Raw genomic sequence first — 71,336 nt, forward strand, 5'->3', positions numbered from 1 at the left:
ACTACATATAGCATAGCCAACTGTAGCATGCGCACGCTCGCTCCACTTTGGCGCTTGCTCTAGTTTGATAGGAGACCGCTAGAGGGCCACAACTGCGCGCTTCCTCTCGACAGTCAGTCGGTGCACTTCGATACTAATAACATGAACGAAGAAAAAGCGGTGGAGCGGAGGGCTCGCAAGGCAGCAGCAGCGCGGGCTCGCCGCTAAGACCCTAGCTTTGCGAGGCTGCAGAGAGACGTCAGCGTAGTGCGGACCCCGAGATACAAGTCCGCGAAACTGAAGCAGCGTGGAAGCGGCGGCAACAGAACCTCGAAGAGGTACGGGCGCGGGATGCAGCGGCCAAGCGCCGAAAGCAGTCACTACCTGAAGTTGGTGGCGCCGACGCGCGATTTCCTCGAACCCACGTTCGGCCACAGCTGCAAGGTGTGCTTTATATGACAGTAAAGAATTGAAATTTCTTCGATTGAAGTCGAGAATGTCGTCTGCCATTCTGTGTAGAAAAAGTGACCATTCAGCTGGCTTTTGCAATTCATGTGCTTCTTTGTACCATACACCGGCTTTTCACCATGTGACCCTTATATGGTTCATATTACGAGGCATATAAGGGTTTCGTCTGATCACTGTAGTCTGAGTAATAAAATACTACTCTCAATGTTTCCAGGATGCCCTGAAATGTTTCCAAATTATCTGAAAAGTAATCAAGGGGGCCCTGCAACACTTGTCCAAGTAATTATCGAATGGCCTCACTGTCGGAGTTTATTGCCACAAATAGTTTTCCAATCCTTCAGGTACCGTTCGAGTTAAGGGATTTGTTGCACGCTTTACGCGCTTCCTCTCTCCTTTCATCCCAACGAGCACACTGAAAGCTACACTGGTGGTGATGACAAAGGGGCAAGAAGCTACGTCAGCACGTTTCAAAACCTTAAGCATTTCGTTTTCTTTGAATGCGTGTGCTCACTTTCGGCCTGGTCACGAGCGCACTTGTAGTGTGTACACCTCGTTCACTCTTCGCTCTGCATTTGCAAAGTGAGCGATTTCTACCTGTCCTTAAAATGCAATTGCAAATTCCTTGCCACGTGCAGTGTTGTAATATCTGACTCATTAGTATTTGCAGAAGCCTCGACTACTGATTGGCAGCGTTTTGCGACCATGTTCAAAGAGGTGCCGGGCTCCTCAAAGATGTCTGCTCTGTGGCATCCATCAAGAGCTGCATGGGCTCCCAGGGATGTAAAACGCATTTGGGTTCTCTACCCGCCATCTAGGTGCATGTTCCCTTATGGGCTGCAGAAGATAGCTCCACCTTTTCTTAATAACCAGCATAGAGGATGCCCACGTGCCCCTGTAAAGGGTAGTAAAGAACTTGGAGGGCACTTTCACCTAATACATTACGGTTTTACGTCCCAAAGCCACGCTGTGATTATGGCAGATGCCCTTGTGGAGGGCTCTGGAAATTTTGGTCACTTGGGGTACTTTAACGTGTACCCAAATATGAGGATATGTGCCTCTAGCATTTCACCTTTATCAAAATGTGGCCAGGATACGATCCTAAGGTCGCCAAATCCCGTGATCAGCAGTCGAGCACCATAACCACTAGACCACCGCGGCGGGTGACACTTTCATCCGTAAGAGTGGAGCATCTGTGCTAACACAAGAGACCAGGCTGAGAGCACAAGATACCCAACCAGGTGGGTGGCAGCACCCCATGTAACACAAAAGAAGCTATTTCCCGTCTAAAAGATGTCTTGAACGGCTATAAAAAAGGGCTAATAGACGTCTTGGTCAAGACATTCCCGTAGCCGTAGACGTCTATCCGACGTCTGATAGCTGTGCTAATGTTCCGCTAGTTGACGTCTTTAGAAGACGTTTTGAAAAGACCAAGATAAGACGTTTTATAGGCGTTCTTGTTTTTTCGCCGTTTTCGAAGTTTTGGACTTTCGAAATATAAAATAAACTAATATAACTGTCTTTGCAGATGTTTGGTCGGCAGCCTGACGGCTACCATAAGAAGATAGAGATTGAAGGGACCGAAAGAGCTCCCGCGAGAGCACTTTCCTGTTTTTCTCACACTTCCTATGTCAGTCGTCGAGCAAGTGACCAAACAATCAAGCAAGATCACTAACATACGTACATACCTGTTCACCCACGCATGTCCCCACTGTTGCATATATAAGTTTTCGACGCTGAGTTTACTCGCGTTTATTGCGGACCGAATCAAGTTGTTGCGGTCGCTCATATATGCCGCGTGAATTATTGGCTACTTCAGCACACCATACATATCCAATTTTCATGTAAAAGACATCGGTTTATAATGAATTTGAACACGTACGCAGGGGATCAACACGTATACTGTATACATAAATGACGTTTAGCGAATGGCGCGCAAATAAATAATCGCGCTTCTCAGCAACAATAAATTATCCCATGATGTTGTCAAATCGGCTTTATTAATGAATAAAGCCCAACCAAATGTGGCACAAAACACGTCGGAAGGTGACCGCACAAGGTGAAGCTGAGTGGCACGGCAGCAACATAAATAAAATTCTGCATGAATGCACTCCAAGTCTCGTCAAAGAAGCTGCACTGGCTTCCGCATTAGCTGGCGTGGTCTCAGGCCCCATATCTTGCACAAACAGCAGTGAAGAAAAGCTGCATACAGAGAAAGTAAGTAAGCTACGCAGGATTTACAACAAATAACAGATCATCAAGTCACTCTAAAGAAACATTTCCAATTACAGATATGATAAAATGCTGTCATGTATTAAGAAACGACAATCAATCATAACCGCACCTACAGGCGAGGCGCCTACGGTAGAAGCTTGCACTTTGTCAGCGACAGGCCGGCGTAGTTGTAAGCATGCTTGCCTAAACTATGTCGGCCTGTCACTAGCGTGCGTGCGTGGAGCCACGAGCTGTAACGCGCAAAACATAATTACTCAAAATAGGGCGAGTCAGTCTGGCTTACGATTCGCACCGGCGCGTATACTATAGTTTCGCGTTCGACCACGCGGTTCAACTTAGCAAAGAACTGTTCACAGTTTAATCACAATGCTAAAACCTTTCAGTAAAAACGACGAAAGGTCAGGTGCACTTACCGAAAAAAGCACTCTATCCGAACGTGCACACGTTCTTAGCTGTTTGTCTGGCTGCAACGAAGGTGGTGAGCAGAACAATCGCTTCTTGAAACGAACGTACCGACGAACGTACCGTCGCAAAAAGCACAGTAAAGCGTTTCACCAAACACTGATGGAAAATAAGCGACAGACAGTATGATCACCGTTACTTGATACCAAACAGCCCGTAATCCGTTCATCCGTTCACAAACAAAAGCTGACAACGCTACACGAAACGCAAATCACCGCCGGCCGTCGCCTAGCTCTGCTGCCGATCGAGCCGCCGCGAACTGGCGGCTGGCGCGAACTAGTGGATGATGAGGGGAAAGGGGGACGAAGGAACAAGTATTCTGAAACAAGCCTCACCCTTCACTTGACCGAGCTGAGCACAGCGTCACCATTCAACAGAAAAGACACAACGGTTCTCACAAAATAATCCCGCCTATTGCTCAATATTTAGTGAAAATTCCTGCCAATAGGTGTGTCTGCCATCGACATTGAGTCAAGGTGGAGCGCCGAGTGAAAAGATGTTCTTGAATGCAGGGGTAAACATGCGCGCTTCGACAACACCCGCTTCGAGCCTCCGACTGCGTAGCACATGCGTAGCATCAGTAGCATGCTTGCCTGGCTTGCCTGCGTTTGCTTCTGTTGTCGTTCGCTGTTGCGCCGCCTTGGCTTGAAAAGAATATACTTACCAAACTGCTGATAGAAACGCGCCTTGCGGAGCGAAACCAATTATTTTGAGGGCTTTGTTTTCTGCGTCTCTTCTTTCACTAAAGCGACAGTCACCGCTCTTTAGACATGCCGTTTTGGCGTCTTTGCGCTCGTGAACTAAACATTTGAAGAATCACTTATATAGTCGTTGCGCGCGCACTTTCCCCCAGAATGTCTAAAAATGTCTCAAAGTAGACGTTGTGGACTTCTTTGGCAGAATACACTCTGGCTATGTCGTAGCTGTTCAAAACGGTAATAAACAGTACGCAGGCATATTTGAGAGGCAAGTGCTTTATTTTGCAAAAATGTCTATTCTTGATCTTCTCGTAAACCAAGACGTCTATAGCCGTCCGTAGCCGTTTCGAGACGTCTTTTAGAGGTTTTGTGTTACATGGGACTGGATCACCCCGCTGTTGGTTTCAGCCCTGGCTCAAACCAAACTTATTCTGTGCACCCATTGGAATTTTTTTTCTCACGGACAATGACACCGCATTTTCTGTGACAAGGGCTCTTTAACGCTTAAAAGTGCTTAAAAAGAAGTGCTGTCCTCGATGTAAGCCTGTGCATGGCTGGTGAACTATTCTGCAATGCAACCACAGCAGAGTTGAAGAGCAAAACGCACATTCACTTTAATTGCACTTCTAAAAAGTACTCTATTCCCATGTCCAAGCCTTAATCGTACATTTATTGATCCAGAACTTCTCTACATTGCTTGGCTCTGAAATCTACTTTCTGGGGTGCTGTCTAGTAGTGCAGCATTGGCATCAAAATGATGCAACAGCGTGCCACTTGTCTCTGGCAGTCGGGACACACAAAAAAATGTGGCAGCTTCGCATTAGTGGTGCCAAGCCTGAAGGTAAAGCGGAGCTGGGTGGCCTTCCTTGTTTCTTTCTTCTTGTTCTCTGTTTCTTGTGCATGTTGCTTTCTGCTTCTTTAGTTCTCTTTTTTTCGTTTGTTTCTATTTCTGTCTTGCTGTATTTTTTTTTCTTTTTTGTGTCTGTTCCTATTTCTCTCTTTTGGTCTTGCTCTGTTTTTCGTGTCTCTTTCATGTGCTCCACTTCGTGGAGCAGAGTTTTCATTTAACGCTCGCACCTGCTGTACTCAGTAGTGGGGCTTGCCCAATTCCCGTGGCACATTCACCTGTGGAGTTTTGCACGACGGAGCACAAGTTAAAACAGCTTCACTGTGAAAAGAAATTCCCCGGACAAGCAAAACTTGACCTTGGTACAGACACTTACATATACTTGTCTGCAATGCGCAAGTTGTGTGCATGAATCAAGAAATCCATCTGCATTGTGAAACAAAAGCATGGCAGTGCCTAGTTGTTAGTGTGAAATAGTGTGGGTTGTTGATGCTAAAGGTTCCAGAGTATTAACATATAGAAAGTGCATTGAAAACTCTGTTATGGACGTGTTGCTCCAAAAGAGAACTGCTACATGATGCTCCAAACTGATTGTTAGTTACTGCTCCAAAACGGCACTGAAGAAATGAATATGAGAAACTGTATGACCAATTGGCGAGCCCTAAAGAAACCGAAAACAATTTGTATGCTATCATCCTACTACGCTAGTTGCAGCTTTATCGGCTCCGAACTCATTTATGCAACTAAAACTAGTATATGAAGCATATAGCTTCTTTGGCTGTTTTTTTTATTTTACATGCAGGCTACTTTGGTGAAATGTGAAAATGACCGAGATTGCATTTCAAATATATAGGTCACATCACGGCAAATTCGATAACAATCTTTTTCATTATTATTCTTGCAATTTACGTTGATTGTTGTCTGTGAAGTATCTTTCATTATAAATATTTGAGACACTTCAGCAATGCTTTGACCTGTAGGAGTTGTATGACATACTTTGCTGTCAGCTCCGAAAACAATACTACCCTGCTCCAAACTAGCATTTTTCCTGCTACGAAAATACTTATGGCTGCTCCAAAGAGGTACTTTTCTGCTCTGAAGTCATCTCCAAGAAGTAAAAAGCCACTTGCATCATTCAAAAAGGGATATGCAAAGGGACTCAATATCTGTAAATATGCTGAAGTACTGTTTTCCAACACAGCTTGCGTGCCTACCTCCGCAGACTAGTGAATGTGTGCGAACTGGCAAATTTTTAAATACTATAAACAGACGTGTCATTCAAAGAACTACTTCAAAAGCTGTAAGCTGAATGTTGTCTTGATTAATACTACTAAGCGGTCACATGCTCAAATCCTTCATGTGAATTTGTAATTCTAGCCACAAGTTCAAACAGGAAGGGCATGAATACACTATGCCATGGATGGAAACACTGCAGTTGCAATTGGCATTTATGAGCAGCAGTGGCCATATGGTGTAAATACATTATGCAGTCAACGTGATTTTACGTGTGGGAATCACGCGCATTTCCACCCGATCATGACACGTGCTGCGCAGTAGAAGTGCACGCGTCCCACAGACTCCCTACAAAAGCGCCAGCCGACACGATGCGCAGGGAGTTGGCGACTGACTGGCGGGGTGTGTGCGCGCATGCATTGGATGATCGGCATGGCGAAGGATAATGTGTGTACAGCAAGTGTGATGCCCAGGAGGACTAGGTTTGACGTATTAGCGTAGCTGTTTAACGGTTCTTGTTACTAATAAATGTTTTTTTTAGTTGTGAGGCAGCACGGCTACCTGTCATTTGGTCAAGCAGTGAGGATCCCCACAAACACTGCCGTTGAGTTGTATGCTAATAAGAAAAGTAGACCACATAATCTTGAGCTTTTATTCACTTCCAGAGGCAGTTGTTACTTGAAAGCCTCGCATCAAGAAAAACAAAGATGGAAAAAAAAAAAAAAGAAAAGCACCTGTGCATTGGAGCTTCTATCACATCCGCAGAGCAAGGCCGAGTTTCTTGTGGCAAACATTCAGCATCTGGTTCTTTCACGATTGATGTAATTAATTACAAGGCACAAAGAACAAAACTTGTGCACATGAAAAATGAAAATGTACCAGAGAGAAGAGGGAGAACAAAACATTCTCTTGTGTTATTTTCACAACAAAGGTGAAAAGTTTGTTTTTATCACAAAATGCTCGTCAAAATGACATGTCAAGTGAATGACTGAAAAAACTGCCTCCACATTGGCCCCCTTGTAAGAACACAATCGTCACTCTCCCGCTGACCAATTTGTTCCACCATATATGGCAGACGGTACGAATATCAAGCAAGTGCACTATTGCATATGCATTCAGCACAGTCACAAATGGCCTCACTACGTGAGCAGTGATGAACTTTGATGGTCTTTTAGACAGGGATGGAACATTACTTGAAATACCTCTGAAAATGCTTGCAGGAAAAGTTGTCGAATAAACAGCATGTTTATGAAAAATTTCATCACGTGACCTTGTACGTATTATATAAACAACTGCTGTTACAAAAGATTTCTGAAGGAAACACCAAGAACCCCAATGCAGTTAGAAAATTCACCAAGACAATGTGCAGAAAAGTGGACTGCCTTGCAGTTTCACCCAAAGGTGAAATGATTAGCTGACTTCACCTTAACGGCATTCATTCACAACCTAGTTTAACAAACCAAATGAAACATTGCCCTTGTCATTACACTATTTCCTTTGGTACAAAAACAACATTTAAAGTGACTGCACTGTTGCTAGGTGGCTTTTTGATGCACTAGTAAGTTCTTGAGATATAATCTGTGAAAAGTCAGTAAGAAAAAAAAGGGGGGGGGTGCAAGCAACTTAATCCTGCAAACAACAAATAAGCTTCTGTTTAGTGACAGCTTGTGCCAATAGCAATTCAAAAACTATTGTTGAACAGATGAGTAAGAACATGGCATGCATGCATGCTTAGTTGGCAAAAACATTAGAGTGACGAAGGCGATACAGGCAGCAAATTTGAGATTCTCTACATAGCCAAGTACTGAAAGCAGAACAAAAAGTTGATGTAAAGCGTGACAAACTGGAAAGTATTATAACACGGGGAACTGTTCTTTGTTGAGGAATGCAGCTTAAGAGACCATATGTTGGCAGGGTACCGATTGGCAGTTGTTTCTTGGTCTTCTTTACATGCCATTCATTTCATACTTGAGTTCCATGAGGTTGTCATTTATCCGTTCAACCACCTCATTTAACCTGAAATGGATCAAGAAAATTGTAAAAACGCAATGGTCCAACAAAACAAAACACTGGCATGACAACCGCACACAGTTTGCATCACCCAAACAATGAGTGCTCACCCTTTTCCTTCATCGCCACCTTCTCTTTCCTAAAGCTGAGTAGCAGGCCAAAAGATTGATTCAGGCCAACCTCTCAGCTTTTCTGCCACAATAAACCTTTCCCTCTCGCCCTAATGAAACTGCTGCCAGAGCACAGCACATCCACTTCAGGCGTGAATTAAGAGTGTGCGAAAATGTGTCAAATTTACGCAGTGTTATTCCACGACACTCGATACAGTAGAGCCCCGCTGTTACGTTCCTCACTGCTGCGTTTTCCCGGCTGTTACGTCGTTTTCCGCCGGTCCCGGCATAGCTCCCATAGGATACAATGTATTGGGAACCCCGCTGTTACGTCGTAACTGTCGGACCGTTCCCGTATGATACGTCGCGAAGTGCACCCGGAGCCGACCGAGTGACTACCAAAGAGAGCGGCCATGGCGCATTTTCACGCAGCTTGGCTTCGTTTTGACCGTAATATTAGCCGCATGAGAGGCGCAAGCAACAGAATCTTTCAATTGATGCAAACAAAAGCATGGCCTTCGAGATTCAAATTGCAAAGATGGCGTCTATGACGTAACTGCTCGCGAAAGCAAGGCCTTCGAGATTGGCATTTACTATTGACAAAAGCATAGCCTCTGAGATTTGCATTGCACAAACATGGCGTGTATGACGTAATTGCTTGTGAAAGCAAGGCCTTCGAGATTGGCATTCACTTCTGCCATCGCGTTGGCGTAGACTCATCATCATCGTTATTTGTCGGAGAACGGGAGGAGTTCGAGCTGGTTGGAGCTCGCATGGTCGTGCGTGCGGTTCGCGGTCGGACTCGCCGCGCCGGTCGTGATTGCGTGTGCTTAGTTTTTTCATGCCTACAGCTGTTGGTGTTAAAAAAATCACATACGTTGATTACATTTCTGTGGATAAGGCCGTCCTAAGCTCCGCGTTTCTATCCATCGACTAGATCGCGGCTGAGCGCGCCAATTTTCGTGCTGCTCGTAAGAATTCAAATAAAATTCTGTACCACTAAATATTTTGCCGTTTTTCCTGTTTTTCGGCTCTTACGTTTCCCGTCTCTTACGTTTATTTCCTACGGTCCCTTCAAAAACGTATCAGCGGGGTTCTACTGTATTATACTTCAACAAAGAAAATGAGGTAATATGCTGTTTTGTGCAACTTTCACTAATCAATCATAATTAAGAGTAATTAAAGACTTATTCTGAAATCGGCTGTTTCATATTTTCTGCACAAGAGCCAAATCTGATGCTCAGAATGCAAGCGCAGTATGTTTCTGGTTATATTTATTTCTAGCAAAATAAACCATTTTTGTCGAATGGCCTATCAAACAGAGTGCCTTCGCCACACAGATAGGCTGCGTACACATGCAGCGCACTGAAGGCAAATGAAGTCATAGAGACTATGCAGAAGTTTAAATTCATGCACAGTTTTCTTGGCCATTAGTTAAAAAACTGCCAAAAACATGCTGCATCCACAAGTGGACATATGTGCCTGAAGGCAATATGCGGCACTTTTTTGAGGCACCATTGTGCAAAAGCACAGGGGAAATGATGACCAGAGAGCATCAAGAAATTATGTGCTGTAAAAAGAGATGGTGGTTGTACAAAAGCAAAGGTGTTACAGTCGAACCCAAATACAGTTAAACCTTGATACAATGAACTTTGATGTAATGAAATTACCAATATGACAAAGTATTTAACCTTAACTTCATGTCTACAGAACACCCATGTATTTTGTACATCAATATAATGAAGCATGTTCATCTGAGATATCAATGCAATGAAGCTTCTCTGCCAGTGCAAAGGCAGACTGAAGAAAGGTCTGCTGGTTCCAATGGCCGAGTTGCATGCAGTTTTTGCAAATGCATTTTTCAAATCACTCGCAAAGAGGCTGCTGTAGCAGAGCAAGGGAGATGGCTAGCGCATCGCACTGCAACCAGCATAGTTCCATACTTTAAGTCATGCCGTGTACCAGTGCCTAATTTGGTGCTATCATATTGTATAAAGTGGCAACGCAGTAAGCTTATTTATCTCGCAAGTGACTGATTGTTTAGGAAACTATTCAGCAGGATGTGATGTAGGGCCATAGTCGGTTCAACTGACTCAAAACTGCACAGAAAAAGTGCCGACTTGCAACAGTGTTTATTGCACTGAAACATGCAAGAATATATACAGAAGAAATGACCTGCCATTTGGTGCAGCACGTCTGCAGAAGAATATAAACAACCAAATCTTTTTTGTACAAACAGCTGGGTGGCCATGCCTACCATATATATGAATTTTTAGATACTCGTCACTGATCTGGTTTCTTGTTTGTTGGACTTGGTCATTAAGGTGTTTCCGTAAAACTACTTAATTTCAAGCTATGTGTTGACTTGCCTGGCCTTCATGGATGCCACATCAGCTTGGTTCTTGTACTCCTCTGGATTGTCCAGCAGGTCCTGCTTGGCTAGCTGCAGCTTTGCTGTCTGCACCAGGAAAACACCAGGACTGAACAACACAAATCAACTACAAGGTTGCATATTTCATCAGGAACTGGCGAGCCTGAGGTTTCGCACATAGATTGACTTGTCTATGTTATGTTTCTTTCCTTTTTTCTTCAGTAATATTTTTATGTTACAAGGGAAGCAGACGTGCCATGCATAGCTTAGTGAAAAGTAATTGAGAAAGTAATGAGTAATTTTCTTGAAATTACTCATAGTAATTCATTACATCACTGTATTGCCAACCCACAAAAATAATTCACATTACTCATTACACCAAAAAGTAATTTAATTACTGTAATTTTCTTACTGCCAAGTCTGATATCGAATGGAAAATTTTGCAAAGCATCTATGGTAACTAAAACTAGGCTTTTTATCCCATAAACATAGCATGTGGCTGCAGCAGTGTGGTATGAAAGAATGGCTGCACGTACCAGCTCCAGCTTGACTTTTTCCTCTTCCTGTAAGGCACGCACATAATCTGCTAGGTGTCCGGAATTGTAGTTGAGCCTCAGTCGCCGTTCAATATCCATCATGCCCTCCGAGATGCGCTTGAACTCTTGGGTCACCTCACGTACCAGCTCTCGAAAAGTAGGAAAGTCGTAGTTTGGTGCAGTTGACAGGTATATCTTGTGACCCCTGCACAGTGAAAAGCACCGAGCACAACGCTATTTACTCTGACCTTTCTACCACCAAAGAAAAAAACAAAGCTTGCAATATAAGAAACTTTTCTTTGTTTAGAGTTTATAAGATGCTCACAACAATTACAACATTAGGTGTGTGACATCACTGTAGTTAAAAAATGATCGATTCAATAAATACCACTCCTCGGCACATTGCAATATTCACATCTCAAATCGTAAAGTGCATGAAAAGTATGCATCCAATGCGTTATACAGGGTCTTTTTATTTCTAGAAGATACAGATATTTTTTTATAAACATGCTATGACAGTCGGGCCCCTGTCTTCGCAAATGAACTCTATGCCAAGGCGGAAAAACTTTGCCGCAAATATGTGATGAACAAAGATTGTTAATCAACTTTGTAATTATTAGCTGAAGGGCTCTTGTTTATATGGAAGAGTTGTAGGACGTGACAACTTATGACATGCCCATTTTTTAAAACTCTAAAAAAAAATGCACGTAATTTGAGGTAATAACCATTGAAATTCAAGGCCCCGATCTAGGCGAAATCGAAACTGAGCACACCGGGTGCACACGCAGGAAATCTGTCGTCCCAGTTACGTCAGACCGGAAGCTCATGTCGACTATATTTGAAAAAAGGCACGTCACAGCAGGATATGGTAAGAAAAAACGGCATATAGGTATAATGAATCATGTAGTTATCTTGAGCCGTTCGAAAGTTATGGACGTTTTTCCAAGCCCTCCTAGACGCATGCGAAACCGAAACTGAATGTTTCAGATTTCATATCTGCCATCTCGTCATAAATGTCTCTTCATATACATATTACATAATGCTTTTGAACATCTAAATAGCGCGAACTTCAGGGACGAAAGACAGGAGAATGCGACACACACAAGCGCTAATGCTAAGTTGTCTAAGTATGTTTTAATGCTTGTGGGACCTGATGTTTTTGATTTATTTTTAAATTTCTGCTACACAGCTGCGGCACTGTAAGTTGCTTGAGATTTCACTCGGCTGTCTGTACTTTGTCGTACTCCATTTCGAGCTCTTGGACTTAGTTCTGGCCTTTCAAGGAGAAAGTTATAGTGCTGCATGAAATATGGCGAAGCAGAGGACGAAGCAAGGTGCGGGTTTGGGCTAGTTGGTACTCCATTTGAACAGCTAAAGAGCGCAAACTTCAGGGACGAAAGACAGGAGAATGCGAACACACACAAGCGCTAACTTCCAACTGAATTTTATTAAAGAAACCACACAAATATAAATGGTAACCCCGTGCCTTTGCAGCTTCACATCCACGGACCACAAACACCCCTTAGTGATAACATTCGTCTTTCTAAACGCACAACACCAGTTCCGTAGAAGAAATAAAAGTTAATAAATCACATGACGCTATCTTGCGATACACCCAAAAAACATAGTTCTTTTACTGACAGAGCAATGGAAGGCATGCTGATACAATGCCTAACATCCTTGGCCATCTCCGCTGCTTCTACTATTTCTCACATTTTTTGGTCTTGCAGTAATGTCAGTTATTATGGCACAGCCCCTCTCAGGTGAACTTGTAGATGGTTCGACAGCTTCTTGCTCCGGCATGTCCAGAACAGTTGATTCAAAGAGAGGAGGCTGTTCCCGTTGTGGTATGGCCGCAGCACTAGCATGGTGAAGCGCATCCGTTTCAGATGTAGCCGGTGGCCCTGTCTGGGCAAGACGCAAGTGGTCACCGTGTCAGTGCCGTATAGAACCATCGTCGAGAATGACGCGGGCCGATGGCGGAGTGACGTCGACAACACTGGCTCGCACCCATGGTGCTCCCTGTCGAAAGTTTCGCGCATACACACTGTCTCCTGGTTGCAATGACGGAGCCTGCTGGGATCCTCTGTTGGCATACAACTTCTGCTTAAGTTGCCTTAGAAGTACCGATGTCTGCAGGCTTGGCCACAAAGATATCCAACGGTGTCCTGAAGACTCTGCCTGTCAGGAGTTCGCATGGTGGCCGACCCGTTACTTCATGAGGTGTGGTCCTGTAGTGGAATAAGAACCGGGACAGTTGTGTCTGGAAGTTGCCCGACCCAGATTTCTTGAGTTTGTTTTTGACAGTCTGTACTGCTCGCTCTGCGGCACCGTTGGACGCAGGGTGATACGGCAGTACCAGCATGCGGCATATTCCATTTCGAGTCAAGAAGTCCAGGTACTGTGCACTGGTAAAAGCAGGACCATTGTCCGAAACTATGATGTTAGGTTTTACCGCTCATAAGTCGATCGTGTGGACGGGACGGGACGGCACGGCACGGTACGTCGTACAAAGCTTCTTTCTCGGCTCTCCCCCTGCCTGGTCTTTGGCTGTGCAATTATCAAGAGAAAGCAAACGGCTTCCTTTGAGCAGCGATGGCCAGCATGGGTTGCGGTCAAGCGACCGTTCTCAGAGGTCGGCGGCCCGAATGTGTGGGAAAATGAGGAGGACATCCCCCGCTCTATGCCGTCGCTCGAGGCGACAGTATGCGTGACCCCAGCAACGACCGACATGTGCTTTCGCAACAATGCAAGGTCGAATGCGTGGGAGGCAGGGTCACGCAAACGCCTTTTCTTTCCCAGAACCATTTAACGACTGGCTCCGCGAGTTCAACTCGATGCGTATGGGAAAATGGCGTGAACGCACCAGGGCTAAGATACAGATGTATTTCGACCGTGAGAATCCCTGAGAGCGTGGGATAAGGAGAGGGAGAGCCATGATGGGAAAGAGTGCCAAAACGCCTGTCTGCACTGTAATGACACTGCTGTCGAGATTAAGGACAGCCCGATAGCGAGTGGCTTAATCTGAGGATAAACGGATTGGATAAGGGAATGTCGAGGTGGACCACCAGTGGCCACCTCCCCTTTTCTTTGTTACTGCAAGGTACTTAAGACTGGACGGAATTCGTTTCCCTTCAGTCTAGGCTGTAATCACTTAACTGATCGATCAGTAAGACTCCGTACGATGCAACTTTCGTCTGGGCCGTAACCACTCGGTGGTTGAACAGTGAGACTCGGTTCTTCGTATGTAGTAACACTGTTCTAGGCTCTAACTTAAGAGAAGTTAAGTAGAAGAGTAAGATACTGTTGATGTCTATGTTATCATCAGTGTGCTTCGGCAAGATGTACATATGACTGTAAATATTTCGCTACAATATACCTTCAAGTTTTTATTGCCTCCAACCTGCCTCCTGCTTCATCGACGTCGATCATCTCCTTGACGGGACTTCAACCCACATCAAGGAAAAAACGAACAAGAAAAAACATAACTTATGATGTCGGGGAGGCCGTGCTGTGCGAATGCCATTCTCAAGGCGGAAATGGTAGCTTCTGCTGATGTGGAAGACACAGGGAAGACTTCTATCCATTTCGATTAGGCGTCCACTATAACCAAGAATGTATGCCCTTGAAATGGTCCCCCGAAATCAATGTGAAGCCTAGACCAGGGTCGCTGTGGAAAAGGCCAGGGTGTCTACTGCACTGGCTGGGCAGCTCGATGTTGAGCCTGGCACGTAGCGCAGCTCTTTACACCGTTTGCAATGTCACTGTCAATGCCTGGCCATCAGGCATTGCTCCTGGCGATCATCTTGCTCTTCTCAATGGCATGGAGCACACCAAGGCATGGAGCACACCAAGTACCTGGGCCAGCAATTTTTTCGGAATCAAGACTCTTGATCCCCATAGTAGACAGCCTTCATGGATACCGAGTTCCGCTGGGAGGCTTTCTCCTTTCAACACAGATAGGAAAACATGGCTCAATACTGGATCGTTCCTTGTGGCTCGTGCTACAACAGCTGGTGAGAGGAGTTGTGGATATGCCTCCTCCAGCATGAAGATCTCATCAGGGCGAGGAAATGCAGTGCAGTCATTGGGCAGCGGCAGTCCACTGAGCGCATCGACATGCCCGAGCTCTTTGCCAGGTTTATAGACAAGTTTGTAATTGTACGCGGAGAGCTTCAGAGCCCATCTGAGCACTCTTGGCAAAGCTTGCACAGGAGCAGGCTTGTTGGCACCCTGAAGTCCAAGAAGTGGCTTGTGGTCAGTGTGTGCTTCAAACGGTATGCCCCACAAGTACTGGTGGAACCGATCCACGCCAAACACCAAGGCCAGTGCTTCCTTGTCAAGTTGACTGTAGTTTTGCTCTGCTTTTGATAAACTTCTCGAAGTAAAAGCAATTGGACATTCTCGGCCATCGGCGTCTTTGTGCGTCCAAAACTGCGCCTATACCGTAAGGTGATGCATCACAGCTGAGACATACAGGCCTGTCTGGGCGGAAATGTACAAGAACTGGAGCTGAAGACACCAGATGCTTGCAGGCAGTGAAAGCATCTTGCTGGTTCTTTCCCCACTGCCACTTCTTTCCATCACCAAGAAGCAAGTGCAATGGACGGAGAAGTGCAGAAAGGTTGGGCAAGAAACACCGATAGAAGTTGACGAGTTCCAATAAGCTTTGAAGTTCCTTGACATCTTGTGGCACAGGAGCGTGCAGAATGGCAGACACCTTGTCCATGTTCGGGGAGAGGCCTTCCTTACTGATAATGTGCCTGAGATACTCAACTTGGGGTATGAAGAAGTGGCACTTGTCGAGTTTCAACTTGAGGCCAGATTCTTGAAGTTTGCCTAGTACCGCACGGAGGTTGCGACAGTGCTCAGCATCATTTGCACCAGTTATGAGAATGCCATCAAAATAGACCGCTACACGTGGCAGACACCTGAGCAAGTTCTCCATCTCGCAATGAAAAATAGCTGTAGCAGACTGAAACCCCAAAAGGTAAGCGGGTGTATTGAAACAACCCCATATGTGTCGAAATCGTGACGTACTTCTTAGAGGCCTCATCCAGGACGACTTGCTGGTATGCGTCACGCAAGTCCAACTTTGTAAATTTCTCACCTCCAGACAGCACAGCCTACAAGTCCTCCATCCTTGGAATAGGGTAGTGTTCCACCGTTGCGACTGGGTTAATGGTGACACCAAAGTCCCCACAGATTCTGATGCGCCCATCCCTTTTTGTCACGGGAACAATTGGAGCAGCCCACCCTAGCTGTCTTCACCGGAACAATGGTAATGGAAATCTCTTATTAATCACTGAATTTCTTGCGTGACTCCGTCTGTCAAGGCATACGGCAGTCGGCGTGGCTTGAAAAACCGTGGTGGAGCATCTGAAGGTACATGTAGTGAAGCCGTCACACCCTTGAACGTACCCAAGCCTTCTTCAAACACTTCAGTGTAATCTTGCACTACGTGTTTCACATCAGCAAGTGCATGAATGTTCACCTCAATGTCGGAGACGACGATGCCCAATTCCTGCATCCAGTTGCGTCCGAGCAGAGTGGGTGATCCGTTCCCGGCCAGAAAAATCGGTAAGTGAGCCTCCTTGCCATGAAACTACATGGACATCACCTTTGCCTTGTATCTTCTTTAATTCCCTGGAATAGCTTCGCAGAAATACTTGAGACGGCTGCACAGAAATTGAAGGTAGAAGCTGTAGCAAACGCGACTTGGCAATGACTGAGACGCTCGCCCCCATGTCCATTTCCATGCAGAGCGGCCTGCCGCAAAGCTTCAACATTGACGGTAAAAGGTGGAGGCGCCTTGGTGTAGTCAACTTGCCACATGTCGAAAACTTCGGCGGCTGAAGCTGTAGCGGAGGCTTCATCCTGGACAGTATTTACGCGATGACTCTTGCTCGCCGATAGTGAACTGCGGCCCGCGAATGAACGCGGCCTGGGAGAGCTGTCGCTTTGTGATTGCTCGTCTTTCCTTTTTGTATTGCAAACCTTCGCCAAGTGGCCGTGTTTGTGGCAGTAATTGCAGACGGTCTTCATGTGCCGGCAAGCGGACGCCAGGTGTGCATCCCCACAGCGATAACAGGACACGCCCACCGGCGCTGCCGAGAAGCGGAGGGTGGAAAAGAAGGTGCTAGCGTGAGCTTGCGCTATCTCCCCTGCATCTTTCTTTGCTGCTTCCATTGCTAGGGTGGTCTGCACTGAGTCTTCGAAAGTCAGGTCCGCCTTTTCCACCAATCTTGTTTGGACATCTGCATTGTTGATGCCACACACGACGCGGTCGCGGAGCATGTTTTCAAGCTCTTTATCCGAAGTTGCAGTGCTCGGAAAGGCTCTTCAGCGCTGCAATGAAGTTGCTGACGGACTCTCCTTCCGCATGAGTTGAAGCGGAAACGCTGCACAACAGCAGAAGGCTTCGAGCAGTAGTGGTTTCCTAGCACCAACAGAATCTCGTCCAGCGGCTGGTCATGCTTGGCCAAATTGCGAAGCAACGCATACGTTTCCCGCCCGCAGCAGCTGATGAAGACGGCTGTTCGCTTGTCTTCAGCAATGTCATTCGCCGTGAAAAATACCTTTAGCTGGTCCACGCAGCAGGGCCACTCATCGCCTCCTCCCTCGAAAGGCTCAAGATTGCAGAAATTTGGCATTTGGACGGATGGTGGAGCGGTAGGAACTCACGAGAACATTCTTTTTATCTCCGTCGCCAGTTGATACAAGTACAGATGGTCGGAAGATAGCCGGAGACTAGATAGCAAAATGAGACATCACGCTACGAGAGCCCAAAACGAACTGACCCTTTATTTTCCCACGTCCCCATCTTTCAGTCCCCAGGTGCGACGCCACAACACACAAAGCAACAGCACCGCGTGAGGGCGCTGCGTGTTAGCTATTAACATTGTGACAATGCTATTCCTGCACATTCCAATGCATGTTGCGGCAGTATCATGTAGCTCTCGCACCATATAGTGGAACATGATGAAAGCTCAGACATTAACAATGTGGGCACACAAACGGGCTGCGCATGTCCAAGCCGCGTCACATGACTACTGGGAGCCATGACGGAGCCACGGAAAAAGAACGTGTCTTTATAGTGATTCTATGTAACGAGACTCCACGCAGACCTTTCGCTTTAGTGGACTGCGGAACTTTCAAGAACATCTTAACTCTGTTTCAGCACAATGATAGACAAGAACAAAAGAAGGAAACAAACGAAAACAGCGTCGTGTTGTTCGTTTCTTTCTTTTGTCCTTGTCAATTGTTGCGCTGTAACCGAGTTAAGATGAATCCCAACCAACTGGCCCAACTTGCCGTCTTGCTTCAAGAACATTTGCCTGCTTTAGAGCTCTGTGACCACTCTTCCGATGATAAGTTATAGATATAAATTTATTATATACAGTTATGTTATATTTATTACTGTGATCACAAAATAATATTCCAGATATAAAATAATGCTGAATGCAATGAATAAAGCAAAGAATAGTGAGATATTAACTATATAAGCACCTGGTCTATCAACTAGCCCCATCTGCAAGAAGGAAAAGAAGTTCAGTACTTGTCCCTCATAAAACTTTTCCAAGTAGCTAGTCCCACATTAAAAAAGTGTGTTTTTTTTTTTTTTCGAGATAAGATATGTGGAGTATATATGTATGCACAACGTATGTGGAAGAATCTTAAGAACTGAGCAAAGTCCAAGCCCGGCCCGACCTGAGCCCGCCACCTCAAACCAGAGCCCGGCCCGGGCCTGGGTTTTTGGTTTGGCCCGAGCCCATGGTGGAACGACGGAAAACTGCATTGCTGCGTCACCTACCGTGACGCCCCAGGCGCTGAGGCTATCGGCCACAGCCTTGGCAATTAGCAACCGCGCATTTAGACAACGCGCCACTGCCGGATCTAATCACGGAGGCCGCAGCCGATAGCCTCAACACCACGCTGCGTCACAGTAGGTGATGCAGCAATGCAGTTTTCCATCGCTCCGCCACGTGCTGCAGATCCCGCAAACTTTTGCGGCCGACAGTACATGGTGCAGCGTATCACTATGCAGGAACGTATGACGAGTCATAGCTGCTACACTGGAACCACAAATCAGATTTTCATGTGCTGCTGTTGTACTGCGAGTGTCAGTTGTTTTGCCACATCCTAGCTTGCCCAATAAATAGTTAGGTTTGAGGCTTGATTTTGGCACTGCCTTGTTCTTCATTGTCTCAGGAACATGACATAGGCAATTTAATTAGCACCCAATTACAGTAATGTGTTGATCAAAGCCCTTTTGGCACAGCTCCTGGAGCAGATAAAACCCCTTTGGAGCATCAAATGAATCTTTTGGAGTTGTTACCAGTCCCACATTTTTGAACGCAAATATTGATGTCTCTAACATGCAGTAGTGGTACCATGTTTGATATATGGGTTATGCACACATGAACGCATGTTTGTTTATAAAATTCCAGAAGGTGAAATTAACTCAATGCTCTCCATTTTCTTGCGCCAATCTCTGTTTTTTCAGCCCGTGACAGCCGGTCACCTCACATTTTTCCGCAATACAGTTCCTACTTGTAATTCAACGAGGCCTTCTCCAATGCTTTAGTTACTTGTGCGGAAGCTCAAGCTGTCTGAATGTTCCACACTCCTTTTTTTACTACCGAAAAAGCTATTCTGATAACATTCATGCTTTCAGTGCAACCAGGTTCTATATTGTATGATAAAGTAAATGCTGTCGTGCTTCATGGACAGAACTGTCGGGATGCTGTTTTGTGGGCAGTTAACAACATACAGGGCTTAAGTCATTACGCAGTCCTCTGCACCCAAAGTATTCACTGTGCTTAATGAAATTCGTTGAAGGCTTCATATCTAATTTGAAAAGTTCTTTAACATGAACTGTTGCTGCATTCGAGAAGAAGGAGCAAGCCACCAGCGTGAGTGTGTGCGTGTGTGCACGTGCTGTGACTGTGTGTCAGCAAAATTTCACAGGCCTCTGCCGTGGGTGAAATGGATAAATCCTGACCGTAGTATTGTATTAGAAGGAGCGGTCTGCACGACTTCTTAAAGTTAATAAGAACAAACAGTACTACTGAATTGCATAGAAAAAAAAAAAAGTGGTCTGCTCAAACACATACACTGCTCACTGTAATTAAAGGACCCCCGCGAGCAATATTACGCACTCAAGGTGTTTCTGTTGTTTGACTGTCCTGCATACATGTGCACTTCTGATCGATTATTAGTGGCAAACGTTGCCTTTAAGATATTTTAGTGTGGCAGTAAAGTAAGCTTGACTGCTCATCTGAAATGGCAGCACCTCGCGGCATTGCCTCTAGTACGATGAAGGTTGTGGACCCCATGTGCGGGGCTATTGTTCCTCGCCTGCCTTGCTCTCAAGGTGCTTTGCCAGTGGCGTTTTAAAGGTGCAGTAGCAAGGAATGTCTCAGGGAGCACTGCGCTTGGCATGTGTTTCGAAGAATGCGCCCAGTGCTTGACACCCCTAGCTCATACCGCAGCACCCACGATGTCTCATTCTTTCCCGCACGTGGGGCCCAGATTCAAAAAGTGCACTCTCAACGTCACCAAAGCCTGAGTGCACGTGATCTTATGGCTCCATCACAGTGGGTTGCTAGTTTCTTGCGAATTTTGGCGGGCATTTTGAAGAGATGCAAGATTGGTCATATTTAATGATGCTAGCATTAATTACACAATACATTAGAATATTTATGATTAAGTTTCGGGATCAGACACGACACTACTAATTAAAGCATAATAGTCACAAGCAAAACTTTGGCGGTCACGAGTCCTTTAATGTGATCAATCAAGTAAAACGTTGCCGTCCTACAAAAACCTGCAACTCCAACAAGTACTGTTTTTCTCTAACACCAAAACTGTCAGAAACTATATTTACTCGATTTAATAATGTTATGCGGCAGAATGGTATATAGTAAGAGCTCCTTAATTGGACCCTGGTTAATTAGGAAAATCTCATAGTGCGGATGTGTTTTCTGGCCCTGGCAAGCATATTCCTTGTTTAATGGCATAAAACTCGTTAATTCGGTCACGTGTGACCGGAACCTGGTCAATTTGGACGATCCTCGGAGCACGAAGTACAGCAAATATGCGATGCAAAGGAGCGAGAATGGCGTTCACAAGAACCAAAATGGCTGCATGCCGTCAGAAAGGTGCGGTCACCATCCACAATCGTGCTGTTGACGACCAAGGCTTCAGCAGTTGCAGCAAACTTGTTTCGTGTTCATTTCCACTCGACGCAATCAAACTGTGGGGCTGCATCTATGATCGCATGGATAGCGAATGCCACTGCAGTATTGTCCACTGTGGCTGCAACAAGCAGAAGTTTCAGTTTTGCTGCATGCCTTCAGAACTGCGAAGTTGCCATCCATGGTTGTGCATTAGCAAGCCAGGTATTTTCTGTAGCAGACGCGGTGCTCAGCAATCTTGTTTTCACTTTGAGCTTAGGTTATGCGTGTGCCTTCAGAACTGTGTGGACACTATGGTCACGTCATTATGACCGCAGTTTTGTCCACAGCAGATGTGGCACCTTGTAACTTTCGTTTTGATTTGTGGCAACGCGCATGCAATGCCACAAAACTCAAACATGGTGGAACCTGTTGAAGATGAAGAGCCTTAGCCGTGGTCTGCATGCTGGCTTACAACTTGCTACACTGTAACGGACGAACGATCAGTCGCTGGCCATTTTTCCAGCGAAAAGATTACAGTCGTGCGCAGTGGTGGTGTAGTGTTGGTGGTGGCACTACGTTATAAGAGATAGGTTCAGAGCATGTTTTGGGCTAAGACACGGGGTTCTTTAGCCACGCACACATTGTGAACAAAGTCGTGAATGACAAAATTGCAACTTTTACACTGCTCTTATGCAAGGTAAGTACTGGACTTGCGTATTCATCAAGAAAAATGAAAGTGTATTGATCTAATAGACACTTGTTTATTCTTTTCTTGATACAAATATCATGTGAAATGATAAGGAATAACGTTCAAGTGAGGCATAAGGAAACAAACTGTCTCATGCAGGTTGGGAACTCTCACCACATATAGGCAACACAATACTGTCAAGAGTTGATGTCATTCTCAGTCCTCTCCACAGTGAATGACTTTTCAAACTAATAGCATTTGCCACGGGCTGGGACAAGAGACCTGTGGGACTGCACAGACTGGCACGACATGCAGCACAGCACACGATGGTGTCACACTGGAAGCACAAAGCAGGGCGTGGCAACAACAGGTACGTTCCAGTGTTCCAATCTAAATGAATCGAACCGGTGCCCTCCAGCTAAGCAGTGCGACACCATATGTGCTAGGCTACCACGGAAGGTAAACCGGCTTCTTAAATGCAAAACATGTACAGTTGTGCTCAATATGACTTGCGACACGAGAGCGCGTGGCCTCACGGGCTCCAGCTTCACACATGGCTTCCACCATCCCTTATTTCTACACACTGTTCCATCATTTGGGGATGACCCCAAATAAGAAAATGACATTTACTTGGGGAAATGAGGGCAAGTCGAAGCCACGCACAACCTTTAAGCTTGTGAAGCCATGCGCATTGCAAGTCGTATTGAGCGTAACTGTACGTGAAATACAAAGCAGCACAGTATGCCCTTTAAGAATTGCCATGTTCTGTGCCAGCCTCACAAGAAAGGTGGTCCACTTTTTTAAGACCAACACTTACAATATTTTCAATGCAGAAAAAGGGGGATAGCTAAGACCGCTCAGAAACTGCAGACAGCAAAATGTCACACACGGGCTCTGCAACACAAGACCATGACTCATCCATTATCAATCATACTCTAAAGTGAAACAGAAAGGTCATGCGGCTAGCACACCTGCTCGCAGCTTCCAAAAGCGCAGTTGCTTTGCAAACATTTGTGAAGTACCATGAACCTGTGCCTTCAGCTACACTGCAAGAAGCGCGAGCAAGCGGTAGGACAATGGTGGTAATTAATTGCGTCTGTTGGCAAGAGAGGCAGAAGAGTAAGAACTCACTCTTCAAAAAGTCTGTACGTATATGCCCGCTCCTCCTGCAGACTGCAAATCTTCTTCAGCAAACTAAAGACGTCACTACTGCTGTCAACCTGAAATAAAATAAACATGCAAGCACAAATATACATTAAAAAGAAAACAAGTCTAGAAAGCCACCATTACTGGGAAGGTTGTACATTAATCTCAGAGGAAGCAACGCAATGTATTTTTGCATTGACGAGTGGGTTGCGTGGGGCACAGCTAAGGAGACGTAAAAGAAGGGTCCTCTGTGGTAGCCGAGAATAGTTCCTACTAGGCATAGATGGCTTGCACGTGACGTCATGGACGCAGCTTCTGAAAGGAACTGGGACTCCACGATGGTGGCTTTGATGACAAACAAATTACGTCTATGTGAAAAATGACGTAGCAGGAACGTCTCAGTGTGTGAATAACAAAAGAGCCTGCATGTGATGTTTTGATAACATTAATGTGACATCGGACATGTTGTGTCCACATATGCTGGCGCTCCAACACGGCGCTTTCAGTGACATCAATGCAAGCCTGCTTTATAACATTCACAGAATTACATACAGAACTTTTTATACGTTCCCGTTTCGTGCGATTTCCCGGGACATTATCAAGCAAAAATGCGCGATGTATTATTCTATTCGGATTGCACGTTTCTTCTCGGCTTTTTTTTTTTTTCAAAAACGCATGAACAAGGTTCTGTATTTCTAGCTGTGCCTTTGATGCCACGTTATCTGCAGTAAATGCGTACAATGAACGATGCACAAGGCGTAAATACTTCCGTGCAATAATTAATTTTTTTTCTCTCTCTCTAGAAATATACGTCCCAATGCGAACTTGCGCGCCGAAGGGCGCGATAACACTGGGATGCACATTTGAGTCAAATCGGCGACACGTGGGAGGTCGCATTTTGCGCGCTGCGTCACTAAGCGATAGCTTGCAGACGAACGTGCTGTACACGTTTTTCGCTCGCAGCACTGGTTACGCAACCACAATCGATTTCGCCGCGCTTCATGGCAATGTAGTCGCGTTTCCAATGAGCACGTTTGGTGGCTCAAGAAACAATCGGGCGTGGTAACGACGTTCAGAAACTCGAACACGTCAAGACCCACTGCAAGTTAAATCTCTGAAGATTCATCCGTGCTACGAGGTGTAAAAAAAGAAAGAAAACTGACGGGTCATTTAGGACTAGTCGGCAAACGGACGAGCCACGTGAAAATGACCTATTTCGCGGTTGAACATTTCAAACGGACCGACCGGCGTGCTCCCTGACGAAGTGAGGACCTGTTCCAAGCGAAACACACATACCAGCCGTCGTTTCCTGTCGGAAAATGCTTTCGCCCAGAAATTTCGAACGTGAAACCTGAAAGCAGCGCCGCTTCCGCGGTTTGCGTGATAGGTACCCCTCTCGTGATGCACAGGAAAGCGGAGACTTTCAACGGCGCAGTAACGGCGCAACGGCTGCTAGACAATGGAGTGTTCCGGACAAGTGATGCTGCCGGGCCATGCCGCTGCTCGGCGAGTTGGCCACATTCGGGAGGAAGCCACTTTTCCCAAGCTTCACCGCCAATGAAGAGCGTCTGTAATTGAACGCTGTTCTTTGTCTCATAAACTGCGACTGTACAGGGGCAACAGCTAAGGTGGCACGAAGGAAATTACCATTTTTAAAGCCGGCGTAGCGTCCGTCAGCTGCTCCAATGCAACAGGTGCTGAGAAAGGGGGACAGCTCATGTTGCCAAGAGCCGAACAACATAAAAAGCAGATGCGAACGCCCTCTTTAATAATTTCACTGTCACCATTTCATACGACTAGACCTAATTTAGGTTTTTTAATAAACAGAAATCCTTATTAGAGAGTTTATTTTGCCACAACAAACATGGCAGGCCGAACAAAGCGGCGCTGTAAAGGCTTTTTGATCGTGTGGCGCCAATCTCGTTGGTTTCGTCTTTTCGGCACTCGATGACTTGATGATGTTCCGCAGATAGCCAAGATAGCTCTGTCAAGCGGTTGCATGAACGACTCATCTGGTCGTTTGGACATGTCATTAGCACGGGCGATCTCTTCCTTCTAAAGGTGACTGGTTTGCTCACACCCTAATGCGATTGGCGCAGCCGCTGTAAACGTTCTCGCTTTCAGAGTCCGAGGGCTCAACAAACTAGGTACCATGGACGCATCAGAAAAGGCTCTTCATGAGGCGTTCGTGACATCCAAAGGTAGCTGCGATCCTCTGGAGCTCTTGCTTGTTGGCGGCCTGTTAATGTACAGCACCGTTCTGCACGCAACGCTTGCGCAGTTGCCTCCCATCAAAACATTAAGGAAAAACATCTGGTAATGTTGTCTAACCTTTCGTGCTGTGACCTTACTGATGCTGCTGTTTCAATTACAGGTTTTCTGCAAGCCTTGCCATCTTTGTCCAGTGCGTGCCGTTCATTTTGTCCTTCACTATTCTTGCCGACTATTGGGCTTGCTTAGTGTTCACAGTGGTCGCCCTTGCATTTGGAATACGACTTTCACAGCGTCTGTTTGACCAGTGCACCTCAACGAAAAGCCAGGGGAAGAAGTTGGTTAGAAAGAGGTACGTTGCGACTGCCAACAATCATTTCACGATACGACGCTAATATGCTGTGGGTTGACGTACTGGGGTGGTCAAAAGTTCCCAGGCCGCAACGCCCGGCCGCGGAGCAGCAGCTCGCTATCGGGGCGCTGCCATCGCAATCACGCCTTGGCGCACGCTGGCGTCCAGCGTGTGCGTGGAGGGGGGGGGGGGTATCACTCTTTCTTTGTTGCTCTCCTTCCTAAGAAAGCTAGGTATAAACTACTACTGTGCAGCGCTGCTTATTACACTAAGATGTTCCAACTATCCCCCACACAAGCTCTTCTGAATACATTTCGGGCTCCGACCATGCTTGTATACAGCGAATTGGCCTGCGCAGACGGCTGATAGAACCACCGCAGTGCCAATGGAATGTTTTCCAGGAAGCTGAAAACCACGGTAATGTATATGGTGTCTAGCTAAATGTGGCCGCAATCATGATGCGTCAGTTTTCCGGAAGACTGCCGCTCCGTTACACGATGCACAGTAGTAAAACATCGAGGAGCGGACAGTGAGGGAACATGACGCACCAAGTTTTTACGTCACTTTCTTATCAAGGAGAGCAAGAAAGGGAGAGCTATGCACCCCCCCCCTCCACGCACACGCTCGATGCCAGCGTGCGCCAAGGCGTGATTGCGATGACAGCGCCCCGATAGCAGCGAGCTGCTGGTCCTCGGCCGGGCGTTGCGGCCTGGGAACTTTTGACCACCCCTGTACATACCGCTATCCCATTGGAATTCACCCATGTGCGCTCACTGCAAATGTGACGAGAGCGTGCAAACACAACAGAGAAGTCAAGACAACTGAAGAAAGCGCACAGCAGCGGAAAAGAAAGTAGACACAAGAACTTATCTGTGCATGCCCCGGCAAGAGGCGAACCTTTCAAAATAATTTTATTTGCACAGCAATGTGAGCCCTCCGGTGACGTGCGAGGCTAGACAGAAAGGAAAGACCCTTACGCGCGTGCGCCTGCTAGCCGGAAGACAAGAGAGAGAAAAAAAAGGGGGAGGGGCGGAGGGTGAGGTCATCACGAGTCGCTGGACAAATGGCGACTACACAGAGAGCAGAGATGTTTGGAGTCTTCGCTGGTGCGAGGGGGAGGTGCGCGAACACTCATGGGAAGAGTGAGGAACTCTCGCTGGCACATGTGGTGGTCTACATGAGAAATAACTGTTCAGGTGCTTGATTTCTTCTTTATGCAAGTCCGATGGTTGGCAGGCCTCAACCATTAGACGCGTTTCTTCATTCATGTGCCGGTACAAAATTGCGCATTCATCGAATTTCGGCATGCACTTACTCTCGACAATGTAAAGCTAGATTAGATGGTGAGCGTCCGTTTAGCGATCTCTTATGTTCCATTAATCCCTGGTTAGCACAGCAACCAGTCTGTCCTACCTAGAAGCAGCCACGGCTAAACGGAATGTTTTATGCCACACCCGTATGGAAATCAGTAAATTTGTTGGTATGCTTTACGAAACATATGTCAGTCCGCTTGTCTGTTACCTCCTCATTCTTTCTCTCCACGGTGGCACATATCTTAGCTAGCTTATTGGCAGCCATAAAAACATTAGTGCCATATCGGCCTCCCAATTTCTTTAGCCTGTGGGATACACAATGAATGTCAGGAATTCTAAATATGGGATTTGAACTTCTGACCTCACAGGAGAGTGTAAGTGCATGCCAAGATTCAGTGGATGCTCAGTTTTGTACAGGCACAGGAATGAAGAAGCGTGTCTAATGGTTGAGGCCTGGCATATTGATCATAGTGGTAGTGCATGCGTGAGCCAACCGTCGATGAACTTGCATGAAGAAGAACTCAAGTGCTTGAACAGTTATTTCTCATGTGGACCACCACATGTGCCAGATTGATAGGTTCGCCTCTTGCCTGGGCATGTGTAGATAAGTTCTTGTGTCTACTTTCTTTTCCACTGCTGTGCGCTTTTTTTCACTTGTTGGAATTTGTGGTGTTTTGACTGCTCTCTTGTGTCTGTGTTTGCACACCCCGCCTCTTTAACATGAATATTTACCATCTAACTCGGCTCTAGTTTATTCTAGATCACCTCCTGTGTCACTGTTCCCAATTTGACCAGCATTGCCATACTTTCCAATGAACCTTGAGCAGACTTGGTGATTGGCCTTTAAGACATTAACAGACATATTAAATGAAAAGACAGCAGAATGGGCCAGTGAACAAGTGGGGTAGCTGACATCATAATTAGGCTGAAGCTCAGTGGAAGCTTGAAGCGATGAAAAAAATCCTTTAACCTTGAGGAGTGTCCCTGGAGCCAACAGGTCTTGTCTTCTTCAAGGCAGCAACTGCCTGTGTATGCTGCGTACCCTCTCCTCCAGTCCAAACAGAGGAGGAAGAGTGTGAAAGCGGGGGTGGGGAGAAGGAAGCAAAAGGCAAGCTGGCATGCAGGGCTGGGTGAGTAAAAGGAAAGCACATCAGTGAAAAAGGCGTAGGACAGGCCACTCGGACCAATGGACGGGAAGCGGGACAGCAGTGAAGAAGCTTGCCGGCATTAAATTAGATGAGCTGGAGATCATTGGGAGAGGTCTTCATCCTACAAGTTCTTTATGAATGACCATCTATCTAAAATGCGTACTAGGTGATTTTGCAATGAATGTGGCTTATGTTTATTATGAAACTACTGGACATGACACGTACTATCACTATTTCTCACGTTGTTGATGAGTAAGGTGAGTGAGGTGTCAAGGATCCACTGGAACATTTTTCAACACAGTATTTTAGGAGTAATACAAATGCAGAAGGCAAAAAGTATAGAAAAGGTCTATTTTAATATTTGCATACTTTAAAAAAGCTGGCTTCATTGTCTTTAAAGAAGCCATGACAACAATGTTCTGAACCATTTTCATTTGCAAAGAAAGATTGATTATGAAAAATTGGTTTTCATAATATTTGTATTTTCTGCAATTGCCCATGCCAGTCTACTGTAGCTTAAATGGGAAGTAATGATAAATGTTTTGCCTTAGCTGGAAGAACATCTTGATCAGACAGCTGTGAATGCAAACAACTTTTTCTGCACGCATTTCCAATTTGTTTATCACAAGTAAGCAATCCTATGATGTCCACCAGAACACCTGTCCCTGTTTTACTGTGCACCCAGACACACACATATATTCTTGTAGCGAAGAATGGCTGTCGTGATTTAGAAAAACACTGCCGCATCCACAATCTCAAAGTGGTGATTACTTTTCAGAAGTGTTGCCAAAGTTGCACCCCACGACTACCCTGGACTAAGCTCGGGTCGTGCACAAGTCATTCTAATGACCATCTTTGGAATTTTGGCTGTGGACTTTCCAACTGTACCCCGGTACTTTGCCAAGACTGAGAAGACGGGATTCAGTCCCATGGACCTGGGTGTTGGTGCATTTGTAATAATTGTGGCCATCAGTTCTCGAGAGGCCAAGAACAGCCTTCCTGCAGAGCGGTATGTCATTTCACTTCTGTGTGTATATTTAAATGAAGCAAAAATGTGTAGCATTGATAAGTACGATGACTGCGGTGCGTTGTAAAAAATTTGTCATGTACGGTAGGTTAGAATTTAAATATTGGCGAAGCTTCCACTAAGCCCCACAAGGCTTGAAACTGCGAAACTGAACAATCCTGAAGACTAATCTGGTTGCTTCTAGGTTGTTTCTAGGCCTTAGCTAGGTGATGCTAGGTTGTTTCTACGTTGATTCTCAGCGCAGAGAGGTTCGAGTTACACCACAGACAGTTTCAGACACGATACGAATGTCCAAACTCCAGAGACAGAAACTTGTGCTGAAACCAAGCGTTTGCACCTCTCATATATCTATGGGCACGTCGTCGTTGGCATAGGCCTTCCATCACTTTGGGGTCTTCTCGTAGCCGCCGTTGCCTTTCCTGTTACCTAGTATTCTCTCGTTGTACATACTCGGGGTTGTTGGCTCGCCGCTGTTGCTTCACAGCCATTTGTTGTTGGGCTAACTGTCGCCTTCATTTTTAGTGGACCAGTGGTGAGTGGTGGGACTTACCTAATTTCTGCAGCACATACTCATTTATAATGATGATAATTTATTGGTTCGTTGGACAAGGAACGATTTGCTAAACAGCTTCGCTGTTAAAGGAAAACTGGTTTCTGGATGTGGCCCGGCCTCCTAAGGTTGTTATCACGAATGTCACGAAGTACTATTAATTTAGATTTCACGCATTTTGTTTTAACAAAATAAGAGCCCATTTTTCTATAACCTAGGCATTCTACAGCACTCACATGCTGTCATAACCGATCATTAAAGAAGCACTGACGTAAAAATTTTACATCTTGCTTTTTCTGTTGCAATAAGTATAGCTAACAACCACAGTTGGAAAATTCGTTTGCTTGAGCACACAGTGAGTAATCATTTGTAGGCTGTTTTTATAGCACCCAGTTGCAGTTTCAGAGCACCAGGAGAAGTGGCACACGGAGGGTGTTTTGTAAATACACTGATCACATGAGCATGCAAAACAGCGATGCACTTGCTATGCTCACCACGCGTGCGTGGCATCGCATGCACAGGAGCACATCATTGACAACTGCAAGGGAGAACGCATGTAAAGAGCGTGGCAGCCAACACAGACTCGTGACATGGGTGGTGGTTGGTTGTTTACACTCAAACCAAGTTGGTTTCGATGTCACTAGGTGTTCCACTTCACATTCTCTTGAGCAGCACACCTTTTAAAATTGATTTGAATATGTTCTACGCCATATTAGCTGTTGATTATTTGTCAATGATGTGTGTATGCGTCTGCACAAATCTACCTCACAAGTAATCTTGCCTGCAAAATTTTGTGTCAGTGCTCCTTCAACCCTTTCAGGCCCAATGATTCCAATTGGAATCATCAATATTGTAGGTCAGTCAGCAAGCACCTGGTAAGTTCTTCCTCAAGAGCTCATATTTAGCATCTGCTCTCCATATAATGCCAACCTGGTACACACAACAATTTGAGGTCACGTGTGAATGAAGAAATGACAGAAGTGGTGTCTGTGCATTTTGCCAAGGCAGCTTCTTTCACCGTGCAGTGATAAGACATTTATTTTAGTTCTGTGTCAAAAATCTGAATTTTGGCTATTGGGCATCATGCTCTCCCATCCAAATAACTTTTGAAGTAATAAATTAAGTAAAAATAATGAAAATATTGGGAAATAAGAATGATTTATTAAATTAATTTGGACATAAATTACTCTTCATTGAAAAGTGCGGGCAAAGATTTTTTTCATTTTTTTGGACTTCCATAATCGTGCACATCTCAAAATGTAAAAACCAGTTGCTTACCTTGACTAAAAGGGTTAAGGCGTCTGCCTATCTGACCCATGTAACGTGATTTGTTTTATCTAGTTTCTTCAAGATGGCCTTACCTTCTCTTTGTGTATATTTCAGTTCTCTCAATAATAAATTTCAGTCAGTGCTTGTCCGCATCTTTCTGTTTTCTCCCCATTGCACTGTACACCCTCAAAGATTCCTCACCAGCTAGTCGAAGCTTTCCTAATGGGCCTCCTGGTGGCCTAAGGAAGTTTTGCGCTCCCTTGTCTTAAAGAAATTTGTGGGTGACTATGTGTCACTGGCAATCAATTCCTTGGTTTTTCAATGCTGTATTGCGAATGGACTTGATGGCGGCATTGCCTAAAGCAAGTGTATGTATGAGGTTTTTCTCGTGACATTCGAGTTCTGCTCATCATATTACCCAGTGACGATTGAGTCTGCAAAATATGAAATAGCTGCCTGGTGATAAAACTGTTAAATTACAAACGGCCTTCCATTTAAGGAATCTGTTCATCGAGCAAGAGTGAAGATGTCATGGACAAATGCTCTATGCAACACAAACTGCTCACAACATCACTAAGACACGTGACATTGTCTGATGAGCCAATGCAAAATACACAATACCACCACTGAGAATGCATCATGAAGCGAGATAGGAAAAGGCTGAAAAGAAGTTTTGAGAGCATAACACGATACAATTTGTGAGTGCTGGTACGTGGGAGAACTGGGTCAAGTGGACAGTGGCACTCCCCTCCTGCTGGCAGGACAGTTCCATTTGACCTTGCTCCTCTAATAATGAACCAATTTGAATAATTCTTTCAACAATGTGCTCCCTAGATAGCACCTTGCAAATTCCATGCATAACTAAAATTTGTGAAGGGGACACTTCTGTGAAACAGTGAATCAGTTTCAACTGATAAATTATTCTTCGAAGGCCCTACTGTTGCTGATATCAATGTGATATGTTTATTGAGAGAAAGGAAAATTAAGGCCAAAGTGTCATTTTTAAATTTCGTGTGAAAATCTTTGCATGTGACCGTCAGTGGGACGTGATGGACTTCAAAGTTTTTTTTTGTATTTTGGCCATATTTCCCCCCCCCCCTCCCCCAGTGTTTATTGAAACGATGTGTTAAATTCCTGGCTTAGAAAACAATGTACCTCATTTTTACCGCTTAAGGTAGTAAATGCTGTCAAAACTGTGATGTCATGGTGATTGCTGTGGAAACTTAAATGTGGCGTCGACATGTGTATCAACAGCAGGGCTGTTTAAGCCGGCCGTAAACTGTCCAACACGAACAAAAGACCTCTGGCGGGTATGCGCTACAAGAATTGGGCAAGCCCCTCTACCGAGTACAGCAGGTGTGAACGTTAAACGAAAACTCTGCTCTGTGAAGTGGAGAGGAGGAAGAACACGGGCAGAACACGTGAAAGAGAGGGAAAGCGAAAGAGAAGTAAAGGATAGTAAGACAGAGAGATATAGAAACAGATGGAAGACACAGTGAGCAGGACAGAAAGATAGGCCTCTGAGCTCTGCTCTTCCTTGAGGCTTGGCACCACTAATGCGCTGCTGCCACTACTTGTTTTTATTCTGCGCGTTTTCTAGCTTACCAAGCATCTCCTTGTGGTTAAAGTGGTGCTTTCGGTATTGTAAAAATATTTTTACTAAGACAAGAAAAATCGCTTTTCTCTTTAGTGTTCCTGGTGAGGGGCTCTTTATGGTGGTACCACACGTCATATTGCCACCTTCAGTCGTACTATTACCACTGTCACATGGGGCAACTTAAGTGCACTTTGCAGTAGTGCACTTTACCGCTAGTGTCATTCGCACGCTGTCATATGGGAATGCTTACTGACACTTGCTGCAAAGTGAATTTGCCGGCGAGTGCATTCGCCAAACTCGCTTTGCAGCGGCAGAGTGTCTAGACTCGGTAGCATTGGCTCTAGAATAAATAAGGTATTATCCGAAGCCGAGTTCGTAGCATTTTTTAAACTATTGTTTTCATTATTAGGAATATTCTTATGCATTAAAACATACTGTACCACAATATACTATGCTACTCTCGCTCTCAGGCAGTTTACAGCCACAACCGCCAGGGGCATGCCCAGCACATGCCGTGCAATGGCCGCCGCCGCTGCATTTGTCTGTATTGTTTATTTTAAGGGCTGCTTATAGCTGTAACACATCATTACTTAAGAACCATTGCCTGAAATAACAAATATCTGTTGTGCTACTTAAGTACCCATCACCGTTAGCGTCATTTCCAAAGTACACTTCCCTTTCTCGTGTAGCAGCGCACTGCCAAAGTGACATCCTGGGGGCGCAAGTGCACTCGCTCAAAATGACACTAAATTTGCCAGTGTGACTGTGGTATTGCATGCATTGCAGAATAGTAGCCTGCTTCATTGTGCACAGCTGAGCTTGCATGCTTTAAGAGCAAGCTTGTATGCTTTCTTCACACACAAGAGGTCTTTATTCATTCTGGTTTTGGCATTTATTCCAATTCTTGCAAATGCCTCATGCACGCTCTAGGTTCTAGTTTCAGATTGGTGAACCTCTACAGTTGTAGTGAATTATTTTACAGCCTGAAAAATGTGTGCAAAGCCGTGCGTGGCAGCGTGGCCCTTGTCATATTGGGGATGGTACGTCTGTTCATGGTGACGGTCCTCAACTACCAAAACCCTGTTCATGAATATGGTGTCCACTGGAACTTCTTTTTCACACTAGCAAGCACCAGGGTAAGACGTCCTGTCAGTCACCATTGTTCACTGTGCCAGACATATCCAGAGGCACACTCAAGCGAAACACAGGTGGGAGAAACAGGGTACAACACTTCTTGCGTGTAATTATCGTGGCACATTATTGGCAGGTTTAACAATGAAAAAAGCTGTTTGGTTCACAAAGCTTTTTGCATGAAGAAAAAAAAAATCAAAATTGCGTTAGCGCAGCCTCTGCAAAAGAAGCAGGTTATCATCTTGTAAACTTCTCCCCCATGCACTTCTGATGAGTGCCATCATTCGTGTGCCTAAATTCCTGTTCCAGCATCTCTGACTGCATGGTCAGGCAGTGTCAAAACCTGTTCCTTCTGTTAACCTTCTTCAGTCTTCCCATTTTTTTCCCTGTTTATGTTAAGCGTTGGAAATGCATCACATATAACACAGAAGATTGGGCATATGTGATATATTTTTTATATGCAGCCACTTTGTAAATTGTGTGGCAATCTGCATTGATGTTGCAGAGCTGACATATAACATGCACCTATGTAATGCACTTTCATATTGCATTATGTCGATACTAACAGCACTTTTTAAATATCTGTCCTTAAAACATGCTACCAATGAATTCTAACTTCAGATTGTTTGTCCATTTGAAGCCTCTGAAAAGCGCATCTAGTTACCCTAAGTGATTTAATGTCATTAAAAAATCATGTACTGTTGTAAATAGCCGAGCTGTACTTCAATTGTCCTTTCCGAAACTATCGAAAAGGACAAAGTTCTTGCTAAATAAGAATGACCTAATATAACCAGCTATGACATGCTCTGTAAGCTTTTAACAAATTGAAGTAATTGACACAGACCTATAATTGATTATCAGCTTATAACCTTGAGTATTGTTTGCACAATTTATGCCTTTTTCAATCTACTCGAAGTTCACTGGCGTTAAATGAAGGCTGGAAGTGTTTTGCCATGTATCGTACTCGATGTGCAACAAAGCATTTCAGTGATGCATTCAGAATGGCATCTCTAGCCATGTTTATTTCGTCAATTTACTTACATAACTTAAGAACAGAAATTTCTTCTGTGTGGCGTAGACTTGTTCTTTTAAGTGGTCAGAAACCACCCCTTGGCTTGGTGAGAAAACACATCCTGCGTATAGCAGACACTGCTATGAACAGCTCAGCCAAATCTTGCAATCGTGCATGGCAAGAAGAGTTTAAAAGCAGAGCACAAAGTTATTACTTTCTCAGGTGCCCTCTTCGCATACAGAGGCTCACTCTGCTCACTCTCTTCGGAGCTGCCAGCGCCTGCTGTTTGATGTTGAACAGCAGATAGCATGCTATTGGCTGGCCAAGAGTCGACAGAAAACAAAAGCGGTGTTTGGTTCAGATGCACTTCTTGCCCTGGGGGTATCCCCATATGCTGGCGCTGTGCTTCATAGTCTGCTAACATTACACTGTGAGCCACACTCGCACACAGGAATCGCGATGAGAGCGAGTGTGATCCCGTTCCACGCTCAAGGTCCTGACGTGTGCTGATGTAGCATCTTCTCACCGTGTCATACCTCCCTGTGTAGCTTCCAGCACGCTCGTTGAGACGAGAGAAAGCGCTTGAAGCAAGTCCCTGTAACTCCGCTTGTACTTGATGGATTCGAGAAATTTTTGTGGCAATTGGTTCACAAGGCAATAAACCCCAATACTGAGGTCATTCGACAATTACTTGAATAAGTGGTTCATGATCCCTTCAACCCTTTCAGAGAAAAAAAAAGCATTATGAACGTACAAGTTAGATGCTTCTGCAATGTCAACTGCATTAGTTTATTGCAATTGTTCATCACATTAGTATTTTGCATGTGCATAGACGTTTTGAAAGTGGTGCTAGTCTTAAAATTTCTGCCAGGCAGACGTGACTTCATGCAATTTTGTTATTTCAGCATGTCATAGTGAATAATCTAGTGCTGACAAGGCAACAGGCTAAGTGCCACCATTGTGAGCCTTATTGCTTCCTCTTGTTCTGACCCTCACCTGTTTGGGCTTTTGAGTGAAGTGATAGATAGGTAGCAATTTTTATTGGTGTCCCCTGTGATTAGACTAAAGTGAGTGTATGCCGTAACCGACTCAGAACTAAAGAGTTCCAAAAGCATAGCTGCCAACTTGGAGCAAAAAAAAAAAAAAAAAAAAAGCAACAACACTGGCGTACATTTCTATTTATTGTTTCTCCTCGGGAGTGCAGCACTAAATGCTAGTAAAGTGTTTGGACATCAATGATCACACAAATACTAGAAATTATATGTGATGCCTGCATGCGTGTGTACTTAAGAGACAGAATGTGCTGCGTCCCATGGCATCTTGTAGCTGCTTCCCAATGTTTCCATGCTTTTCCGTATGACACTATTGTACTGTGGTGAAAAGTGATAGAAAAAGTGTTCTGCACTGACAGACCAAAGCCAGAAAATTTTAGAACTGCTGCCCTGTATGTAATTTTCTATTTGCGGCATGGTTAGGGCTGTTTTTCAGGAGATGTATGTCTGCGCCCGTACAGTCGGGAGAGTTGGCAGCTGTGCAAAGCTCCAGCGATTCTTGCAATCAGGAGCGCTTATATCCACCTGGCAGCATCCTTCATGTACAGCTACCAAGTGCTTTCTGAAAGACATAACAATAATGCAAAAACATCCTGCATAGCCAAAGCATACACACTCTGTCAGCCACTATGCAAGCTGAGATCTCTAGCCAGGACCGTCATATCGCTTCACAGACTTGTCAAACACAAATTGGGTGCATCTGTGCTTAAGCCTATTGGCAGATAGAGCAAAGTGGAATGAGCTGACGTTGACTCATGGTTGCAGAGGTTTTGGGAGGGTGCCACAAAAACCTTGACCGACGTTGGTGAAAATGAAGTTATATGAGCCAAGTGTGAGATTTACAGCATAAACATGCACTTTGTATAATCTGCAGATTTTGACATCACTGGTGTACGCGACTGTGCCTATTCATATGGACTGGGTAATTGCTGTTGCCCTGGGTTGCGTATATGAAGCCTGCCTGCTGTTCACTCCACTGGCATTATTCCTGGACAGCGACGACCGGTCAGGTTTCCTGGCAGCAAACAAGGAAGGCCTTGCATCCATTGCTGGCTATGTGGCACTCCACTTGGCTGCTGCAGCAACGGCAAGAACCCTGGGTTATAAGCCACGGTATGTGTCGCTGAAGACTGGCGTTACGATGGTAATGAGAGAGGGCGTTCTACACTGCACTACTGAAAGTGAAGTGGCTGGAAAGCCTATTTTAGGTACACGGGAGACATATTTTGGGGGAATGGGCGTGCATACGAAGTGAAACATTAAATCAATTTAGACAGAAATCATTATTTTGCCATCATAGGTTAATTAGAAGAAGAAATGAAGGTCAAAGTTTCATGTCTGAATTTCGTGTCGAAACTTCAGCACGTAAACGTCAATGTGATGCCATGAATATCAAGGTCTTCTATCAGATTTCTTGGCCATGTTTGTTCAATTAAATTTTCTGGAACTCGCTGTGTTAAGATTTTGGGTCCCTTAGAAATCAATGCACATAATTTTTAGCCGCAAAGGCGCCAGCAGACACTGTCAGAATCTGTGACGTCATGGCGAGCGTTACAGCCACTTGGAGAGTATAAAAAAAAAAAAGTCACTGTTTCACCGCAAGGGCAAAGCAATGAATGCGATAGCAAGAAAAGCGGCCCGTGATGGACGCGCTGCTACGCTGCAGAAACATGTGCCCCCCGCCAGCAACTACCGCGCGAGCAGACAGCAGAAGGGCAAGGTTCTCCCTACGCAAATATTAGAAGAAGCGAGCGAGCTGGCTGACGACTTTTAAATGCGCCCGTTGTGCTCCTCGCGCCATCTCGCCGGTAATGAAGAAATGCTTAATAGCGCCTGTCGTCTCCGAGTACTGCGGTAAAGGGTGTGCACGTGTATATAACGCTCGCTGTTAGCTACCTGAAGAATCTGCGTTTTGTGGCGTAGTGGTTAGCGCCACGTGCTGCGGAGCGAGAGATCGCTGGTTTGATTCTGCGCTTCGGAAGCATTTTTCGAATTATTTTTCTTTGGGACTTTTATATATATACACATACTTATGCATATATGGAGCATGACGCCGGCGACGGCAAAAACCAGCCGAGACTGTCCATATAGTTGCTATTGCAATAAAAGTGGCATTTGCATGACTCGGCTTACTGACGTCTAGAGGAGTGAAAGCGAGTGAAAGCATGACTGTGCATGTATATGATGAGCAAGGCAAGCTGAGTGAATAACGAGTTGATTAGCAAAAGTTAATAGTGAAAGTTAGTTAATTATAGGATGACGATAAAAGCAAAGTTTGTACTGAGGTAATTAGTGAAACTTACATTAGTGACAGTTAATTGCGAATGTTGGACGTCGATACAAAGTGCATGGTAAAATAACCACACCGGATGGCTTTCGCCTTCGAGTGGTCTTAGGTGAATACATGGGGGAGGGCTCAACGATACGAGAAACAGCGCGAAACACGGGTGAATGAGACGGACCAAGCGCTGACTTACAACTCCGTGCTGTTTCTCGTATCATTGAACATGTACCAACCGGCCCAAATACGCATTCTAGTACGAGGGAGGGACCATGCGAGTTTTCAAGCAAAGCTTGCATTGACTGACCTGTGTAGCTGGTGGTGTTCCAAAAAGCCTCCTCACCCACAGCTGGCACGTGCGTACCAAATAAATAAATAAAACAAAATAAACGTTCCTTTTGGGGCTGGAGTTTGAACCTGGGTCCCCGCGGTTCAAAAGCGAGTGCCTTGAACACCAGGCTATGCGTCCGTGTTTTCCCAATGTGAACTGAACTGAAGCGTGCAAATGCGTTCTACCGACAATGCAAAAGCAATTGGGAAGCAGTACACTTGCCGTGGGCGCTTTATTGCAATAATTTGTGTTGGCGGACTAGGAGCGATCTGCTGGACAACACGTAAGGTCGATATCAGGAATTCCACATTTCAGGAAAATTCCGATTTTGAGAAAATTTTAATTCCTAAACCGCGTTTCCATGATTGCGTGATGGTCCTTTTGTTGGGCCGTTCTACAGGCTGACGGATACTGGAAAGAGCATGAAAGACACCATGCCGATTCTGCCGGAAAGCGATGTTTTAGGGACAGCTGCTACCTATAAAGAAAAAGAAAGAAAGAAAAGCAGTATGTCAGGCATGCTCACGCCAAACTTTGCTTGCCTCCATTTCCCCGATTGTGGAAGGGCTCCTGAATTTTTTGTAATGCTGATGTCTTTTCTTTGAAGGAACACTGCTCGTGACTGGATCAGGACGGGACTGCAGGCTACTGGAGCGAGTGGTGCTGCTTTTGTAGCAACGTACATCATGCACACCGCAGTGGATCCCGTTTCGAGGAGACTGGCAAATGTCTCCTACTGCCTGTGGATGGTGCGTACACATTCTTTCGTGGGCATGCCTCAACTGATTTCTCGTAATATGTCCTTGATGCGTGAGCATAATGGAGGCAGCTGACAGGCCACATAATTCAAATAAATGCTGATGTCGGCCAAGTAAAGTATGCTTACGTATAATTTTACTCTGAAGTCGAGAGTTTGGCGGAAACCCGCCTGGCCGGGGAAAGACATGGACGAAGGAAACACAGCGCCGACCAAAAGTAAAAATATATTCTTAAAAAAGAATATATTTTAAGAATATATTTTTACTTTTGGTCGTCCATAATTTTACTCTCCTTTAAATTTGTGATTGCGTGTCTTTGTACTCTGAATGCATGACAGGAAAGGCAGTAGTAATGCTACTCCAGGAAAGACGGTTTCGGACCAGGAAGACACAGCTATTACGATAGGAAAAGTATTTTCCTGTCTGTAGGTTAGAAGTCCCCATGAAAGTGTGAGAACCATTTATTGCTTCATGTGCATTTTAAAAGGACAGTATCATGCCTCTAGTGTTAGCTACAGTGATTACTTTGTAACAAATAACTGGTGTCAGTGCCTTATTTGTGTTATTGTTTGTTTGTCAGTGTTTCTTAAATTTCGCACTGCTGTTCTCAAGGTGGCGTTTTTAACAAAATCTCGCAAGACAAGCATGAATGCAACATGTCAAAATGCTATCTCGCGGCAGTCTGTCATGATAAATGCACTTCGTGGTACAAACGGGTGGTTGTCTTTTTTCCTTTCTTAACTGCACATGTTGTACCGTCTAGCAATACAGTAGAACCCCGCTGTTACGTTCCTCACTGCTGCGTTTTCCCGGCTGTTACGTCGTTTTCCGCCGGTCCCGGCATAGCTCCCATAGAATACAATGTATTGGGAACCCCGCTGTTACGTCGTAACTGTCGGACCGTTCCCGTATGATACGTCGCGAAGTGCGCTCGGAGCCGACCGAGTGACTACCAAAGAGAGCAGCCATGGTGCATTTTCACGCAGCTTGGCCTCGTTTGACCGTAATATTAGCCGCATGAGAGGCGCAAGCAACAGAATCTTTCAACTGATCCAAACAAAAGCATGGCCTTCGAGATTCAAATTGCAAAGATGGCGTCTATGACGTAACTGCTCGCGAAAGCAAGGCCTTCGAGATTGGCATTTACTATTAACAAAAGCATAGCCTTTGAGATTTGTATTGCACAAACATGGCGTGTATGACGTAATTGCTTGCGAAAGCAAGGCCTTTGAGATTGGCATTCACTTCTGCCATCGCGTTGGCGTAGACTCATCATCATCGTTATTTGTCGGAGAACGGGAGGAGTTCGAGCTGGTTGGAGCTCGCATGGTCGTGCGTGCGGTTCGCGGTCGGACTCGCCGCGCCGGTCGTGATTGCGTGTGCTTAGTTCTTTCATACCTACAGCTGTTGGTGTTAAAAAAATCACATACGTTGATTACATTTCTGTGGATGAGGCCGTCCTAAGCTCCGCGTTTCTATCCATCGACTAGATCGCGGCTGAGCGCGCCGATTTTCGTGCTGCTCGTAAGAATTGAAATAAAATTCTGTACCACTAAATATTTTGCCGTTTTTCCTGTTTTTCGGCTCTTACGTTTTCCGTCTCTTACGTTTATTTCCTACAGTCCCTTCAAAAACATATCAGCGGGGTTCTACTGTATTGTTGTACAATGTATATTATTTGCTGTACAACAAGCTTACATTTTCATGTCAGGTTGGTGAAAAAATAATTTGCTGGAGAATTTGTACTATTCGTATTCAAAAATATTCGAGAATTTAATTAGCATTATTTGAATTTGCTTTAAAGTTGAAAATTTGATATTTGCACGCGCCTAATAAATAATTGCTGTATGAAGAAAGCATTCCTTTCATCTCCAAACTTACTGGGAAAACATGCGTGTCTTGTCATGAAGCAAAGAACCTGATATTAATTATGGGCCATTTGTAAACAGCGTTTATGCTGCAAATGGACAGGTATGTTGGCGTGAATGTTTAAGTACTGTTCTTTTCTTTTTTTTTTTCTTCCACAGTACTCACTTGGGACATTCGCATTGGCCATGAGTGTCGTGGTCACATTCCTTCGTGTAGCATTGCTACCTCGCGACGCACACATAGACTACAATCTTTTTGCTGTGGCCAACACTGACAACAGCGATGTTGACATACTCTGGAAAAGCATCAACTACAATGGGATGGCCGTGTTTCTCCTTGCAAATATTTTGACTGGACTAGTTAATGTCTTCTTTCATCCAAGGACTGCCACTGATACTGTGTGCGTGGTTACACTGGTTGGTTATATTTATGCTGTGTGTATGTTTGCTGTAATCTTGCATCGCAAGAGGATGAAGTTGAAGCTGCCATTTACATGAATTTGCCTGTTTTACTTCAGATTTGTACAAATAAAGCAGTAAAGCCCTTTCCTTTCATTTACATATACTGCACTGCATTGAATTAAGATAGGTTGGCAGTGGAAGATCTTGCTACATCTGTGAGAGTATTTTGTTTCACACCATTTGGAAGAGATGAGAACTGCGAAGATAGTGCAGAGCTTACGTAATCAGTAGACTGCATCAGGCCTTTACTCGTGTACAATATCCGTTGTGAAAACGCTGTTATCTTCACTGTAAACATGTACTGCACACTGATATCAGTGAAAAAAAATTGGCAGGTGTACTTTGGCATATCTAATAATTCACTGCATCAAGCTTCGACTTTTGCTTGATTTACCTTGTGACTACTAAATCTGCAGCTGAAAAGGCACACTTCAACTGCTCTAGAGCTATTTTAGAGCTAGAAAATATCCATATTTACTGATGCTGTTGGGGGAACAGATAATTTGTTTTGTACATGACCCTGTATTTAATAGGGCACAATGAAAAAAGAAAAATAACAAAGGGGCCTCAAGCATGAAGAGATTGCGTTGAATAAGAGTGTCTTATAATATATATATATATATATATATATATATATATATATATATATATATATATATATATATATATATATAGTGTGAGCGCTGTCTATGTAGTTCATCTTCATATGTATAGAAACAATTGTAATCATCATCTTCGTTTGTCACGCGGGCTGCGCCGCTTTGCCCTCGCGGCGCGACCTACGCTGAAATATAACCTTTCGGTTACCGTACCGGACGTCATCTCATAAGTGGTGGAGCGTGCTGTGATTCCCACGTCCTCTTGCTCTACCGGTCACCCCTGGAGCTCCGGTCTGATCGACGGCTCTGCTCGCAAACGACAGTGATGGCACAAAACAACGCATCCGCTGCCGCAACCGCTTCTGCTCAGCCAGGTGGGCCTAACTACACAGCGAGTACATCGCAACGAGACGCTTCGGTATTTTCCGGCCTTCGCGGTGAAGACGTCGAGGACTTGCTCGACAGTTATGACAGAACCAGTGCTTGTAATCATTGGGACAAGGCCCACAAACTACGCTACGTTCCTTTTTACCTCAAGGAAGTGGCTAAAACCTGGTTCTACAACCATGAAAGCAACTTTCCTGATTGGGCAGCCTTCACGGCGCAACTCCGTCAGATATTTGGCACATCTGCAGGAAGCTCTGAGGTAGCGAAACAGAAGCTTGCAACTTGCATCCAGGGCCCGATGAATCATATATGTCGTATATTGAAGACATTCTGGCTCTCTGTCGCCGTGCCCAAAGTGACATGACGGAGGCTGATTGCATCCGTCACATACTGAAAGGCGTGAACTCTGTGGCCTTCAATGCTCTTGTCATACAGAGCCCAAATACAGTTCAGGATATCATCACCACATGCCAATGCCTGGACGCGCTCTATTCCATGCGCTTTCCACACGCCTCCTATAATGCTCACTTTGCTGGAGAACGTGAATTGTGATCCCTGATCCGCACTTTGTCAGAGAGGAACATCATGGTCTTGTTCCGGCCAACACAGCCACTTGGTCTGTCCGCTCTCCTCCTCACAACCTGCGTGAAATTATCAAGGACGAACTGGCATCGATGACAAGCGTCGTACGTGCCCCGTCTCCTGTACCCTTTCGTGTGCCTTCGTACGCAGAAGTTTCATCACTGGCCCCCGCACCAATTTCATCTGCGCCTGCGGACGTTGGACGCGACCATTTGGTGTCGATGGCAGCACAGACACCAGTGCAACCACACTACTCTACCTGGTGTCCTTCGCGCCCCATCTGTTTCTACTGTGGCATACGGGGCCATATATCCCGTTTCTGCCGCCGCCGTCAGCAGGATGAACGACGTGGCTATTCTGCTTATGAAAAAGACTTTGCTCCAAGATCTGATGTCTACATTCCAGCACCGTATCCATCCTCCTCACGTTGGTCGCCCTCACCTCCACTGTCCCAAGCCATGCCTCGTCCTTCTCGTTGTGAGAAGCTGGACGAAAAGATGACAATGTCATCCAGGTAGCAAAGGCAGGTCTTCCAATATATATATATAATATATTGTGCGTGCTGACTGTGCAGTTCATTTGTGCAAACAAATTGTAATCATCATCGTTTGTCTCACCCGATGTTCAGTCTTTGGCTCGCATGATGCCTGTGTTGTCAATACAAGCGTCGCGGGCGCGTGTAATATATATATATATAATGTAGTGTGTGTGTGTATGTATATATAGTATACATGTAAACCTCAATATAACGAAGTGATTTTATTCGTGATTTCAGTAGAATTAAGTTTAAGTGCTGCCACAGGAGAAGACGGAGACAATAAACAGAACCTTCTGCTGGGGTTAGTGGTCATATGCTTAAGTTTCACGCAGTTTTTGCAAATGCTTATCTCATATTAGCACAGTGCATTGGACCTGGATTTCTTTCGGGTTCACGCGTGACGTTCAGCCACTTGAAGAGGACTTCTTTGCTGGTGCAGCATCAAGCTGCGTTCGCTGGATATTGGGTTCAAGAAAATTGATTTCTTTTTTTTTTTCATTATTGAAATGAGTTCTTTGTACTGCTGTATTATCCAAACAGTCTTGCAGCACGTCCTGTGCTGAGAAAGAACCTTTTGGCAACTATGCTTTGCTTAAAGGAGTACCGACATGAATTTTAAATATTTTCGAATTGTTGCTGTAAATTAAAACACTGGTGTCGAGAACCCTAAAAAGAGTATTATGGTGTCTGGCAGCGCATTGAATGAGAGACGTCCAGTGGCTCAGACGCCATACTTTTATTCCATAGCACGCGCTCTTCTTCATCGTCGGCTTCCACCAGCCATACCTGCATGCCTGCTTACGTCACAGGATTCCCCTTCCCCCCGGAAGAATGCGCAAGTTACGAACAACAAAGCATGAACAAGCAGTCTTAGAAGCAAAACATGTCGAAATGCACAGTAGTTCCATGTCACAATGAAGTTTCGTTAACTCGCACAGAAGACATCACAGAAGAGGGCAGCAGTCCGGTGATATGTAGGAAAGCTCTGGTGGGCGAGGCTGGCTGTTGCGTTCAGGAAAGCTCAACCATGCCTTGCACATGGAGAGTGACGATGACTGGGTTCGTGGAAATGTCACAACTGAGTAATAATAGAACTTGAAGCATCGGAAGCTCGGCTGTGGTGGACGTCGCATTCCTTGTCCTGACTGGCACACAGGCAGTGCTTTCAGTTTCCGTGCTCGTTGACTGAGGTGAATCGGACGATGCTCGAGTCCTTGCGAGGGACAAGGGGTGATTACTTGTCTTTCTCGGTGTCTTCTGAGATGTGGGTGGTGTAATCGCAGGCGCAGTCTTGATCTCTTGTGCAGAACGCATCTCTGACGACGGTCCTTTATGCGAAGATGCCTTACATTTTGAATTTGTCTTTGCTTTAAAAGGCTTGCTTTACGGCGGGCGACGTCCTTTCAGCTGTGATTGTGCTTTCGAGGAAGTTTTCGTTGGTTGTTGTGCTTGTCGGAGGATTGATTGTAGTCCTTGATTTTCGTCGCCTTGTCTGTGCTGGTCTTGCTGTATTGCTCAGGAAATTCATTAAGTGGAGCCCTTTTCGAATCATGACGTTCCTTTTCTTCGCAAGTTGATGTCATGTCCGGTAGGTAGCTGGTGCATGGTGTGTTGTTGTCTTGCTTGTCGGGCAGCGGAGACTTGGCCAATTGTGAACCTGTGTCGCTTTGTTGAACTATCGAGCAAAGTCCTCCCGAAGCATGAACTCTTTCGGCATGGCAGTGGCTTGGCAAGGTATTTTCTCGATACTTCATCTGGTCCGTCGCGCACGTAATGATCCCATGAGGCGTGCGGTGAGAGTTACGAGCACCAGAAGAGCCACTTGACGCAAAACCAGGAGGTGGGCTGCGTATGCGAGGCGAGAAATCAAGGGCAACAGATGCTTGAATATTGACTCGATTTTTGTAGAGCAATGAAGAGGTAGGCGATGGCGACTTTTGTGCGGATGGGAAACCGGGTTGAAGGTCGGGTCTTGTGCGGCCGGGATGCATTTTCTTGAGCATACGCCTTACTTTGTCCGTAGGGAATTGTAAATTCATGCTTGGTGTTCGGGTGCGTGAAAACTGTTTGTTACTGTGACGGCTGAGTGCGATTGTCTCCGGAGGGTGGCTTATAAGCGAGCCTTCGTCGTAGTCTTTAAAACGGGTGGTCATTTCTTGTTCGATTTTTGCCCATGATTCGTTGTTTTCAAATATGTGTGTGAGGTAAAATCTGAATGCCTCACCGGTGACGTAGTCATTGAAGTTGGTGACCATCTCCCGTTCCGACCAGCATGCAGCGGTAGCGTGGAGCTCGAATAGGTCGAACCAGTCCTGTACGGGTCCATCGTCCGCTGATTCGGTGTACTTGGGTATGTCAAGGTCAACCGATGGTTCTAGTCATGATGCTGGTCGCTGTGGGCAGCAGGCACTGCTTCGGTGGTCTGCATGCGGTCAAGGTGTCTTGCTGATGGCTTTGCTGCTGATGTGTGGCTGATGAGTCGGCTGCCAGGTCTCCATCCTAGTCGACTTGTGTGATGTTATGAATGAGAGACATCCAGCGGCTCAGACGTAGATGTAGATGTAGATCCTGTACTGCTGGCTCACACCCACTCAGGGGGATTGGCCAAGAATCGGGTAGCTTAGAAAAAATTATTTAAAAACTAGTAATGAGAATAATTTCCTATTTTGTATAACAAAAAGATTTTTTTTACAAGTTAATTTTGTGAGAATTTAAATTTTTTTTAAATCTAAATTTAACTATTTAATTTAAAATTTAAATAATTTTTAAAAAGTTGGAAACAGGTGGGTGGAATTAATTTTGATCAAATAAGAAATACATAAATATAGAAGCGAATCTTGCTGTACTTTGCTTCTGGTTAACTATGGAACTTTTGAACTGTGGTTACTGCTTAAATCTCTTTGACTGTTCTATGAAATCTTGCATGGCCTTGCATACTTTCCTGCTGCTGTGCCCAAGGCTAAGTGCACCTAGAGATAGTAAATTTGAGGTTCTCAACTCTAATCCCATGATGCGTAATGGCGTTTCTAGAGATGTCTTTCGTAATGTAGAAAACTTCTGACATGAGATCAGAAAGTGTTCTATTGTTTCGTCTTCCCTACAATAAGAACAAAGGGGTGCTGGTGCCAAACCGGCTCTATATACTTTTATTCCATAGCACGCGCTCTTCTTCATCGTCGGCTTCTACCAGCCATACCTGCATGCCTGCTGATGTCACACACACACACACACACACACACACACACACATATATATATATATATATATGTATATATATATATAGTGTACGGCTGTGTGTGTAAGTTTCCCTGTATAGCATGTTCACTGGGAATTCGGCACAGCGTTCATCACTAAAGATCGAATGACGCAAGTAGCCAAAGCTTTGCAATGGCGTTTCTCGCTACTACACTACCTCTTGCACACGTTAAACTTCGAAAATAGCGTACACATTCAAGCACTGGGAACTCTTATTACACAATCCTAAAACCCTGTGTTTGCAAATGCGTTTCGCACGTTACCACGGTAGAACTACCAGCCCACATCATATTCAGCAGCAATTTCTTTTTTTTTTTTTTTTGAGTTTTGTACGCCGCACATTGAGCGCAGGCGACCCAATCGCCATCGCCAGCAATATGGCGACCCCCAGACCAGTTGCCCCAGTTGCAGTTCGTTTTCACCGCCAATGTCAATCGGAAACTAGAATTTGTGAATAATGACGTTCTCACAGTCGTTAAAACGGGACAAAGTGGAAATTGCCTATCGCCTAGGCACTCTTTCACCATTTCTACAAATTGTGACAATAACGTGGAGTTGCAAAAAGTAACAACCGCTTGGTGAGCGAAGTTTACCGATTACTGGCAAACACTTTGGTGTCATTGCACTTGTCGCCGTTTCCCAATATGTCTGAAGCAGTAGTGTCAAGCGGCGACCATCAGGGTCCCTGTACCGATATCACCGATAGTGGTGTACGAAAACGGCGCCAGCCTCGCAAAGACTACGCCGCTCTCTTGCATCCTCCGCCGCTCGATGGCGATACATCCGACGACCCTGACGAGAAGACGGACCCCGAAGGCGCTCGGATGAGTTCGTTCTGCTTCACCTGTGTCATCTGCTTCGCCGACGCGGTCGACAAGTGCTCGCACCTGGAACACCTCGCTGCGGCGCATCCGAACCTCAAGACTCACTGCCTCGCGTGCGAGTCTCGGTACGACAGCTACGCGGACTACACGCAACACCTGCGCGACTGTCACCCGCGGGTGTTGCAGTCCATTGATGAGGCGGAGGGCCTGTACTGCCTAGAGTGCGGCAAGGGGTTCCACAAGAAGTCCTACCTTTACCAACACCGGGCGCAACATTTCATGCTGAATCGCGTCCCGTGCGATGTGTGCGGAAAGTCGTTCCTCGAAGGTGCCATGTTGGAGCGACACTTGGACACGCACAAAGAGCCGAGTACGCACAAGTGTCCCCGCTGCCTGCGCACCTTCCGAAGCGCGCTTGGTTTGGCCAGGCACGAGCGAGCGCACCAGCGCCACAAACTGTTCTGCCAGGTCAGCGACCCCCGTTGATCGACTTGTGCGCGCGCCACTCTCGGTGCATTTCTAACTTGCTATTTTCGGAAGTAGCGAGCTGCACATTAACTGACACTTTGCAAAAATGCTACAGCGCATGCGCGAGCGAATATATTTTCCAACCAAGTAGCCTCGACCACAGACCAGTAGAACAAATAATCACACTCTCCATCCTTTCCTTTCTCCCTTCCTCTCTGTACACAATAGAGCTTACTATGACTGGAGTGTACTAGAACAGGGCTTCGAAAAGTGAAGCCCAAACAGAGTCAATCCACTTGCAGCGCTGCGATCGGTAGTCTGCATTGTGTCGTCGTTTAAGAGTTGCGCGCGGCTCCACCGAAGTGGTGCAGGGGTAGAATGCCTGCTTCCCACTCAAAAGGCCCGGGTTCGTAATCGCAGCTGTAGATGGTGGGTTTTTATTCTTAGTGTCACCAAAGGTTTTCCTTTGTTTCTTAAAACTAGCTTCAGTTGCTGCGTGTTGGTTCAAAAAGTAACGCAAAATGCGAAGTAAAATAGAGAGAGAAACAACATTTATTGAAAGAAAAAAAAGTGGTTCATGGCGGGTGGGGCCCTTCTTCGAAGGCTCCACTGGCTATAGCCTGCTCGGTGGGCCTGACTTAGGGTTGGCAGTTGGCTTCCCAGGGTCCGTTCAGCGAGTCGCGCCTCCCACGACCACGTGTGTATTGGGTGCGTATGTCCTGTGTCGACAGTAGCGGGTCGCTCGGGACAGCGGTAGGTTATGTGAGAAGAAATTTGACAGTGAGCGCATTTATGTGCAGCGCCACTGCCTGGGATTGAACAAAAACGATAAGTATGGCCTCCAAGATTTTCGTGAACACGAGACTCGAAATGAGATTTCACATTTTACGTTACCTTTTGTAGCAACAGAAGCTAGTTTTAAGAAACAAAGGAAAACCAACAGAGCTATAAAAGGTGACACCGAGAATAAAAACCCACCATCTACAGCTGCGATTCGAACCCGGGCCTCTTGAGTGGGAAGCGGGCATTCTACCCCTGCACCACTTTGGCGGAGCTGCGCGCAACTCTTAAAACGACGACACAATGCAGACTACCAATCGCAGTGCTGCAGGTGGATTGTTTGGGCTTCACTTTCTGTACGTTGGTGCTGCGGCCGTTCCGAGCACTCCCCTGTTCTAGTACACTCTACTATGACACTCGCAAAGTAATTTTTAGGAAGCCTTTGTGGTGGTCAGGGACCTTCCCTAGAATGTGGAGGGGTCAGGGCAGTAGCCAGAAAATTTTTTTTGTGGGGTTTCAACCATACTTTATGTATGTTCGTGCATGCATTTGTATGTGTTCGTGTTCGCAAGGCAAATCGGTTGGGGGGGGGGGGGCGCGTTGAACCCCAACAGTCCCCCTCCGCCTGGCTACGCCCCTGGGAGGGGTGAATGCACTTGAATTGAGCAAAGCATTCTGTGAACGAGAGTTTTCAGTTGTTGAATATCCTTGCAGGACATTCAATATCCTTGCAGGGCTTACAGATTTTTGGAAACTGCCAAGTCACCGACTTTCATTTCAGTTGCATATTGTATGCTTGAATAATGACATAGTAAATGTACACTGTAGGATGTTTAAGGTAGGTAAAAAAAAAACAACACAATAAATGGAACATTACAGTTGAACCCGTTTATAAGAGACAAGCACTGGGGAGCAGTTTGTGTCCCTTATATGAGGTGTCTCTTATAAGCAGGGTACCATGTTCTGCTCAACCCATGTTTCAATTGTAGGCACACTGGTGTCTCTTATACCCATTTGTCTCTTACATCAGTGTCACTTATAAAGGGGTTTAACTGTAGTCCTGTGGTGGCAGTGTTACCTTCCTGTAATGGAGGGCGGTGTCTAATATTCATCACTTGGGTTTTCGTGGTGCGCTACATAGAAGTTAGGCTCATAGTTCCAGATGGAGCCGTAACCTCCTTCAATTTGGTGTTGGTCAGTGGCCAGCCCATGGCACAGGCCGATCAATGATGCCAAGAACCACGAAGCCCCTCATTAGTATTTTTACAGTAAACCATCTGTATACTATGTATAGTGAACTGTTGTCATGCTCTCCATCATTACGGGACACTAATAACAGTGCCACCGATTACACTTCATATATAGCCTAGTATTTGAAAAATATTTGAATGGCTCTATGGCTTGTTACTACAGAACACTGTTTGAATGAGCAGATGCAGCGTAAAGATAAAAGCAGCAGCTTGGTGGAACATGCTGCTGTGGTAGCTTAACAGGCAATGCATGAGCTGCTAAGCTTGCAGCTGCGGGTTCGATCCCCAGCCATGGTGGCCACATTTTGATGGGGCAAAGAGCACCTGTGTGCCTGCATGTTAAAGAACCTTAGGTGGACGAAATTAACCTAGAGTCCCGCACTACAGCGTGCCTCATAATTGTATGAAGGAAGAGAATTTTGAGGGCTCGTTTGTTTGTTTTAAACAACCTTAATGAAAGCCAGCAGATAATGAAGCCAAGGAAAGTATAGGGGACGTTAATTGCACTGTTTTTTAAGTGTATTGTAGTAATCGTGATACAGACGTGAAGAAAGTAAAGTGGACGAAAAGACAACTTGCCGCCGGCAGGGACCGAACCTGCAACCTTCGGATAATCGTATTGTGGTTTTTGCTCGTAATACCTAAGAAATGAATTAATTAGCATGCTGCCATCCCATTTCAAAGGCAGTGCTGATAAAATCTGCTCATCTATTCCTTTGTTATTTGCTCTCGCATGTTGGCAAGCAGAAATAATTTGACAAAGTACATATTGCTTTAGTGTCCCTTTTCACTTGCCATATTGTCTGACATGAACCGAGTTCCTGAACATGTTGCTACGTTAGGTTTGTGGCACCTTCTACCAGACAGCAATCGCTCTGGAGGTCCACAATTGCACCTCGCACCGAGATCAGGAAGGCCGGCACTGTTGCTCCCTATGCCAGAAAGAGTATGGCAGCGCTGACTGTCTACGCCAGCACATGATGCACAAGCATGGCAGCAAGACGGGTGGCGAGCCATCTTTCTCCTGCAACATCTGTGATCGCCACTTTAGGTAGGGTCACCTGAGCTTTTGAAATTGGAACATTTCAGACACTTAAGGCCTGAACACAGGTTTGCGTTGCAACGTGTCAGCGCGTGACCTTTTGACGCAGTGCCGCGCCCTCTCCCTATGGGGAGAGAGGGCACGCGACTACGCGAAGCTGCGCACCCTCTCTCTCCATAGAGAGAGGGTGCGGCGCCGCGTCAAACATTCGCGCGCTGACACGCTGCAACGCGTACGTGTGTTCAGGCCTTTAGGGTCAGAATGTAAGTGTTTGCATTAATGGAACCCAGGTAGACATTTTGGACTAAAGAAAAGAGGGTCTCTTAACTAATGCTAAGATGACTTAAGGCGAATGCTATCCACGAAAGTGTATTTGTTGGCATTATTTTTAGCTTTTGTTAACATCGCCAATTGTTCTGCATGCTACGATAGCATGTTAGAAAAATGTGGCAAGTCTTGGAACCCATTAAGGCACTCATGCAAGACGAGTTCTCAGATGAAGCTATTTTTAAAGTACAACTGTTTTTCTTGAAGACCTCTTGGTACTTCTTTATCACCATTGGCTTCACGCTTTTCACAAAGTAAGCACACAGCTCAGGTACCTCGCTTGAGAACATGATGACATTTGTTTGCAATGACGCTAACGGAGCTGTTTTTTCAAGGTGGACCAAACGATGAGGCATCTAAGGCTTTCCTCTTAATAAGTACAGTAAAAACTGGATACATTTTTAGAGGACTACAAAAAAAGAATGTTATGATCTAAAAAAATGAAACGTTTGAAAATAATATTTTTTTCTTGGCTGGGGCATTCTTTTCAGTATGCAGAAACAGCAAACAGAGGGCAGAGCACACAGTATAAGAGCCTCTTGGTCAAATGGCAAGAATACAAGTACATGGCGAAGGGTGATGTAGCCTCAATGGCATGTGAGCATATGCTTTATGACGCGTACTTATCGGCGTCAAATGAAACCCGAACAGTGGCAAGCACTCGCAGTGGCATCACCATGGACAGGCGTCCATATATGCACAGTGCTGCCAAACTGGATGCATGCGCCAGTCCGTGGTGATAACTTGATGGCGCACACTATACCACTGTGAATGCTTGCCGCTTTTCAGGTTTCATTTGACGCCGATAGTACATGTGCATAAATGTGAGCTCCCAACCAGTACTGATTTTTGGGCTAGTTGGTTTTCCATCACAAGCGCTTTGTGTTGTCGTCACCTCCCTTTGTCCTTGTTTGAGCACGCTTAAGTGATCGGTGATCCCAACCAGCAGTTGGGTAAAAACATTTGAGTCACCGCATTTGAAATGCTGTGACTGTTTTCAGCAGCGACACATAGCAGTGAACCATCACAGTTTTTGGATGCAGCAGCCGGGAAGGGGATGCAAAAACATAAAAGAAGCTAATATGGAGGACTCTATGGGAATCAAAAGGGATTGGCATTTCAAAGCAGAGGTGACAAAACATAACAAATAGAAATGTAGCACAGCGAAGGCTTTGGCTGGTCGGTACGTGCTTGTAAAGGGAATGGCATGCAGCGCTATCGTTTGTTCCTCTTCTTCGACCTACATCTTTGCGTGCTGTTCTCCTTACAAATATGTGTGTCGATGATGTTTTACCATATTAACATATTGTGGCAGACTTGTAGGTATTGGATTACACATAATTATGCGATCAATTACATTAATTGATTATTTTATTGCTTTTTAATGTCTCACTGTAGCTACATTACTTTTCTAAGTAACCACTTACATACTTGTAATTGGTTACTTCATATGGAGCCGGAGATTAATGTATTGAAAGCAGTGATATAACATGTGGCAGGTCACAGTTTTTGATGATCTCAAACTTTACATACTTGAGTCAAACTTCCGTTCCCCGAGAGACAGAAAATATAGAGCCATATCTTATTCACAAGTTGAACACACTTCAGCCATAAGTATAAACATTTCAGAGGGGGCTCTTGAATCCATTCGATATGGCAGTTACACAACAAAAACTAGTGAGACTTAAGACTTTCTTCTAAGAATTTCTAGCCATTCTCTTCACTGTGAAATTATTATTGTCAGGCAGTGCTTACTTTTGACAACCCTGATTAGGCAAAACTTCAGACTTTGCATTTGCCTTTATCTTGATGATGCTTTCTTTGCTAACAGTGAAATGCAAAAAGAAAGGTCATATTATTGAGCTGTGAAATGGGAATTAAAGGCTTATATACTCAGTAGTAGATTGGTGGGCTACTTGCTCTTGAAGCTCGCGTACAGTTTTTTTGGTGCTGACTGATAAACAGCAACTGCAACCTGGACTTTCTCAAGCCTCAATTTCTCTCACTTTGAAAATGTAACACCATTGTCATTGTTTATGTTTTTATTGATCATTTTGTAAATGTCTGTTTCATTTTTTGTGGAACCAGCTTACAAGAGTTGCCAGTCTTGAATTCTCAAAACTTTTGAAATCAGTAATAATAAAGAAAAGGCAACAACTTTTTACAGCAACCTGTGACACATATCAAAACATTGAAGGAAAAGTGCAAACAACATAACTATAGGAAAAAAGACAATCTTCCCATAGTGCTTAGGGGCTGTTCTTGAAGAGTGCACTGTCCATTACAGTGCATGCTGATTGGATAGAGCTGGTAGACCGGTACCAATGGTCATCACTGGCTCTCGAGCTCTGTTGAACTAGCACAGTGCTGAAAATGACATCCTGCTTAGTGCGGAATACCTGTCCTTTTATCTGCGTTGTTTGTTCTGTGATTCGTTTGGGACGTTAGCTACTGGCACGCCACACTTCTGGCAGCAGTAACGCAAGTTTATTTAAGTGTTTAATCCTTCAATGTTTATCAGTTCAGCTGTCCAGTCCTTGGGCACAAACATTACTGACGGCCTTTGCTTGCATATGCTGTGTGCAGGTGGAAGTCCAGCCTGAGGATGCATGCTAAGCTTCATGAAGCAATGGACTGCAATGCCAACGTCAAAGTGTTTAGGTGCACCACGTGTGACCAGATATGTCCCAGCCAGTGCTCTCTCAAGGCTCACATGATCAAACACAGTGATCGTAGGCAGTTTCCCCTGTGACATCTGTGGTATGTTTTCTGATCAAAACATGGCTATATGTATTATTAGCTTGAAAAAACAAGGGCCATCTGCAGCGAAATTTCAGTTCGCTGCAGATCGTAGCAGAGATTCAATCCTTGTTTTAATTGACAAACCAAAACACAGACATTTAGTGTTCTTTACAGGCTTTTCTGAAACCTGCTTGCTCTGTTGCCGTCTCTCTGTCAATGTAAAATGATCACCTTTCCTGTAATACTCTAGGAGCAGGAAGAGTGAGCCTTGGGGCTAGTTGGTGTGACATTGTTCACGTTTGTTTCCTTTGTCTCAGCTCATCTACTTTGAAATGCCATTGGAGGAGCAGTTTGGGATATTGAGGCAATGGTGAACTTCTTTGAGCGAGGTTGTAAAGGGTGAGCCCTGGGACGGTTTAGGACCTGCAGGATCCTGTAAGATCTCAAGCCTGGAACCCGGTCTGCTGCACTTCCGTCTTTGTCTGGCTGGTCCCTGCACCACCAAGCGACACCACAAATCCAGCAGCAAACACTTTCTCCTCTGGTACAAACGCTAAGAAGCAAATCAGATCAGTTGCACGAGTGATGTCACAAAACTCTGCCACTTCCCAAAACAGGGGTGTCTGGAAATTTCATGTGACACCACTGCTGTGATTTGTAGAGGCATGTACTGAAAACCTTATAATAAATTACACACTTCAAGCAAAGCCCTTAGTTTGTTAGTGATATGGAGGGTTTATGCTACCAGCTCAATGGGTCTGTACACAGTCGTCAAAAGTGTATCAGGGTCCCTTTAATGTGTACCAGCACAGAAGCGTTTTTGCATTCTGCTCCCATTCCAAATCAGCCAGCTGTTGAATCTGTGACCTCACACTAAACGGCAAGAATCTGGCAGCAATATATAGCACGGAATTGAACTACGAGGGTTATTCAAAAAGTAAGGGCCAAAATAAATGTTCATTAGTAAAAGTTTTTATTGGCGGGTTTAGTTTAGCACAAACCTACTTCACTTTTCTACATAACCACTGTTAACATAATCACCATTCTAAGCACATTTCATACCGCTGCACCAGTTTCTTTAGGCCTTCTGCATAGAAGTTCGCCACCTGGGAATTGACCCAGTTGACAACGGCGGTCTTGAGTTTCTCGTTGTCTTGACACCATTGTCTCCCAAGCCACTGTTTCAAGTGCAAGAAAGAAAACTAGCCACGTGGTGCAAGGTCGGGACTGTAGGCCGGGTGATCAAAAAATCCCAACTAAAATCTTGAACCTTCTCCTTGGTTCTGGCTATGGTGCGGGGACACGTGTTGTCATGGAGGAGGACAATTCCAGACGACAGTTTCCCGCGCCATCGATTTTCGATCACACGTCTCACTTTGGTGAGCGTTTTGCAGTACATATACGTCAGCTGTAACTGTGGTCCCGCATTCCATGAAATCAACTGAAAGAACGCTGTTTTTGTCCCAGAAAAGGTAGCCATCATTTTCAGGCACGAGTAAAGAGACTGCTTGAATGTTTTTCGGTTTTGGTGAAGACGAGAGGCGCCACTGCGTTGATTGTTGTTTTCTTTCTATAGTGGCGTAACATACCCTAGTTTCGTCACCTATAGCAATCTGCGAAAAGAAATAATCTCTCAACTCTTACTCTCGTCAACTTGACATTCTTTGCTGTTTGAGTTGGTCGGTAAGCATTTTTGGTGCCCACTTGCACACACTTTGTGATATCGGAGCTTTTCAGTTACAGTTGTCTAATAAATTGTATTGCGGCCAACAAGAGGTCATTTTTCCAACAGACCACTAACTGTCCGTCGTCGATCTAATTGCAATTCCCGGTCCACTTGTTGAACAGTTTCATTGATCTGGATGCTGGGCCTGCCTCTCCGCTCTTCGTTGTGTACATTTGTGCGGCCATCCGTGAAGTCTCAACACCATTTTCTGACCTTTCCTTCACTCATCACACCAGGTCCATAAACTACGCAGAACTCCCCATGAATTTGAAAAACTGATGATTCTTTTGCATGCAAAAATTGAATTACAGCTCGCATTTCACAACCGGCGGGAGCAACAATTTTCACAGACATTGTTGTCTGCATTCCCCGACAAGCAGACTACTGAGGCAGAACAAGAAGTTCAGTGCTGTCACGAAGGATTAACAGATGGCACTGCACAAATAAATCTATATATATTAGGAGTAAATATATATGTATTAGCAAACGGCCCTTATTTTTTTTAATAACCCTCGTATATATCCACATATCATCCTAACAACCAAACAATATTTTGTGCATATAAAATTGTTGCACACACTCATCCAGAAGTCACTCAAACAGCAACAAGTGTGCACAGAACTACAGAAATTTAGCCACCAAGCATGCTGAACCCCGCGTTAACCCTTTTACGACAGTGAAAGAAAAAGGGGAAAACTGTACCAATTTTACTGGGATATTTTTTCCAACCTGGTTTGTAGGGACTTTTTCTTTTTTAATCAAACAGCACCATTATTTCAATTCAATGGTGTTCCGTTATTTTCCAAATTGCATAAGAAAATAGCTCGAGAAAGGCTGCTTCACTGCATGGCTCGTATGTCATCAGACTCTCCAGATGAGAAGATGTCACATTCTGATTACGTGCAGAACTCTTCAGAGCTGTCATCTGATGAGGAGTCATCAAAACACTTTCTTTTCTGCAGTCTTTCATTCCCTTGTGGCGAGGAGCCAGCCACGTTATATGCGGGGTTTCTAGAGATGGCAGTTTATGAAAGGCGAGACACCAGTGGCATGATATGGACATGCGTGTCCATCTAGTGTCATTCATTTATTCATTTATTCGTACTTCACATAGGTCCACTGTGTAACAAACTTTTGTTCTTCTTGAGTATAGTCTTGATTGGTTACATTGGTACAACAGTTCATGACGACTGTGCTTGTCAGTGGTTGTTAAAAGGGTTAAGCTGCTTAAATAAAGGTGCGAGATGTGTATGCTAGTGCTTTTTTTTTTCCCATTACACTGCAGGCATATCTTTCAAACGCAAATATGCCCTGAAGGAGCACTGTCAAGCGGTGCACTGTAACGAGAAGAACTTCCAGTGCAGTGCCTGTGGTCAGACCTTTGTTGTGAAGCGCTACCTGGATGCACACTTCAAGCAGGCACACGTACCTGGCCCACAGGCATTCACATGCAGGTATGTTGACAGCTTATGTCAGCTGGCTCTAAAACAAGTGTGCTTGCATTACCAACTGTGGTAGTTCGTTTTTGCCAGGGTGCCTGCCAACCTGAGAAACATGGAATTTTCTGGGAATTCGGACAGGTCTGTAAAAGTAAAGAAATTGTGCGGGAATTTTCGAAGAAACAGGCTGGGTCGTGGAAACTGACCGATGGCAGTCCGCGCTACTGTCATGGAAACAATCCTTATGTTTTATCAAAGCTTATAAAGTCACTCCTTCGACTGCAGCCACATTAAATGGCTGAGCATAAGCGCAAAAGAAAAAAAAGGGCAGCGAATAACTGTTGCTTCAACAGGTCACACAGCATATCTCAATTCCCAAACATGACGTTACTCACGCCGATAAATTCGTGCTTGCTTATTTTGGCCATGATCTTGGCTCGACTTGAGGCCATTCTGGTTAGGCCAGACCCACTACCAGCAGAGGCTCAGTTGCCGGGCTGGGTCAAGCTCGTTCAGTGGCGATGCAATGGCTACGTCAGCTCTGCACTTAACGAGTACGACTTGTTGCTGGGCGAGTTGGTTGACATCCAAGGGATCCACACGAGGAACTGAGTTAAGAGGCCAGTTGCTTACTACTCTTTCTTGCTCAACTCTTCCTTTTTTCTTTGCACTCGAGTGGATCCGCACGTTTCAAGGGTAGCACAGCATAACTGCAGCTCAGTGTCTGTCATTCCTGTTCCTTGAGATTGCGGAATTTGTGAACATTTTTGTGCACTGCGCCCATAGAAGAGCACGTAAACAGTGAAAACACGCCAGCTTCCGCACTTTCTGCACGGAATTGGGGAGCCTCCTCGTACTGTCACTGCCGTGCCGCCATGTATTCGGGAGTTCACCCCCAGCTTTCATTACATGCGTCGGAAAACCTGCATTCGCATCACAAACATCAAAAGCCGTAAAAATAAAATGCAAGCCTGCACGTGCTCGTCGTGAGGAAAAAGAAAGAGAAGCGTTATCCTGCATTATAACTCTATTCTAGTGACTGTTTATTTCAACCAAAACAATTATTTCAACCAAAACATTATAATCTAATTAAGTTACATCCCGTAACACCACAAATTCCGTAGATAGACGAGGAAGCGCTTTCCATCTTAGCTCAATTGGTAGATCATCGGACACATAATTCAAAGGTTGTGGTTTCAGATCCCACCAACGGAAACGGTGATTTTTCGCCTGCTTCAATTCATTTCAATTTATGCCACAATCAGTAGACTACAGTTAAAAGACAGCAATTAATGTCCTCTATTCTTTTTCTGGCCTTATTGTCTGTTTGATTCCTTTGGTTGTGTCTAACATATGAACAAGCCCCTCAAGAAAAAGTTCCCCCTTGTAACCTGAATAATATTGTGTTTAAGAAAAAGATCGCGAAAAAGGTGTTTCCCTAATACATGGACCACACATTTTTGCACCAGCTTCTTAGTAGTATTTTCACTGTGGGTTATTTTCCATAAGAGCACTGCGTAGTTTCGTTTTAGCTCTGCGAGCTTGGCATGCAACAGTTTTGCATTCTCATCAACTCACAACAGCAGGGAAGACAGAGCATGCAATGCTATTTTGTTTTCGAAGGAAGGATTTCCTATAAACACGGAGGGTGTCTGACTGGCATCCTTATAAAAAAACCATTGCTGGTTACCGTGATGTAAATGTGACATAAGGTAAAAGAGTATAAAAAGAGAACGAAATGGTCTGCGCTCGGTGGTGTAGCCTCCTCCGTAATGCAAGGCATGAAAGTGTCGCCTAGGGGATTCACACTGCACGTCGTGGAGGGGTGCAGAAGCAGGGGATACATTATGGAAAACATAATTATGTGTGGCTGCTGTGTAGAAAGAAGACATTTTCTCTGCTGTTGGTTCTTCTGCCGCCCTCAAGAGGTGAACCTTCTTGCCACCGGTGATATAATATGTAGGGATGGGCGAATAGTGAATTTGAGGTTCGAAGTGAATAGTGATTTAGTCGAATAATTTCAAATCGAATAGTTTGAATAGTATTTACCGCATATTATTAAGAAAAATGAGCATTTTTGTCATGACCTTTGCACAATATTTTTAAGGATTGGAACTAGGTATGAGTGAATGTCACTTTTTTGGTTTGAAATGAAGTGGAAGCAGCCTTGAATAGTATCAAAATTTGAATAGCTCTAGGGTGCAAGTTATAAGTGGTGCAATACGTTACAATTTAAAAATGACCATACTTAGCGCATATAAGCCCATATAACACGCTTTTAAACTTAAAAAAAAAAAAAAAGTACATTTAACCTTGAAGTGTGGCTTCGCGGCAGTGCAGACTTCCCCTGGATGGGTTGTTTCACGGCACAGCAGCCAGACGCTGCAGTGAAACCACCTTTACAAGGGGTTATGTGCGGTCAAATGTATACACATATTCGTTCATTTCAAATACTTCAATATTTCGAATAATCTAAATTCGTTTGAAGCGAATTCGAATACTGTAATATTCAGTCGAATATTCGAAACGCCCGAATATTCGCCCATCCCTAATAATATGCCGTGTGACCCTCCACTGTTTTTCCAGTGACTGTCCGAAGGTCTTTAAGACAGGAAAAAGCCTCAAGTCCCACTGGCGCTCCTGCCATGGTGACATCCCAAAGGATCACATCTGTGACATCTGTGCCAAGGCATTTGCATCGTCTAAAGACCTCAAACGGCACGCTCTCATCCATGGTGGTGACAGACAGTACGAGTGCGGAGACTGTGGTTCTGCCTTCTACAGAGTGGACAATCTGAGACGTCACCAAAAGCAGGCCTGCAAGTACAGGGACCTTTGACTTCCTACACAGAAGCGCTGCCCTTTTGCTTACTACGGAAGGGTACACGTTACAAGCAGGAAAGTGGGCTATAAGATTGGGCGAGCAGCATTCTTTCGTTTCGTCATATCTTATCGTGTAGTTTCCTGCTCTTGTTTACATTGTTTTATGCGAGGTGAGGTGACATAGGTTGGATCTTGGAACATCCTCTTTAGTTGAATGTGCGAACATTTAAATGTTGATATTGTGAGGTCGGTGTCATGATATTTTGCCCGAAACCTTGCATCTCTGTTTTTGCTGATGAGGCACAAGCTAAAATAAACTTGTTACCGAATGCGAAAAATGTGTATTGCAACAGGGTTGCAGGAGGAGACCTTGAACAGGTTAAACGCCACATGTGATATTTGAGCCATTGCCAGAGTGCCAACTGCTGTGCTATGTGTGCAATACACTCTGCAAAACAACATACATCTTTTCTGGGTCACTTAACATTTCCGGAGCGGTTTGCCCTGCATGAAATGAAGCTTTCAAGGGATGTCACTTGCAAGCACGGTCCATGGACAGAATGAAAACCACGTGACTTTAGTAAAAAAATGTTGGCACCCAGCATTGCCGTACTACTGGCCGTATGTGGTGCACATCCATGCTCAGATGTAACAAGGACTGCTACGTAGACATAAAAGCAGTGCGCAGCACGGACAAAAAACCCTTACTGACTGGTTACCCGCCAAAGTTACTCAGCAGGTAAGGTTTTAAGCTCAAGGGACCGGGTTCACTTCTCAGCTGCGATGGCTGCATTTCAGTGGGGGCAAAATGCACCCATGTGCTTAGGTTTAGGTGCGTGTTAAGAAGTGGTCAAAACTGTGGTGTGCCTTATAAACATAGAAGTTGTTTTGGCACATAAAACCTCACAATTACTAGTCAAGTGATTGCACCTTCTGTGAACTGCATTTTTCCTCCCTTGGTGCCCACACTCGTATGCTACCAGTTGCACAAGCTACACTTTACGTTCACTCATCTTATTTCTATCCATGCGGCCGTTTTGTGATGTCATCACTCCCATCATCTAGATTCCTGTGAATTGTCACTCAAGTATATGTGCTGGCAGAATGGTGTGGTTACCATATGCTCTTTCAAGTTAGTAATAAGCTGCTGCTCACGTGCGCAGGTAAATGGTCTCAATATGATCGAGTCTGATACCTTTAACCTAAAAGCAAACGCTGCTGTTTTTATTTCACTGCTGCACCTACCGTGCTGGCCATGATATTCTGTGGCTGAATAAAAGGTAGCAAGTTTGACTTGGAACTGGGACTACATAATTATGAGTCGTTCAGAAACCTAAGAATGCTCCTTTTGGTGTGCGTTAAGGGGACACTTAAGTGAGTTTATATTGATAAATTATTCTTTGAGCACATCATTGTTGTTAATTCTGCAACTGTAGGCTCATTATAGTTCAGCCCAGGTGCCGAGAAACGAGGCGGACTGCTGGCAAGCAGAAACCAAAAAACTTTATTCCCTCTCCCCAACTCCCCTTATATACGCTCGGTGGACTGCAGCGCCTCCTTGTGGCCACACGCTTCAAGGCACACTGGCAGCAACCTCCCTCCTTTTCACATTTTATGGGGCAGGTCCTTACAATTCCAAACGTTGGGGTGGCCTCACTATACCACCAGTCTGTGTCACAGTTTCCTGTGGCGTTACTTCCGGCTGCACGGGTTCTTGTGGCACCGCAGGTTGCAAGTTCCCGGGAGGGGCCGGCGGAGATGCTGCTAGTTGAGCTGGACTCGTTTCTGTCGAATGAGGCACCGGGTGTCAATGATTACGCTGCAGGACGCCTCTGGGGGTCTGAACAAGGTAGGACCGTGGACGCTGGGCCTGTGAAAGCACTTCACCACTGCAGCATGTGTCAGTGACCCATAAACAGTCTCCGGTACTTAGAGAGGTTAGCTGATTTGAAGCCCGACTGCGATTTTAGTTCTTCGCTTGCTCTGCCCTGTAACCCCTATCCTTTTCCCTGAAACTCCTATGGCATGGTAATGACGGCACCAGTTCCGGTAATCACGGGAGGTGTGTTTGCAATTTCCTTCCCATCAGGGCTTGGGCCGGAGAAATGCCGTTTTGACCAGGCGTGTCACAGTATGACAGTAAAGCCAGGTAAGGATCAGGGCTTTTGGAGAGCTTGATAGAACGGCAGCATGGGCTAGTTGATTTAGAATCGACATATTTGCACAGTGCTAAGTGAATGAGGACATATGAGCGCCTGTGTTGTGTCCTTTCATACGTCCTCGTTCACTTAACACTGTGCAACTATGTCGGTTTTGGAGAGCAAGTCTTTCACCGTGGGCACCATGCACTTCGCCTCTCCATTGCTCTGTGGGTACCGTAAAAACCCGCATATAGCTCGGACCCGCATATAGTCCGGGGTGTAATTCGGGGATAGCAAACGTGAGAAAAAGTTTTCACCCGAATATAGTCCGAGGAAAATGGAAAAAATGCATTTATTGACATTTCATTCATCGTCGTCGTCGGACGCACTCTCTTCCGAAGCTCCCTTGCCGGAAATGTTCTCCCACAGCACATCATCCTCAGTGCCATCAAGCGCGTTGGAGATGGAGCACTTTTTGAAGGCGCGGAAAACGAGCGCCTCTGGAATGCAGGCCCAAGCCTCGACTATCCACGAGCAGAGCATCGCTGGCGAGGCCCGTTGCAGCCGTCCGGCAGGGGTCACTTCTGGTTCTCCGGACCTCATCCACTCCACGTACAGGCGCTTGACATGGTCCTTAAATGGCTTATTAAGGCACACATCAAGCGGCTGCAGCTGTGATGTCATCCCTCCCGGGATGACGACGAGCTCGGTGCGGGAGTCGCGCAGCAGTCGCTTTACGGAGTCGGCCAGGTGACACCGAAACGCGTCGAGCACAAGCATCGAAGGGAGCCCCAGCAGTGCTCCGGCACAGAACACTTATACTACCATTTACAGAAGGGAAACTGTACCTTTGACAGTGCAACGGAAATAAGGGTAGCGGTGGCGTTGTGAACTAAAGTATCCGACCAAGAGATGGCGCTGCGAAAACTATCATCATCATTGCGCTGGAGCAATATGGCTGCCGCATTGCTGGCGGGTGCGGGCGGTTGCGGTGCGTACCCGCTGGTTCTGGGCGTTTATTCACTGCTGCCCGGGGGTTGTATTCGCGCGCGCGGCAGCCTATCGTTACTACAAATATTTCCGTTACGTCGCCAGGTGACCGAACGGCCTCAACTGGCAAAAAACACGCCAAGCAAGTAAGCTTACATTGTTTATTGGCAATCGTGAATGTAGCAGTATACATGTAAACAAGCAGGACTGTCAGTTACAGAGTTGAACAACACATACGAGAAACAGAAATTGCCAGCTGAAACTGAGCAACTCTATGTCTCTTGGCTCGTTCAGCATACCTCTTATAGTACGCAGAAAGAAGCGTCAGACGATACTATTTACGATGGGTGACCCTTGCACAGTACTTGCGTACAGTGCTGCCCGTCCTCTTTCTCACTTACACATGCGCGTTTGACGATTTGAGCGGTAATAAACAAACAGCATCAAAGCTCGAAAAAGATGCAGTGCCAGTAAGATTAGCTTCAGCCCGACGTCCTATTTTGACAACACATTGGCGAGAGCCACTCGGCGCTGAAAAAAAAAGTGAAACCACACTGTTGTGCTAGCTATTCCTGTACGTAACATGTTCTCGTTATTGTGCTCAATATCCTTGTGTTCGTGCCTGCGCACGGATCTTTCTACGATGAATTCCGACCATTTAGCTCAACTTTCAGTTCAGCTAAGCTCGTGTGTTCTGGGAAAACACCATTTACGGTATCACGTTGAAAAGGAAACTTGGTTCATTTTTCAAAAAAAGGTTGCAGTGACAAACACTTCAGTTGAGTAAATGTTGGCGAATAAGGAAAGCCTTAGCCTGAATCCAACATTTCAGCAAGTGAACATTCCTGTAAAGGTTGTCACGGAAGACAAGTTTCGAGAAGTGAGCTACCCTTGCTCGCCCACTGTTTATCAACTGACGAATGTGATAGCGGATGCCTGCGCGTGTTCCTGAAAGCACTCGTTTATAAATAAAAAAGAATGATGTACCAGTGGACAGCACCGACAATAGACTGCACATGATGTGGGCGCACACAATAGAGACATTTGGAACAGTAGTATACTAGACAGCTAGGAAGTGCTGGAAGTAATAGTAGCAAGGTTGGAAAAATAGGCAGTGAGTAATCATTTCTGTCAAATGTGTATAATTACCTTCTTTGTTTAATTGCTATGTTTCACACTGAAAAATAAATAAATTAGTCAATTTTTTCTGGTGCCAATGGTGCATAGTCGTGAAAGACACTGCTTAAACGATGGACGATTGCAGAAGCTGAATTTACATTTTCATTCTTCACTACCTCCTAATTGTCTGCCTCACTCTAAACACGGGTGTCACACAAAACTAATAAGGCGGCAATAGGGGCTAGATGGCATGTCTTCATGCTTGTGATGCGCTGCAGGTAGACACGGACAAGAAAAAACGAGGATAGCACAAGGTGTTTCGCATCACCCTGTGTTCTCGTTTTTTCTGGTCTGTGTCTACCTGCAGCGCATCACAAGCATGAACACAAAACTAGCCTTTTTTGGACATATAGCTCACGCCAATATCAAAGAAATAGCAGTTATTACACATTCAAATCTTTAACATACACAAACACTGGCCAACTCTATTGAACTCTGGTTGTATCTATTGAGTGCGCTCATTTATTTTTGTGTTAAAAATAAACATACTTTTAAAAACTCCGTGTCATGTGTCAGGTCTGTTATCTAGAACAAATATTATTTGCTACTTGTCTGTGGTTCCACTTCACATACAAAACAAATTGCTTGCACAAATGCAACGGTGCTGTACCTTCTTTTCTGGATGTGTCTGTTTACATATCATCCCATTAATGTATTGGCGAAGTTCATTGAATAAAACTAAAGACTAAATTTTCAAATGCTTTACAAACTCAACAGCCTGTTTCATAGAACACTGCCCAAAATGCCCTTATGCACATGCTTCTATTCTCCTACTCCCATCATCAAACGTTATTTATTCCAGAGTAGCGACCCGGAAACTATTCTCCAGGTGAGCACTACACGAAATGCCTTGTTTAATGAAGGCACGAGTGTTTGCACACAGTTTTCTATTTTAGAACCTTCACAGTGTCCCTCCCTACAAGCAATCGGTACACATAACTCTTTGTTTCAGCACTACTGTAGCTTTCCCTGCCATTGCTTTGCAACGGCCTCCACAATTGCAGCAAACTATATTCACTGGGAAAAACAAGTGCTGCTAAATATGCACTACTACTGGCCCACTTGCTACCAAGTTACATGTGATACTCTATGCAAAGTTTCACACGTAGATTAAAGTACAGTATGTGCACCCCATCACATGCACTATCCAAGAAATTTGAAGCCAGCACATTTCCTCTAAACTGAATAATTCATGAAGCAAGAAGCAATAATTTGTGGACCCAATTTTGTACTGCTTCAACATACCCTACACTATCACTGCTTTTCAGTATAAGGCTTGCATTTGTCCGCCTGGCAAACTTTGGTGGTGGATAGGCGACTCTTGAGCTTCTTACGACTTGGTGTGGGTAGCTTGGAAACCAATGATCTCTCTTTTGTCCAGTTTTCTGAGAAGAAGAAAAATTGAGTCATGAGAAAAAGCAAGAAAGAAATGATGAAAGAAAAAGAATTGGTTCAATAAGTAAAGTGTCCACAACCATACCTGGTGAGGATTTGGGACGACGAATTTACTTTCAGTAGTGGAACATCCTCTGCTGACTTGAGGTAGGTTCAGAGATAAAGCATCCGAGCGTGTGCTGATATGAGCAGTTTCTTGGAGGCTGTGGTTGGGTTGGAAGAGGAAAAAATAATGATTACTATGGTAGAAGCGTGAGTGGATTGTGATTCATGTCTGAGAAGAATGTATATGAAAGCACTGCATGAGAAAAATAGTGTGCACACTGCACATAACATTGCTTTGTTTTTGAATTTTAGTGGTGACCTTCAGTGGACCGTGTCTGACCAAGCCTCAATTAGAGGATACTAATTTAGTTAATTTCCCAACTCTATAAACTACATGGTATGTGCAAATGTAACATGCATGATTGTAAACTTACGAAAATGTATAAATGCATATACATACTATAAGTTCACTTGGCCCTACCATGCATTGGACTTATGAGCATTTATCTCAGAAGACTAATTTGTGCAGAAATAGGTAAAACTTATGCTGTGATCTGTGTTACAAAGTTTAGCAGTAAAGATATTTTTGCAAAAGCGAGAACGAAGTAAATAATCATAGAAAATGTCATTGTAATCCACAAGCGGTGCATCCGATCAGCTGGACGAGTCGTAAAACCTTCTGAAATGACAAAAACCGTAGCGCATGCAAAAAAATCCTATGTTCAAATGCAAAGCAGTGCATTTTCACTCACCGGTGCGCACACCCACATGGTGCATGGTTATTCCGTTTTCGTAGGTAGTCTCCGAGCTCCTTGCTGGCATTGAATTTTCACGCTGGCAGCCGGTGAAGCGCCGCAGCTGACGTGATTCACAGGCTTTAGACACGTTCGCTTTGTGGCAGCGGCATGTAAAATTTGGCGCACTAACTCGCATTGCTATATCAAAACTGATTTAAAAAGGAGCTGCGTAACGCCGATCAAAGCAAACGACCGCGGTACAATTTGAATGAAACAACCGACCGAAGCGCAATCGATGCCAATGGGCTGCTGCTTTTCGAGCGTCAATGTAATCTCAATACTTGTCCTCAAACAATTAAGCTCTTGTATTAACTGTAGAAGTAACATAAAAACTGGTCCCTACTAGCTGTATGCAAAATGACACGGTAACTAAGCTTTTAACAATCTTCTGATACATTCTGAAATAAAAGTTTCGGCCGCGTTGAGCGCCCCTAACACGGAAAATGGGAACTAACTTATCCGACCGCTAAAAGAGGAGTCAGTAGCTCCACTCTCCGCGCATATCGATGGAACTCGCCGCGGTTGATTTTTTCGCCCTCTGCGGCGATCGCTGGAACTTGAGACTTTCCGTCCGGGGCCTGGCTCCGGGCAGTGGGCTCACTGCCGTATCCCTGCGCCGCGCCGCCATGGCCCTCTCCGCGTCGACAGCCTGGGCGCCCGCCAGGGGCGCTGCCGCCAGTTTCTCCTGAAAACTTCTCTTGCGGGGTGCGAAGCGCGTCCCCAGGTCGGGGTTACGCTGGTTACGATGTAGTTCCGGGGGGATCAACAAACGCGGAGTTGAAGGCGGTAAGAGGGCCACCACAATGACACTTAAAAGAGACCACAAAAAAATGGAGGGAGGAGGGGGCCGAGCTTATTCTTCTTTTAAGCTGATTCCCCTGCAGCGCATGTTCACGCCTTTCATTCGTTTGAAGGATCTTTGTCGATCGGCACCACGCGTGCCGCTTTGCTGCACTTACGCATGCTTGTTTTTCTGAAGGATCGGCATTTGTGACTGTTGTCCGCAAACTGCAACTGTCTCAAAGACGTTCCGCCGCTGCCATAAGCGTGCGCAGGGTTCCCCTTCAGGGGGGGCGAAGGTTCGTCGCAGCGCCCCCCCCTCCATATTATGTCAATGTATGCGGCTGCCTTTGCGCCCCTCTTCTCGCCCCTCCTACAATGTATAGGGCTGACTTTGCGCCCCCCCTTCTCGCCCCCTTGGCCCCCCCCTGTGCACGCCTATGGCCGCTGCATCTGGACGGGAGGGACGCGCTACAGCCTCCGGCGGTCGTGCACATAGGCATGCAGCGTACGAGCAGAGAAATTGCTGGGGCAGCGTTTGACAACAAAAACAGCTGGACCCAACGAAGCTAGGAGTGACCGCGTAGTCAAGTGCGGTAACAGTAAAAGAAAAAAAAAACAGGAGGGTGGTGACAGCAAAACCATACTCGTGTACAGAAAAAAGAGATGTAGAGGGGAGCCTGAAGTAGCTGTCATTAGGAAGCGGGAGACCCGTAGGGATTGGGCTCCTTTTGGGATGCTCCAGTGCCTGTTAGATCAACGTCGTCGTCGGCCATTTCTGATCATTCGTAATCGTGACCATTTCTGCATTGTTAATCATGGCAAGCATTTGCGCATACATAGGCAGGGCTTTGTGTAAATAAAATCAGATCAGGCGTCTATCAGGTCAGGACGAGGAGCAAATCTGCCTGCTCATTGACGGGTGTGCGGCTGTTCTCCTGATCTGAAAGGCACGCAAATTATTGGTAAGGGAACCACGCAATTAATGCGAACGTGAAGTGATTGAAGCGCAAATCTAGAAACATATGGTTTGAACAAATGCATTACTGTATCTGTCACTATCAAAGAAACAGATTGCTTATTTTAAAAAATGTGGTTACTGATGTCATTCTCTCTTATTGTGAATCACACGTGTTTTATGTACGACGCATGCGCGCTTGGCTAATTATCAGGGAGTTAACGTTATGTGGGTTCATTAAACCTGTTGCTAATTCCAGCGAGTGTCTTCTCTTCTTGTGTAAGCGTCCGTAAGCTGGTGTTTTTCGTTTCTTCAAGTATGTATACCAACAGGCCCAGCAGCAGATTCTCCAATTACACAGACCAGCTCATATATGCGAATAAAAAAAAGAAAAAAAAAGGTGAGGTGTTATTGTGGGGCTCGAAAGACGAGAGTGAAGTCGCTATGATCGTTACAGTGGCGAAAGGGCATTGAAAATCGTATCGATCAGCAGGACAAAAAAAACTTCAACCCCCCCAACTACACGCGCCTATCTGTTACTGCAGCGGCTACGTGGAGGAGCATTCATCTATGCAATAGCCGCTTAAAACATCGCCCACCCTTCGTAAATCAGTCACAACCACAGTAATTTATTTCACAACCCACAGAAAAGTTGCATCAAAAGAAGCTCCGTGTGTTGCGCACCGTAACTTTGACTTTTCTTGCGCGCAAAACAGCAACGCGTGCTAGTCGCGCCCAGCAGTCCGCCGGAAAGTTTCAGGTGACGCTGGGAGCCGCGCCGCCTGTCGGCGGCGACATGAAGTGCGTCACGCTCCGCCGCTCAGTGAGCGCACTATAAACTTCTAGAACACTGTACTCCGGGCCGTCGACACCACACGGACTTTATCCAGTCAAGGACTAACGATTCGTCCATCCACCCCTTGTCCTGGCAGCGGACGACGACATTCTTCGGGAACTTCTCCCCCTTCGGCAGCGTCTTTCGTTTGAACACCACGTAGGGTGGCAGCTTGCGACCGTCAGCCGTGCAGGATAACATTACAGTCACCCGCGTTTTTTCGTTTCCAGTCGACCGCACGATAACTTGCCTGGAGCCTTTTTGATGCACCGTCAGCGCCGATGGCATATCCAGGTAGACCGGCGTCTGATCCGCGTTGCCGATCTGGCCCAGCTGAAAGGGGACTGCCTTTCGCAACGCAATTATGTACCTTTGAAAAGCCACGAGGTGCTCTTCGTAGCTTCTGGGAGATCGACGTACGCCGACGTAGGGAGAACCCAGCGCGGCGCATGAAGCGAGACACCCAATGCTCGCTCGCTTTGAAATCCTCCGGCTGAATGCCTTTGTCTCGAGCGATCTCCCTTGCCTTCGCTTGTAGCAGCTCGATGTTGACAGCGAGATGTGCAGCTCGCTGCTCCAGCACAAAGTCTGTGAGTTCTCGTTCCACGTCAGGAAATGCTCCATTTTTTGGTCCGCGGAAACTTTTTCGCTTGCCGCTGCATGCAAAGAGGGCTTCCTTCTGCTTCCGCCAACCGCGAATGCTCCGCTCGTTGACTCCGAACTGCCGCTCCGCGGCACAGTTGCCGATGGTTTCGGCAGCAGCGATAACTTTTCTTTTAAAAGCAGCAGAGTACTGCCTGCGCGGTCCTGACATGGCGTAAAATCACAGGAGCAAAATCGAGGCCGTCGTTATGGGCACAAAGTTGAAGCAAAGGCCACTGACCAACTGACCAGTTAAGACTAACGCCGCTAACACTACCTAGCGCAGAAGCGCGCAGACAGCTGATGATGATGATAGCACCGCGCTATGCCGAAACCGAAACTGAATTTGGGCCGAAAATTCTTGGGACCCGCATATAGTACGGGGCCGAAATTTCGCACCCTAAAATCTAGAAAAAAACCCCGGGCTATACGCGGGTTTTTACGGTACTTTGGGCTGCTGGTCTCGTGACGGACGCCATATGACTGTGCAAAGTCTGCAAGCTCGTAAGACACAAGCTGCGGTCCGTTGTCGGTCCGGACAACGTCCGGTATGCCAAAACGGGCGATGCAGCTCTTGATTGCTGAAATGACTGCTGGTGCCGTGGTGGACCCCACGGAGACTACTTTGGGGAACCTGGAATAATAATCAACAATCAGGACGTAATCTCACCCTTTAAGTTGAAACAGATCGATGACAAGGTGCTGCCATGACCTGTCGGGTGTAACCGTTGGCAACAGAGGCTCGGACCGCTGAACTCGAATCTCGGCGCATACTGCACACTGCGACACCATATGCTCGACATGCATGTTACAGTTAGGCCACCCAACAGACTCCCTGGCCTGTTCTTGGCAGCGGCGCACTCCCTGATGCCCTTCGTGAAGAGGGCGAGAATGTCCTGGCACAAGGCTGAAGGAATGACAAGTCATCGGTCCAGCAGAAGGATGCCGTCGTATATGCTTAACCCGTCCCTCTCCTTCCAAAATGGAGTGACCTGCAGAGGCACCTTGTTTTTGTCTGGCCATCCTTTCATGCAGTATGTCATGACCGCAGAGCAAACTCCACCTTGGGCTTGGCGTCTTGCCACCAGAGGCGGTAATTCCTTAAACTCTTTGCTGACGAAAAGCTCCAACGTGTCTACTATGCGGGTAGGCCGACAATTCAGAGGGAGCTCGTGACAATGTGTCTGCCGTAGCCAAGTGCTTCCCAGGGACATATTTCACCACATACTGATAACGCATCAGTTATATTCACATTTGTTGTATGCGAGGTGGCACGAGCTGTAGGTCTTTGTTACCCAATAGGGTGACCAGAGGAAGATGGTCTGTGTCTATTTCGAAGGTGAGGCCGCAAAGGAACTGATCGTATTGTGAAATGGCCCAAGTCACGGCGAGACACTCCTTCTCTGTCTGACTGTGGCATGCTTCTGTCGGAGAGAGTGCCCTTGACGCGTACGCTACAGCCCGTCGAG

The 71,336-nt window shown here is 45.5% G+C and overlaps 3 protein-coding genes across 5 annotated transcripts; 2 read left to right on the forward strand and 1 right to left on the reverse strand.

Moving 5' to 3' along the window:
• Nucleotides 1–6,557: 6,557 nt before the first annotated feature.
• Nucleotides 6,558–24,723, reverse strand: LOC119404631 (required for excision 1-B domain-containing protein). Its single transcript, XM_049418950.1, has 5 exons — nt 24,609–24,723; nt 22,947–23,035; nt 10,947–11,151; nt 10,409–10,497; nt 6,558–7,935 (listed from the first exon to the last, which is right to left on the reverse strand). Exons 1-5 carry the CDS (start codon nt 24,678–24,680, stop codon nt 7,866–7,868), a joined length of 525 nt encoding a protein of 174 aa, XP_049274907.1. The 5' UTR covers nt 24,681–24,723; the 3' UTR covers nt 6,558–7,865.
• Nucleotides 24,724–24,805: 82 nt separating this feature from the next.
• LOC119404630 (phosphatidylinositol-glycan biosynthesis class W protein) lies at nt 24,806–41,413 on the forward strand. 3 transcript variants are annotated; one of them, XM_037671203.2, is made up of 8 exons: nt 24,807–25,022; nt 25,086–25,277; nt 25,336–25,524; nt 28,764–28,994; nt 33,411–33,564; nt 36,498–36,736; nt 38,843–38,984; nt 41,021–41,413. In XM_037671203.2, exons 2-8 carry the CDS (start codon nt 25,114–25,116, stop codon nt 41,357–41,359), a joined length of 1,458 nt encoding a protein of 485 aa, XP_037527131.1. In that variant the 5' UTR covers nt 24,807–25,022; nt 25,086–25,113; the 3' UTR covers nt 41,360–41,413. The 3 variants fall into 3 exon arrangements, with proteins under 3 accessions (XP_037527133.1, XP_037527131.1, XP_037527132.1); XM_037671205.2 differs by lacking the exon at nt 28,764–28,994 and having other exon boundaries at nt 24,806–25,022; XM_037671204.2 differs by lacking the exon at nt 24,807–25,022 and having other exon boundaries at nt 25,180–25,282.
• A 5,676-nt stretch (nt 41,414–47,089) lies between these two features.
• LOC119405363 (oocyte zinc finger protein XlCOF6) lies at nt 47,090–60,443 on the forward strand. The gene is made up of 6 exons (XM_049419365.1): nt 47,090–47,976; nt 50,849–51,057; nt 53,962–54,123; nt 54,925–54,979; nt 57,101–57,297; nt 59,869–60,443. The coding sequence occupies exons 1-6, from the start codon at nt 47,329–47,331 to the stop codon at nt 60,119–60,121; spliced, it is 1,524 nt and encodes a 507-aa protein (XP_049275322.1). The 5' UTR covers nt 47,090–47,328; the 3' UTR covers nt 60,122–60,443.
• Nucleotides 60,444–71,336: the final 10,893 nt, after the last annotated feature.

Source organism: Rhipicephalus sanguineus, chromosome 9 (genome assembly GCF_013339695.2).
Source record: "Rhipicephalus sanguineus isolate Rsan-2018 chromosome 9, BIME_Rsan_1.4, whole genome shotgun sequence".
Taxonomy (NCBI): Eukaryota; Metazoa; Arthropoda; class Arachnida; order Ixodida; family Ixodidae; genus Rhipicephalus; species Rhipicephalus sanguineus.

Coding starts and splice junctions, on each gene's coding strand:
- LOC119404631 (XM_049418950.1), bottom strand. CDS start 24,680: ATGAGCTGTCCCCCTTTCTCAGCACCTGTTGCATTGGAGCAGCTGACG. Junction 23,036..24,608: donor CTACGCCGGCTTTAAAAATG/GTAATTTCCTTC, acceptor ATTTTATTTCAG/GTTGACAGCAGTAGTGACGT. Junction 7,936..10,408: donor GTGGCATCCATGAAGGCCAG/GCAAGTCAACAC, acceptor GATCCATTTCAG/GTTAAATGAGGTGGTTGAAC.
- LOC119404630 (XM_037671203.2), top strand. CDS start 25,114: ATGGACGCATCAGAAAAGGCTCTTCATGAGGCGTTCGTGACATCCAAA. Junction 25,278..25,335: donor ACATTAAGGAAAAACATCTG/GTAATGTTGTCT, acceptor TTTCAATTACAG/GTTTTCTGCAAGCCTTGCCA. Junction 33,565..36,497: donor TCACACTAGCAAGCACCAGG/GTAAGACGTCCT, acceptor TATAATCTGCAG/ATTTTGACATCACTGGTGTA.
- LOC119405363 (XM_049419365.1), top strand. CDS start 47,329: ATGTCTGAAGCAGTAGTGTCAAGCGGCGACCATCAGGGTCCCTGTACC. Junction 54,124..54,924: donor GATCGTAGGCAGTTTCCCCT/GTGACATCTGTG, acceptor AATGTGTACCAG/CACAGAAGCGTTTTTGCATT. Junction 57,298..59,868: donor CCACAGGCATTCACATGCAG/GTATGTTGACAG, acceptor CTGTTTTTCCAG/TGACTGTCCGAAGGTCTTTA.